The sequence below is a fragment of the Eurosta solidaginis genome, chromosome 4 (assembly GCF_040869045.1).
Source record: "Eurosta solidaginis isolate ZX-2024a chromosome 4, ASM4086904v1, whole genome shotgun sequence".
In the NCBI taxonomy this organism is placed as follows: Eukaryota; Metazoa; Arthropoda; class Insecta; order Diptera; family Tephritidae; genus Eurosta; species Eurosta solidaginis.
This window is the reverse complement of record NC_090322.1, coordinates 151,601,697-151,673,785: the sequence shown is the minus strand read 5'-3', so window position 1 is coordinate 151,673,785 and position 72,089 is coordinate 151,601,697. Positions and strand designations below refer to the sequence as shown.

The 72,089-nt window shown below is 38.6% G+C and overlaps 3 protein-coding genes across 4 annotated transcripts; all 3 read left to right on the top strand.

Annotated features, from left to right (window-relative positions):
* The first annotated feature begins 12,489 nt into the window (after nt 1-12,489).
* On the top strand, nt 12,490-19,125 carry LOC137250503 (vitellogenin-1-like). The gene is made up of 3 exons (XM_067783414.1): nt 12,490-12,785; nt 12,863-13,122; nt 18,375-19,125. Exons 1-3 carry the CDS (start codon nt 12,530-12,532, stop codon nt 19,047-19,049), a joined length of 1,191 nt encoding a protein of 396 aa, XP_067639515.1. The 5' UTR covers nt 12,490-12,529; the 3' UTR covers nt 19,050-19,125.
* A 12-nt stretch (nt 19,126-19,137) lies between these two features.
* Nucleotides 19,138-71,224, top strand: LOC137250505 (vitellogenin-3-like). 2 transcript variants are annotated; one of them, XM_067783418.1, is made up of 3 exons: nt 19,138-19,429; nt 66,622-66,881; nt 70,407-71,224. In XM_067783418.1, exons 1-3 carry the CDS (start codon nt 19,258-19,260, stop codon nt 71,076-71,078), a joined length of 1,104 nt encoding a protein of 367 aa, XP_067639519.1. In that variant the 5' UTR covers nt 19,138-19,257; the 3' UTR covers nt 71,079-71,224. The 2 variants fall into 2 exon arrangements, with proteins under 2 accessions (XP_067639519.1, XP_067639518.1); XM_067783417.1 differs by lacking the exon at nt 19,138-19,429 and adding an exon at nt 66,187-66,541.
* On the top strand, nt 24,470-31,313 carry LOC137250504 (vitellogenin-3-like). Its single transcript, XM_067783416.1, has 3 exons — nt 24,470-24,794; nt 24,885-25,144; nt 30,495-31,313. Exons 1-3 carry the CDS (start codon nt 24,560-24,562, stop codon nt 31,164-31,166), a joined length of 1,167 nt encoding a protein of 388 aa, XP_067639517.1. The 5' UTR covers nt 24,470-24,559; the 3' UTR covers nt 31,167-31,313.
* Nucleotides 71,225-72,089: the final 865 nt, after the last annotated feature.

The following is a 72,089-nucleotide window of genomic DNA, read 5'->3' as shown; positions in this document are numbered from 1 at the left end:
CAGCTGCATGGAGGATGATGAGGTGGAGTCATCGAGTTACTTTATGCTTGACTGCACAGATTTTGCATTTTGATCTCTGGAGGATTTATCAAATACTGAGATCCGTCTCATTCGAAACTATATCGTTGCTATGCAGCGACTCTCTAAGTAGCTATATCTTACGTCACTGTTATTTTATATGGTATCACAACGCACCTTCACGCTGTCCAAGTGAGTTTCGCATACCAGGGCATCTACCACCTAACCTAACCTAACCTAACCTAACCTTACCCAGGTTTCCATATGGTGATTAGTTCAATTGACCATATAGCCATTTTGAAGTGATCAAAACGTCAGTTGATGTTACTCCTCCGATTATGACTGCTTCGTTTCTCGAAGTCCAGGCATGTGACGATATATTTTGGCTGTCATTTACCTGCGGTTTAAATGATTCATAGTTTTTGCAATCTCTCAGCAAACAAATGATTAAAGAAATATAGTGATTTTAAACATAAAAATAAAATGTAAGGCGCGATAACCTCCGAAGAGATCTAAGGCCGAGCTTCTCTTCCAATTTGCGTCGTGCTCCTCTTGATTTTTCCCTACAAATTGGCCGGATGGGACCTACATGTTTTATGCCGACTCCGAACGGCATCTGCAAGGCAGATGAGTTTTCACTGAGAGCTTTTCATGGCAGAAATACAATCGGAGCGCTTGCCAGACACTGCCGAGGGGCGACCACGCTTAGAAAAATTTTCTTCTAATTGAAAAATCTTATTTCTAAAATTTTGATGTTGCTTTGCCCGGGAGTTGAACCCAGGGCATACGGTGTGATAGGCGGAGCACGCTAGCATCACACCACGGTGGCCGCCAGAAATAAATTAATAAATCTCAGAATGTCCAGAAACAAGTAAACAAAAAAGAGCTCAAAGTATTTATTTAAAATAATAAATATATTTTATAATTTTAGCCCAGGCTGTGTATTATATTGAATGTGAAATCTATGCTCGACTTTATTCTCACACTCGCAGCGGCAAATTGTTACAACAACCAATTTAAAAATCTAAGCATGTACGTGCTTAACCCATTTTATCTCGATACTAGAGTCCGTGTAGGAAATCGCATGAGATTTTGTGTGGGTGCTACTATAAAACTACTGAACGCCATTACAAGTTTTCAGGATGATAGGTCTCCTGGATGTGACCGGAAAGACTGTTGCGAAAACGTAACGTTGCACAGTGTTTCGTGTAGAACAAGCTAGCTGGACAAAAACAAAGTTCTTATTCCAAGAAAAGTGTAATGAGAAATGAAAGAAAACAAACAAAATAACGGGATTTTTGCTTTTTTTGATATTTTTGCTCATATATATTGAGTAATTGAAGTAAGAAGGCAGAAGTGGCCGTAAAATGCATTGATTAATTTGCAAAATTCTTGTTGAATATTAAGCTTCATATTTCTTTTAAGTGAACACTTTTATATAATTTTTTTGATGGATTCTAAGCTCGAAGGTAAGTAAAATTTTTTAGTAGTAATTCTTTCGCAATTAGAGTATTTTCAATATATTTAACATTCCGTTATTAAGAAGAAAAGGTATCTTTTCTCTATATTTTTAAATTTAGGGACAAAAAAGTTTCATACATCCGCGGACATCCGGGCTAAATTTTACACATGTTGTAGTCGCAAGTATTCTCTAATAGTCGAAAGAAAAAACCATTGCTAATTCTTTGCACATCTATTTTAAATTTTTTTTTTTTTGGAGATTTAGTTATCTCTACATATAAAATAGGATGTATGTACGTACCAGCTCCGACAAGATATTTGAACCTTTAAAGCTGATCAACAAACGGCAAAGCCAATTCCCAGGTACAGGGAACAAACACGTAGCCATAAAACACACAAAAATAAACGCGCAAGGTCTACAAGGGCACACCAAAAGCAAAAAGGCGAAGAGCAGAAACCTGGTTTTGGTTTATCTACTATCAATCCAAGTTGTGCAGTATTTATATTACATTCAGATATTGGCGTAGATGATACCAAATGGGGTTGTTTTGTGTAGCGTTCCTGTGTGGTTATACCTGCATTAGGATTGCTTTGTATGTACCTGTTTTTATGCCTTGGTGACTGGTTCGGTAGGTTGTGGCAGGTTGAAGTCAGTGAAATACCAATGACGGCAACACTGCTCTTAGGTTTTTCGAGAATTATAAGGCTAGTGCTGAGATTAGGGGATTAGATGTTATGCTCATCAAAAGATTCGACACTCTCCTTCGCGCATTAGCATCTGGGTACAATATAAATATCCAAAGATATGAAAAATTTGCGGTCGAGACTAAAAAACTATACATAGATTTCTATCCATGGTTTAATATGCCTGTTACAGTTCATAAAATCTTAGTGCATAGTACTGGTATTATAAAATCAGCAATTTTACCTATTGGTCAACTTTCTGAGGAAGCACAGGAAGCCCGTAATAAAGATTTGAGACGACTCAGGGATGATAACACACAAAAGCAGTCGTGTGAAGCCACGACTAGAGATCTTATGAATATGTTGCTTATAACATCGGATCCTTTAGTTAACAGTTTTAGGGAGATACCTAAGAAAATATTTAAAAGTCTGACTTCAGAAGTCTTAAATTTACTGTTCCCCGATAACGTTGAGGAGTCAATAAATACCCCAGTTGCTTCAAGCTTTCACAGTAGTGTTGCTGATGCTCATGACTATTCCACAAGTGACTCATCGAACGAAAGTGATGATAGCGAATAATAACATAATTACAAAAGGTAACCTACCCTATAACTTTTTGTTGGATCAGGTTTTATTTAATTTAAATCTATCGTCTTTTCTACTTTGTATGATACTTTACTTTTAGGTTTTTGTAATAAGTAATTTTCACATAATTAGTTTAATTATTTACATTGTTATTATTATTATTGTAATTCACTTTTACATTCCTGACTGGTACTATAAAATAATTTTGTAAAAATTGTAGCGCCAGGATAAATACAAAATATGTATGTACATATGTACAGTCATTCACATAAATAAGTAGACACCCCTTTTTGGACAATTCTTACAATTTTCGCTTTCGAAAATTTATTTTAACTAATTTCCCATAAGAAAATTTGTCACGATCTTTAACAAACACTAAATTATATTTAAAAAATGTTTGAAAAATTCGACGAATTTTCATAAAAATTTTTAATTTTTTTTTCGAATTTTTAGAATTTTCTAGAGTATTGAGATTTGTAGTCCATTCAATTTAAGTACAATAAAGTGATATTCTTAAGTCCTTTACATTTTTTTGGATCTATGTCACTTATTCACATGAGTTACTGTATATGAAATAAGTAAATGTATACATATGAAGTAAAATTTAAAAAAAAAGAACATATGTCTGGAAAAAATGACGTAGTTGTAATAAATGACTGCATATGAAACGGAAAATCTCATAGAAATAATTTTGTCCAGCTAGCTTGTTCTACACGAAACACTGTACGTTGAGAGAAACGCTGTAAAATGTGATGCACTCGAATAATCAAATAAATTCCGAAGTCTAGTCAATAATGCTTTTGGAAATCTTTTTAGTTGAAGTAATTTCTTTTATAAAGTTAAACATATTTTTATTTGGTAATAATTAACCTTATTATAATTAGCATAGCTTATTCTTTCTGTCAAATTTGCTATGATATTCATCAAAACATGTTGGGTGTAATCTAAAATTGCATTCTTTACATTCATTAACAGTTTGCGAATGGTACATAGCAAATCTTTTACGTTTGTTGCCAGGAGATTTCCATACTTAATTGTCACGAAAATTAGTTCGAGGAAGATGAACTGATCTCTCTGCTTCTTCAATGTCTGGCGGGTCACTATTTTCTCGAGAAACTTCTTCTTTGCAATGTAAAAGAAGAGATTATGCTATATTCATTTTAAAAGCAATTTGAGACATAGGGCGAGTTCCTTCTGATTTACTAACCAAGAAATGAATTTTCCATGCATTAAAAATTTTACTGTTCACTGAATTATCATGTAGATCTACTCCTCCTATATGTTGGTAGTCATTTATAAGTCCAGGTTGTTTAACAGTAACCTTCTTTTTCCCAGTTTTAGACCAACGGTGTGATTCTGCTACAGGATCAACAGTTCTTAAGTTAGAGATTACTGTTACTTCAGCTTTGTCTTGCCATCGAGCAACGAAAAGCTTGTTATTTATTTTGGAACAGTAGTCAAATTCATGTTTATTGAAGTTTCTGCCAGTTTTGAGCATTTTTTCAGCACCTCTGAGGCGAAATAGTTTGTTTCGAATGAATACTTTGAATTAATGTCGACCAAAATATGGTATCATTTGTTCATCAGAGGACAAAAAAGTTTTGACAACGTCGAACTGCATATACCTAAGACTCAGTGCGTCAATTAGGGGGCGAATTTTAGCAAATCAGTCTGTATCATCAATTTCGTTATTATCCATTAAATGGAACACACTTTTTATCAATTGGAAGTTACTACGTGATAATGCTTGCTTATCTATGGGTACACCAAGTGATAGATGAAACGATACATCTGATGTTTAGTAATATCTATGACGATATTATTCTGATGAGCATATACGTTTGTATACACGACGAGCATTTCCATAATGTCTTTGTCCAAAAATTGTATAAAGAGTGTTTTTTCCACCTGAATGAAAAATAAATAAATAGAACCAACAATTTACATAAACCCACTCACAGATGCAACGATGGTGTTTTTAGCGGTTCAACTGTTGTTTCATCAGGCGGTGCGAATTTAAAATCAATGCGTATGGTTTTTTTCCATTTAGGTGCACCAAAATCTTTTTCTGCAATATGCTTGGTGTTTTTTCCAGAACAGGATGGTCCATGATCAGGTGTTTCAGATTAACAGGTTAGCGGTGACCAAAAATCCTGCACATCTCATTCAACCTCGACTTGTAGCTCTCCGCCAAAAAAATAAATACCTACAATATTTACCATAAACGATGAAAAAATTCTCCGAAGTGTTTTTCCTTAAATTTTTCTAAGTGTCCAATGCATGTTGTTGTAGCATTGTCGAACGCATCATTTTAACCAGCGTTGCGTTTTCGCAACACATATTTTTAACATCTAATTTTTAATAGAAAACAAATGCTGAATGGACAGAAGTTTAACAAACATTGTTATTTCATATTTTCTTGTAAAAAATCTTGAAATACAACTATATAAATCTTTTTTATTTTTACACAAACAACAACATAAAAAATTCTTATTTTCAAGACCTGTGCTAAATATAAACAAGACCAAGGTAATACAAATTTAGGCCATATTTATAAAGGTAAAAGTGTAGATTTTATTGCAAAGTCGAAAAACTAGCAAACACTTTTTTATTCATAAGAGTTTTAAAGTCTCGAAATTTGCTGTAGGGAAAACGCAACAGCGGTAGAAAATGGGTTAAGTAGTCTAGCAGTAGCACCGCAGCGCGCTTTACGGTTCAAAATCAGATAGAGTGTAATTGTAATAATTAATTAAATGCCAATTAAAAATTCAACAAATGTTGTGATTGCCGCAGTTACATTTCCATATGCGCTTGCAACCAAAACAGAACAAAAAAAAATATTTGCAAAAAACTCTGAGAATATTTGATATTTGTGAGAGTATGCAGTCACGAGCAAATTAATCGCAGTTGAATAAAGGAGTTTTTTTTCACCTTTTTTGTATGAAAAACAGATAATTTCTTCTGGGATGACCTAGAAGGTTCAAAGAGGTTATATTTAATCGATCGCGAGGTGATAGAGCTTGTATCTTAATGCTGCTTGTTACTAGAACGTACCGGATCTATATACGGCAACGGACCATCAATTTCGATAACACTCGCCAAAACTTCCAGAGAGTATTTTTATCGCACTTATAGGCAAGCAGCTGCAGTTGCGCAATAATGCCCGACCTTTGTGTTCATCGGCAGCCACCGTGGTGTGATGGTACCGTGCTCAGCCTACCAAACCGAAGATCCTGGGTTCGTGCCCCGGATAAAGCAACATCAAAATTTTGGAAATACGTTTTTCGCCAGTGTTTGGAAAGCATTCCGAGTGTATTTCTGCCATGAAAAGCTCGCCTTAAATTTTTCATTTGGTGTCCATATTTTTGCACTTTGTGCATTGAGACTAATTCATCTATGAGATATTTTAAATTGATCAAATATGAGCTCTGTTACTGAAGGGCAAGCAGGATATTTAGTGAGGTTATAGTAAAGTATTCCGCTTAAGAGATTACTACATAGGTTAGGTCGAGCTGGCCGGTTGAGACTTCATAGTGTTAGCAGAATTTGTTTGACGATCAAACGTAAGAACCCCAATTAGGTGCGAGAACTTATTGGATAGAATAACTTCGTTCTCTTGGCAAATTCTAGAAGTTTTCTAGGACCTTACCTTATTGCTGTCTCAAGACCAGGCACGTCATCCGCCCCTAATAGCTGGAGCCTTGACCTGGCGAGTGGTAGACGCGACCAGCTTCGGCCTCCATTTGATCCCTGGCAAACGGATTGGGACGTTTGCCGTCGATTCTTCTCCTTTGCAAACTCATCGGCCATTTTTTTACCTTCTATGCTTTTATGACCAGGAACTCCGTACAGATGTATGTTACGGCTCGAGCGAAGTTTTTCCAATGCCTATTTGCATTCCAGGATACTTCTTGATGGAAGACTTTGGGAGATTAATATATATATTGACGCGACTGTAGTTTTAGCGCGCTTTCTGCAAGTTATAGCTTACTATTAAATTTAAAACTATATACAATAATTTTAAAATAAATTGTGCTTATTGAACTATAATTCTAACATGTCAATTATCATTTGTTTTTAATTTGAAACAGGTGAGATTAAAAATTATATTTTAAAACTCTACTCAACTAACCCGTTATAATAAACATTGAAACTTATATCCCAATATCATCTATAAATAAAGTTTCGGGCTATTAGCGAGCTTTGGGCAATTTTGGTCGTAGGGCTTTTGTTTTGCTATATTTATTAAAATAATTTGTTAAAAATAAACGATTGTGAGCACACAAATAAATCTATTTGTACTATGGCACTATTGTGAATATTTGCACTGCATTACCGGCAGTTGGTACCATACGCCAGATGGCAGCGCAAGCTGTAGGTTTTAATTGATTGATATAACAGCTGATTTCTGTTGATATTTGATAGGATACTTTTATATTGGTTGCGCAAGATGCGCAAGGGTCCGGCTCGTCTAATTTGTTTGATAAGGGATATGAACACCAGAGCTTGCATAATGTTTCTACATATGGGACATACAAATTTATCTTTATTTCAGATGTATCACAGTCCCTTTCGCATAACTTCTACTCCCCTGTACTTCAACTCTCACCCTGACGATGCAATTTCTTTGAAATCGGCGAGTAACTTAGTAAAATAGGCTTAAGAATGCGAATGGGCTATACTTAAATGAAGTTATGATAATATAATTCTATGAGTGTACATCTCTTGCAATACTTCCCACATAAGCAATATTCAGCGAATACCAATGATGTAGTATGTAGATTCAATGGTTACATATATTTGCTTATGAAAAATTGATTTTGTATTGACAGCTATGACAAGTTTCAGTAATGTGACTTAATTGGTTCAGAAGATTTGTGATATGGAAAGAAAAATTTATTATTAAGTATTTTCTAATTGTTCCCCTCAGTCATATTTGAGTTTTCATATTTGGTATAAACATACATACATACATATGTTAAAAGTCGTTATTATATCCAGCTGTACTTGTAACTTTGATTGTATAACGGTTGGTTGTACAGGTATAAAGGAATATGAGATAGATATAGACTTCCATATATCAAAATCATCAGCATCAAAAAAAAATTTGATTGAGCCATGTCCGTCCGTCTGCCCGTTAACACGATAACTTGAGTAAATATTGAGATATCTTCACCAAATTTGGTACACGAGGTTATCTGGACCTAGTATAGATTGGTATTAAAAATGAGCGAAATCGGATGATATACACGCCCACTTTTTATATATAACATTTTGGAAAACACAAAAAACCTGTTTATTTAGTAAATAATACACCTAGAATGTTGAAATTTGACGTGTGGACTGATATTGAGACTCTTGATAAAAATTTGAAAACATTTTTTAAACTGGGCGTGGTACCGCCCAGTTGGGATAAAATCAATTTTACAAATATTATTAATGTAAATCAGCACTCGTTAAACCTATCGTAACAAAATTCGGCAGAGAGGTTGCCTTAACTATAAGGAATGCTTTGTAGAACAATTAACGAAATCGGTTAAGGACCACGCCCACTTTTGTAAAAAAGATTTCTAAAAGGGTCGTGGACGAATAAAATAAGCTATATCTTTGCAAAAGAGCTTTATATCAATGGTATTTCATTTCGCAAGTGGATTTGTAACAATAAATAGGAAAAACTTCAAATTTAACAAGTAAGGAAGGCTAAGTTCGGGTGTAACCGAACATTACATACTCAGCTGAGAGCTTTGGAGACAAAAGAAGGGAAAATCACCATGTAGGAAAATGTACCTAGGGTAACCCTGGAATGTGTTTGTATGACATGGGTATCAAAAGGAAGGTGATAATGAGTATTTTAAAAGGAAGTGATTCTTAGTTCTATAGGTGGACGCGTTTTCGAGATATCATCATAAATGTGGTCCAGGGGTGACTATAGAATGTGTTTGTACGATATGGGTATCAAATTTAAGGTATTAATGAGGGTTTTAAAGGGGAGTGGCCCTTAGTTGTATATGTGAAGGCGTTTTCGAGATATCGACCAAAATGTGGACTAGGGTGACCCACAACATCATCTGTCGGGTACCGCTAATTTATTTATATATGTAATACCACGAACAGTATTCCTGCCATGATTCCAAGGGCTTTTAATTTCGCCCTGCAGAACTTTTTCATTTTCTTCTACTTAATATGGTAGGTGTCACACCCATTTTACAAAGTTTTTTCTAAAGTTATATTTTGCGTCAATAAACAAATCCAATTACCATGTTTCATTATTTTTTCATATTTGGTATAGAATTATTAATTAGAAAGATTTTGGACGTGGAGAACAGAATAAGAAAAAGGTTGACGTTAGAAGGGCTGCGCATACAACAAAACATAACGAAAGTTGTAAATTACGGAGAAGATGTAGATAGCATAAATTGCGCGTATGTAAGCGCCATCACATTAAATGTTTAGCTTTTGAGAGAGAATGATGTCACAGTGTTTTTATATTCTGTGGTTGTTATGTACTTATGTAATGATATTATATTTAAATTTAATACAAAATTTGTGCATTAAGTAGCAAAAAGATATAAGTCCAATATGTTCAAAACTGTGTATCGTCTTATGATTAAGTTAATTTCCAACAATTTATATGTTTTTCGTTTTTGTGTAATAAATAGAAATCCCTGAGGAAGACGCAAAACAGCGTCGAAACGCGTAGGATGAAGAAGTAAACATTTGTTTTATTTTAAAGGAAAGCCGACCAGAAAGCTCCAAAAAGTACTATTATAGAATTATAGCATATTTTCATTTTTCGTAATTTTCGATATCGAAAGGGAGTTCATATAAGTACGTGAACTAAGTGATATATCGATTTTTGTTCAAGTTATCGTGTTAACGGCCGAGCGAAAAGACAGGCAGTCGACTGTGTATAAAAACTGGGCGTGGCTTCAACCGATTTCGCCCATTTTCACACAAAACAGTTATCATCATAGAGTCTCAGCCCCTACCAAATTTCACAAGGATTGGTAAATTTTTGTTCGAATTATGGCATTAAAAGTATTCTAGGCAAATTAAATGAAAAAGGGAGGAGCCACGCCCATTTTGAGAGTTTCTTTTATTTTTGTATTTTGTTGCACCATATCATTACTGGAGTTGAATGTTGACATAATTTACTTATATATTGTAAAGATATTCAATTTTTTGTTAAAGCTTGACTTAAAAAATTTTAATTTTTAAAAAGTGGGCGTGTTCGTCATTCCATTTTGCTAATTTTTATTTAACACACATATAGGAATAAGAATAACGTCCCTGCCAAATTTTATCATGATATCTTCAACGACTGCCAAATTGAAGCTTGCAAACCTTTTAAATTACCTTTTTTTTAAAGTCTATATCTATTTCGATTAGTTTATGCCGTTACGGATTACCGTTATGCGAACAAAGTTAATATACTCTGTGACCTCTGCTCAGCTGAGTGTAAAAAAATGGGCGTGGCACGCCCTTTTATGACCAAGCAATTTTCTATGTTTCGGGAGCCATAACTCGAAGAAAAATTAGTTCAGAATAGAACCATATGTATATGCATTATTGCGCAGCCTTGTAACACTACTAAGCACACAAACCAAACAACAACAGCATTTCAAGTCAATAGCTGGGTATGCAATGTTCGGTTTTACCCGAACTTAGACTTCCTTACTTGTTTTTGAATTGACGTCGAAAAGAGCAAACTAAAAAAACATGCAGTTTGCCTGAAATTCCCCAATTTTATCAATAAATTGAAAGAATTTTTATGGTTTTTCATTTAGATAAATATGGTTTTCATAAGAAATGGCAAAATGTTTTGACACCAAGCACATTAGAGTGGTTTACAAAAAACCGAGTTTTATGTATGGTCTTCTTCTGGATTCGTATAAGGTCCTATGGGCCATTAAGTGAGCTGCGTGAACCAATAATCTTTTTTTTGAATGATTTCATTCTCATTTGAAATCTTTTGGGATTGAATTTCCAATTTGTGTCATTCTGTACCAAATTGGAAACTTTTTTGTATGCAGGTAGGTACTATTTCGGGATCAATTCAAATATCTGCGAGGTCATTTCGGATCTACTTCCGAATTGGTTTCGAGATTACTTCGGCACCTTTTCGAAATTTTTCGGCGTCATTTTAGAAGTGCTTTGGGATTTCCTTGGAACCATTTCGGTAATATTTTATAGATCTCTTAAACGAATTTGGCCCTATTTCTCGATAACTTATTCCAACTGGAAGCTCCAAGGGACGTCAAGTCTTCCTTCACGTACCTCTTTCAACTCAGTGGAGGTCTTTCCCTTCCTTTGCGTCTTCGTCCATTCGCATAACATGACCTAACCAGCGAAGCCTTTGGGTTTTTATTCGCTGCACTGTCGTCATATCCGCAAAAAGCTCATCATTAAACCTCTTTTGATACTCGCCGTCGGCTTCGTGGATAGAACCATAAATCTCCCACAGAACTTTTCTCTTGAATCCTCTAAGACCCACCTCATTTTATCTCCACATCGTCCATGATTCCGAGAAATGCATCAGGAGACGTATGATGACCGACTTGTAGAGCGTGATATTTATTCTCCGTTAGACTTATTGGCTGACTTTATTTTTTCTACTTAAAGCTGGCTCTCAAATAGACGAAATCCTTCACAGTCTCGAATTTATATGCACAACAGTGACCTGGTTGCCAAAGCGCTGATTCCTTCTTAGATGACAGCAAGTACATAGTTTTGTCCTCATTTACTGCAACAGCCACTTTTTTTGCTTCTTTATCTAACCTTGAGAAGGCAGAACTCGCAGCGCTTTTGCTCAGGCCAATAATATCAATATGAGTAGGATACGCCAGTGGCTGTACGCTCTTACAATAGTTTGTGCCATGACGGTTTGGTTCTGCTGCAAGAATTATCTTCTGCAGCATTATTTTAAAGAAATCGCTGGAAGGGGAGTCGCCTTGTATGAAGCCTCGTTAGGTTTCAAATGGCTCGGAGAGGTCCCTACCATTCCTTACGGAGCTGGTGGTCTTGCCCAACGTCATTTGGCAGAGCTTTGTAAACTTTTCAGGAAGCATAAGTTTATATGGACCTACCGTTTTAATTTGGGACTTTTTAAGAAGTGCTACATCAGCTTGTTAACGATAGTAACTGATTACGACGCGTCTACTTTAACTCGTCGGTAATAAGTCGATAATACGCTGATTACAACCCGATAGCCCGTCTATAAAACATCGATAACACGATGAATCGTCGAAAGGTAATCGATAACAGTCGATTAAAAACCGATATCTTATCGATAAGGGAGCTTGTCGATAGTAAAACCTTAACAAATCGATAGCACGTCGTCCGCTTTCGGCTACGGTTCCCGTTCCAATTTTTGATTTGGTTTCTAATTTCAATCATTTTCTTCTCAGCTCTTGAGATAAACGCTATTTTGAGCCATAGTGCCTTTTTTAATTTGTTAATGAGGCTCTGTGCTGGGTGGTCATATGTTTGATGGGCATTGGGTTCAAGCAAACTTTTCTTTTAAACCAAAATATGCGATCACTGCTACAACGACAACAACACCACTTTTGTTATCAGAACATAAAAATATTTCGAAGGGACGTTTACAAATTTCTGCACTACTCTAATGTACATATGTACATACATACATAAATCTTATATTAGTACCTGTGATTTGTATACAAAAACCTATTAAAGTACTTCATTTAAATAGAGCATTTTGCATTTCGTATTTAGTTTAGAGCTGGAAAATTAAGAGGAAGTATCCAAAAACAAACACGTAATGTTATTTCAGTTGTACCGTTTCTACACGTTGGTCCTAACAGTCACTTTGCTTTTTGGTGACTGCCATTCTGCAAGTTTCCAAGAAATAGGTCAAGGTATTGCGGATGTTGGTAAAAGTGCTAAGGATGTTTCTATTGGAGTCGCAAAAGATGTCATAAATTCAATACCCTCGCCACAGCAGATATTTGAATCGAGTAAAAATGCATTACTTGCATTTCCAATTGAAGTGATTTTTTCAGCTGTAAATCAATTATGTAAGTGATGCAGATACATAGTGTTGTTGATTAAAATTTATTGCTTATGAATTTGCCATTTATTTGCTCGTAACCAGGCTCCTCGGCACTTTCATCTCAAGCAGTTAAACCTCGCGAAACCCCTGATTTACAACAGCTACACTTTCAATTTCATACAATTTGTAGTACTTATAATTATTCAATACTGGAGTTCAATCGTATTGTGAATAATCCCGAATTTGATCCCAAAAAGCCAGTTGTAATATTGGCCACCGGTTGGAGAACTACCATAAATGATTCAAGTACAATTGTAGAGTTTGCCAAAGCTTTCAACTGCCGTGGTGATAGCAACTTTGTGGTGAGTAAAAGTCTAGAGTTATGAACTTAGAATAACACCAGAGTATATAACCTATTCTTCTCTAGTCTATCTTTCATTTTTCGTATAATTCTTGTCCATCCCTTATAACATTTGTCTGCGTCTGGGAGTTGGAGTAGGTAGCCAACTCCCCAATTCCGCAACCACTCCCAATCCCATTCCTACTCCCACAACCACTCCCAATCCCAATCCTACTCCCATACCCACTCCTACTTCCGCTAAACTTCACATTTCCACTCCCACTCCCACTTCCAGTTCTAATCCCACTCTCACTACAGCTCCCACTCCCATTCGCGTTCCCTTTCCCTCTCTCACCACAAATATGGCATCTCAAATTCAAATATCGAATACTTGCTTCGCATGCTCGACCGATTCCAATATCTTTGTTTCTATAAACCTTATCGACACTATATGAAACTAGCGCAAGTTTTAGTCTTTATATGTGATACCTGTCTCTCATCTGTACATTTTAGGTCGAGCTTCTCTTCCAATTTGCGTCATGCTCCTTTTTTTGTACAAATTGGCGGGTCTGGACCTGTATGTTTTAACGCCGACTCTGAACAGCATCTGCAAGTCAGATAAGTTTTCAACGAGGAGATTTTCCTGGCAGAAGTACAGTCGCAGCGCTTGTAAAATGACTGCCGTGGGGTAATCCCGCTTAGAAAAACTTTTTTCTTAATTTTTGATAATATTTTGTCCGGGAATGAAATTTTTTAAACGATAAGCCGTTTATTTTTCAAGCTGTGGTTTCCGAAATAGTGAGCATTTGTGTAGACAAAGAAGTTGTATTAGTATGTAAACCTCTTATTTTAAGCACATTGGAGAACTTCTTTTATTTCCTTGCCTTGCCTTGGCTTCGTAACCAACAGATAATAATCTACAATATAAAAATGTGTCAATGAATGTGGTGTCGAGAACGGTTGGAATCATTTCTCTTATTCTTCTTTTAGAATATTGCTTAAAGTACAAGGATGGTTTCTTACTTAGAGAAAAATTATAAAGATTTCATGAAAAAGCAGGCGCGCCACGGTCCCAGGCAATAGAAATTTCAAATTGCCAATAATTCGAGTTTTTCTATGCGGAAACTATTGACTTTTGAGTATGTCCACTTTATATATTTATCTTTTACCAATATCGGAAATAGGTGGTGCCAAGCCCTGCTAGATTCGCCTTATCTCCGTAATTATTTAGTATAGTTTCCATATATGTGGAAATAGAGTTGTGAAAGGTAGGAGATGTGGGACTGGGAGTGTTAGAGGGAATGGAATTTGGGGATTGGGGAGTAGGCATATGAGTGGGAGAAGGAGCGGTGTTGAGACTGGGACTGGGACTTGGACTTGGACTTGGACTTGGAATTGGACTTGGACTTGGACTTGGACTTGGACTTGGACTTGAACTTGAACTTTAACTTGAACTCAGACTTGCACTTGGACTTTGCCTGGGATTTGGAATTGGGTCTGGAGTTAAGCTTGGACTTGCACTTGGACTTTGCATTGGACTTGGAATTGGAATTAGGCCTGGAGTTGGACTTGGACTTGAACTTGAACTTTAACTTGAACTTGGCCTTGGACTTGGACGGACTTGGACTTGAACTTGGATTTGGACTTGGACTTGAACTTTAAGTTGAACTCGGACTTGCACTTGGACTTTGCGTTGTACTTGGACTTGGGCCTGGAGTTGAACTTGGACTTGGACTTGAACTTTAGCTTGAAATTGGACTTGACCTTGGACTTGGACTTCGACTTGGTCTTTTATTTGGGCTGGAACTGGGAATAAGGTATAAAGGAGAATAAGGCTGACTAGGGAGAAGAAAAAATAGGGAAAGGTAAAGAGACGTAGGAAGAGATAGAGAGATAGAGATGGATGGAGTAAGTTAGGGCAGAACAACGTCTGCCGGGTCTGCTAGTAAAATTAGTACCAAATTACGCTACGTTATTGTGAATACAATTGCGCGCGCATTCTGTACCGTGAGCAACGATTTACATATTTAATTGAATTACGATACTTTTATCAGTCAATGAACTGCAATTTTATGAGTTTACAATGAAATTGAGACAATTAAATTTTATTCGTGAAAAACGCAAAGAGTTGTGGCACGAAGTATGTTTAAATAAAAAATTGATTGCGAATAGCTTACAAAAACAACGAATCTTCTTCATTTAAAGAAAATTAACGGCCTTTAGAAATTTAGTAATAAAACCACGAAATGTCCAGAAAAATTTTCCATTTTTATGTTTCGGGCTTAGTGGCCACTTTGCTTCTTACTGAATGCCTTTCAGCTGTTAATTTTAATGAGGGTGTTAAAAATATTGGCAAAAGTATAAAAATGTTTTTCTTGGTGTTGGACAAGATATCGCAAAATCTATATTCACATCATAGATGATATTTGAAGCGAGTAAAAATACATTACTTGGATTTCCACTTGAAGTGATTTTTTCAGCTTTTAATGAGCTGTGTAAGTGCTACAGATACCGAGTATATTTAAGTTGTGATGGCGATTATGTTGCGGATAAATTTGCTCATATTTAGGCACCTCGTCAGTTTCATCTCGAGCCCTTACACCTCGCACAACACCAGATTTGCAATATTTTCACTTTCAATTTCGTACAAGTTGTAATGCTTATAATTATTCTATATTGGAGTTCAATCATATTGTGAATAATCCTGAATTTGATCCGAAAAAGCAAGCTGTAATATTGGCCACCAGTTGGAGAACTTCCATTAGCGACTCAAGTGCAAATGATGAGTTCAGCAAGGCTTTCAGCTGCCGTGGTGATGTTAATTTTTTGTTCAGGGGCGATGCGTTGGGATGTGGGGTTACACTGAAATGACAGCCCTTGGTGGGGGAAAAAATCCGCAACATGCGTTATCTATGTCCTGCATGCGATGTGTCTCCACATGTAACCAACCATCTTTTCAATTTTAATATGAAACCTACGCCTCTAATACTTGGTTGCTATCGTCCACTGCCAGTTTCGTTAGACTCCCATTACATCACTTTGATGACAATTTCTGAGTGGTCGTGCTCAGTGATGGGGGCAAAGCACTGTTAACACACCAACAACATGGTTGGTTGGTTTTGTGGTGGGAAAGAAATATTGGCGCCAAGTACTGTCTTTCACGGTTGTAAAAGAGCGTCTCGCCGCAATCCTGTCCAACATATAGGAAGTTTTTCAATGTAATCTTTGAATGAGCTCACGCACTAATAGATGCTGCAAACCACAAGCGTAAGAACTCAACTCTTATGGTCGTATGAGCGCATAAAACCAGATTCGAACTAAAATGTGCTCTTCTCAATTCACAAGAAAGGCGATTTCGGAAACTGCGCTAATTACGAGAGTTAACTATAGCCCAAAGTCATAGGAGTTATTGGACTTTAGCAGTGCGGTTTCAGCCCTGGCAAATCCACCATCGATCAGATCTTCACGATGAGCCTGATCTTGAAGAAGGCTCACGATAATAGAATCGATTCTCACTATTATTTTTTTGACTTCAAAGCAGCCATCGGCAGCGCGGAAAGAAGTAGACTGTATGCTGCTGTGTCTGAATTTATGTTCTCTGTAAAACAAATACTTACTTAATTGGCGCTTAACCATTAAACGGTTATGGCCATCCAACAAGGCGCGCCAGTCGCTTCTTCTCTCTGCCAGTTGGTCACACCAAGGGAGTTTAAGTCATTTTCCTGTAATACCAATGGGGGCTTTGACAAATGACGATAAGGAAGGATGTCTTCAAATCATTTTAAACCAGAAAACGCGGCTCTCTTCTCATGCGACTAATTTAACCCAATGCCGAAGAGCATAGTTCTAGTTGCAGAGCTAAACCGTGATGTGCCATAGAATATAATGATGGTATTGATATCATTGATCCTGACAAACGCGCCTAAAGTTATGACTTAGGCATAAGATGTAGAAGCAGAAGAAGTGGGTCTTGCGGTAAAAGAACACAAAAAATAGTAATTGCTGTCCAAAAAAGCTTCGAAGCATTCGCACCTTGGCATCCACGTCACTCTTGGCGGATATAATTTCGAGATTGTAAAGGATTTCGCGTACCTGGGAACCAGCATTTTCAGTGAAACTAATGTCAGCTTGGATATCAAATGAATAATACCTCCTACTTTGAACTGACTAGGCAATTGAAAAGTAAGTTTCTCTCGAAACGAAAAAGAATCACTCTGTACAACTCGCTCATTTTACTATCCTGATGTGTGGCTCGGAATTTTGGATGATGTCGAGAGAAGATGAGATGGCTCTTGAGCTATATGAGCCATACGCGAGTACGAGGATAATGCAGCTAATAAAAGCCTAAAGGCTGCCCTGGCTAGGTCTTGTAATGCAAATGAAAGCAGAAGAAGGGTGGGTTTTCACTGAGTTGATAGAGGCAGGTTGAAGTAGACTTGACCAATTGGCGGCAGGTTTCGCTAAACATGGCACTTTCCAGTTCCAAAAAAGTGGCCAGATCGAGAAAATGTAGAGGCTTAGAAAAGTGCACAGAACCGCAAAAGTATCCGGCTCTTCAAAATTACCCGGATACGAAAACCAACCCGGTTCTAAAAAGTATCTAGTATCCAGGAATTCGAAAGGTGCATTGTGTGGAGAATCAAGAAAAAAGTTCTATAAACTCCATCAAATTCGCAATTTAATTTCTGCCACGTACCTTTCTTCGGTACGCCTCTCAATTTAAAATAAAATTAGTTCATAAGTACTTAAAACTATTTCATTTATCTTCACCCTGCTGTTTCTTTATTTTTTGGAACCTTTCTTCTTATTCTCGCTCTTAGTGTTCCTCTTAATTTTCCCCTCCTTACTCTTCATTTCCCTTTATTATTTTCTATCTGGTTACTTGCCCCTTTATTTTCACTTTCCTTCTACTCGTTCTATTTCTGTTCCACCTCCAATTTATTCCCCGTTACCCTTTTATTTATCCTCTTCATTCTCTCTTTCTTCTATCCTTTTATTTGTCCCCTTCCACTCCTTTCCCTTCGCTTTTGATGCCTTAACTATATTCCGGCTTCTAGTTTTTTGCTCTCTTCCCTTCATACCCCTCCCCTTTCCCTATCAGCTCTTCTCTGTTCCGTTTCCTCTAATATCCCGATGAACCACTCTAAATACGTTTAAATATTGACTTCTAGCTGAAATATCACCCTATCTAAGGTGCCATTTCGAAAATGACCAAAGTTTAAAATCTATAGCTCCCATAATCCAAACACTTATTAAATGTTTTCTTCTTTAAAGGCCGTCGATGCCGCATACTTCGTTGACACCCTCTACACATGGTCAGCATTAAATACAGATGAAATTGGTGCCAATATTGCTGAAGGTCTTGTGCTGCTAACGGAAATTATACCAATTGAAAATATTCATTTGATGGGCCATAGTTTGGGTTCACACATTATGGGTGCAGCTGGACGACATTTTTACTATAAAACTGGCAAATTGATACCACGTATTACGGCTTTGGATCCAGCTAAACCTTGTTTTAACGAAGGCGAATCACTTTCTGGAATAATGCGAGGTGATGCAGAATTCGTTGATGTTATACACTCCGACCCTGGTATATTGGGTAAACGTGATCCCACAGGCGATGTTGATTTTTATCCAGGAGGACTTGGCCCTTTACCTAAAGGTTGCTACGATATGGGCTGTGCTCATAGCAGATCTTGGCAATATTACGCAGAGACAATTTATCCAGGAAATGAGTTTAGTTTTATGGCAGTACGTTGTAATTCACTAACACAATTACAACAAAATAAATGCCCGGGTGTTCAAGTTCCAATGGGTTATGCAACACCAACAAATTTGAAAGGAAACTACTTTTTAGAAGTGAATGCTGAGTCACCATTTGGTAAACAAAGCAGTGCTGAGCTTTTGGAATTGCAAAAGAATTGCGGACTTTGTCAAAAAGCATAATTTGAGTTTTGTCATTACAAATAATTAATTAGCGTGACAAAAATAAAGATATGTAATTGAAAAGAGTATAAATTAATGGTGAGTTTGGTATAAATTTCACAGTTCCCCTTGTGTTATTAAAGAAAGTACTGAACTTGTGAAAATAAGACAACGCAAACCTCACAACTCAATTCAGGGAAGAGGAATTTAATTAAGCGCTTATCCAAAAATGTCGTATTATTATGGGCAGCTTTGCCAGATAATCTTTATGATTAGCCAGCCCTACCTTTGCTGCCAAAGTTTCGATTTAGATGATGTGCCGGATACTCTGTTTCGACTAGGTATTAATGTAGTTGCTGGATTACCATTTGAAGTGGTCCTCTCAGCAGTAAATGTTGTATGTAAGTATATATACATTGAGTCATACCTTAATTCATACCCATATAATAACTTCTATATATGTACATATGTATACTTGAAGGCTCTGCAGCAATATCATAAAATGAATTTTTAATTGCGTACAGCCTGTAATAAATACGAGTATCCTTTACCGAGCTCCTCTGAGCTTTGGAATAATCCCGAATTTGATCGGAATAAAAGTGTGGTAATATATGCTAGTGGTTTTATGAGTAAAAAAAAAAAAAATAAATGTAAGGCGCGATAACCTCCGAGGAGATCTAAGGCCGAGCTTCTCTTCTAATTTGCGTCGTGCTCCTCTTGATTTTCCCTTCAAATTGGCCGGACAGGACCTACATGTTTTATGCCGACTCGGAACGGCATCTGCGAGGCAGATGAGTTTTCACTGAGAGCTTTTCATGGCAGAAATACACCCGGAGCGCTTGCCAAACACTGCCGAGGGGCGACCCCGCTTAGAAAAATTTTCTTCTAATTGAAAAACCTCATTTCTAAAATTTTGATGTTGCTTTGTCCGGGGTGCGAACCCAGGGCATACGGTGTGATAGGCGGAGCACGCTACCATCACACCACGGTGGCCGCCAGAGATGAATTGAGCAAGGTGTATAATTGTCGTGGTGATGTGAATTTCGTGGTGAGTAAATGTGGAAAATTTTTGATTTGGGAAGGAAATTGTTCCCCGCCCTAACTTCGTTTATACTGTCATGCGTGTTTTTATACTTAGCTGAACATAGCTCACTCAGTACACTAATATTAGTCGCATGAGGGCACCTTGCAATGGAATAAAATAATCCAGATATATAAAGACTTTCATATTAAATGATTAGTGTGAAAAATATATTCATAACATCGTTCCCATCTATGAAAACGATTATTTAAAATATCATTTAAAATTGGTATGTAGATTCCTTTGCACTCATCTTCTATCGCTAATGAAAATGAGTGAAATAGGCAGATAATGACGTCCACTTTATATATATCGCACCCTGGATCAAAACAAAGATAAAAAATTCACAATAGGGGGACTCATGAAAGCATATAAACTTATAAGGTGTAAAATTATATCCATTTACACACGCTGTTATATGAACGCACCTAGTAATACTCTTGATAAACTTGATTGTTTATCAGCTGTATTATTGCCAAACAAATTTTTTTGATTGTTATACAAATTGAAAAATGCCAAGATTAAGTGAAAAATCAAAACTAAAACGCCTTTACTTGCTGATGTAGGAGATTTCTAATGAAAATGCCTGCTGTAATGTCTGCAAGGTTGCATTCCTTTGAGTTTATCGCGTGTAAATGATTTTTCATACAAAATTTGACAGCTCGTTTACGCACTAGATAAATTTATACGTTTACACACTTTATAAGGCATTTATACGGTTACATGAGTCCCCCTAATGCTTTAGTAAGGTAAAAACTGATTGACTTCCTCATATGCGCCAATGCAGTATTTGATTTTTACTAAGCGCCTCCTCCCCATTTTGTGCAGAGTGAATTTAATATTTAACTGTCTATAGAGATCGGAAAGTATTAAATTGAGGCACCCTTCAATGCACATTGCTTAAAATTTCAGATTTTTTACTTAGCTCTCCTCGATGTAGGTTTCCGACAAAATAAATTTGAAAACACGAAAAACTTAATTATTCTGTGAATAGTGCTATAGTAGGTGCTAACTAATTCTATACGCGAGATTATTGGAAAACTATAAATAAAATTCTCTGAACAGAGGCGTGGCACCAATTGGTTTAATCAAGATTAGCTTAGGTTATATTGAACGGGCTTTTGCGTGAGGGCATCATATAGACTGAATGAGTTCATAGTGTTACCAGAAGCTTCGCGTAAAAGTTGATGAATGCGCCTTACCAACTACACGCCGCCGCATTTGAACACCTCCGTAGGCAATATGGCCTTCTAGTTTTTTAATCTGGTTATTGCTATTCTGACTTCGTCAAAATCCAGTGTATTATTGTCTCTACCTGTTAACACATTAGAATAGGTTTGCTTGTTGTTGCTTGCGGTGTTTTCATTATTATTATTTTGCGAATTTATTTTTACACTCTCTTCCCTACGATTGGAAAATATCGGGTTTTTTTTAGTAAGTTGCTGATAAACCATGCAGCCTTTATAGTTTGCGGTGTGGTGTTGTTGGCAATGAACACATGTTGGTAAAGTGTCTTTTGGCTTTGTGTATTATGATGGTGAGTGCATTAATCCACATTTAACGCATTTATAAGGTTTTCTACAATATATTTTTGTATGTCCAAATTCTTGGCATCTGTAGCATTGAACCAAATCACTTGTTTGCCTAGGAGGCTCTTTAATTATTGCATTACTCAAATGTTTTAATTGGTAGATTTCTTTGTTGTTGGTGCTTGGCTCCAAGTCAACAAAAAACATTGACAAAGGTTGTTTTGTTATTCTACTTTTAACGTTAACAACATTTCTTACTTTATGTCCTAATTGAGTAATTTCATTTTTTATGTGTTCAATAGGAGTTGAATAGTGTAATCCCTTTAGTATTACTTTATATGACCGTTCCTGTTTGGGTTGATAGGTATGATAACTGATCTTCCCTGCTTCTAGTTCTTTTACAATTTTACGATATGAGTCTATGTTATTTATTAATAATCTAATTTGCCCATCTTTGAAGGACTTATAACTAAATTCATTCTTAGGAATTAAAGTTGAAATAGAATTTATCATTTCACTTATATTTAGTACTCCAGGTATGATCAGCGGGGGTGGTTTAGGAATACTCGGCATTGTTGCTTCGTTCGTTTCCATATTATTGTTATCAGTAGTTTCTGGTATATCATTGTCGTCGTCACTCAATAAGTCAAACCGGTTTGGCCGTATAACTATTTGTTTTTTATGAGAGTACAAGCCAGGGGACTCATCACTGACACGCTTTCCATTTTGGTTTGTAACACTTTGCCAATTGAAGAGATTACTCTCACCAACTGAATTCATTTCGCGACTTTGAATTGTTGCTATTATTACACAGGTCGATCTCCGTTTATTTAGATTTCTGCTAAACGCGTCTGTTCACTAGCACAGTCCAGAAGAGACTCAATCGAAACAAAGATACTGCCATAAAAAGGCGCATAGAATAAGGTACCTATTTGTTAACTTTTTTAATTTGGGACTTAGTAACCGGAACTAAAGCAGTACAAGAAATCGAGATGAATATCTTAAACTGCAGCTGCGTCAATGTTTACATATTTATATATATATATTTGCGAAGCTTTTGATTCCGGGAAGTGAAACAGGGGCCGACCCACTTTAGTATATATATTTCTTCTGTATGTGTCTATGTGACTGAACTCCTTCTTAACGACTGGACCGATTTTGATGAAATTTAGCGTGGATATTCAAGTGGATTTAAGGTTGCTTAAGATTTAAAAATTGGGTCCTTTTCTGTCTTACCTCTACGGGAAGAGAAACAGGGCGGCCCATTAAAAGAAAATAAAACAAATATTTATGGCACAATTCTCTTGAAATATAGTACAGTCATATTTCGTTGATTAGCCTATTTTGGGAAAATTTTTTTCCGGAAATCGGCCAAAGACAGGCTTCGAAAAACTCTTATTAATGGAGCGATTTGCTCAAACTTTAGTACAGGGGTTCTCTTATCTGAGACTTTTCTTTCTAGCGAGAGAACCAAGCTTCGAGCAATTTGTTTGAAATTTTTTATTTACGCAGCCTTTCGAATCGGTTAATCTTATATATACAACGAATGAAAAATCAGTTGGTAACTTTATAACTCTAGATCGTAGATGGTTTGTGAGTGGATTTCAGTTTCATATGTTAACCTTTTTCTTAGATACAAACCAAAATATGATAATTTTGTTTTCACAGTATGAAAGGAGACCAAGGAAAATAAGAGATAGGAGTGGGAATTACAGAGGAGGAGAGAGAAAGGGAAGAAGAAGATAATAGAGCGGGTTGAGGTTAAGGGTGAAGAAATAAATAGGGAGTAGGAAAGTAGGAAATAGAGATGCAATGAGAGAAGTGATGGAGGTGAAGAAAAATAGAGGGAGATTGAGGAGAGAAAGTTGGAATAGAGGATAGAAAAATCGAGAAAGACAAAGGAGGAAGACACGAAGGAAAGACAAGGATCAAATATGGAGCGAGGAGGGAGAGACAAGAGCATACATTTTTTTTGTAGAAGCTAAAAAAGCATCTGCTTACTGGGAAAGAAGACACGTCGAAGGGAGGACAATTACCGGGCAGGAGAATTCGTCCATTACCTATCTTTATCTTATTTATAATAAAAATTAAAGCAAATGAAAACCTGCGTTAGTTTCCAATAATTTCGTAAAGGTTCATACAAACCAAAATATTGAAATCGGTCGGCCAAGGGAAACAGGTATTCGATATTTGGTATAATGACTCCATATATGAGGAAATTGTGTTGAGAGAGGGGAAGGTGGTGGTAGTAGAGGAAGTTGTAGTGGAAGTGGGATTAAGAACTGAAGTGGGAATAGGAATGTGAAGTTTAGCGGAAATAAGTGTGGGTGTGGGAGTGTGAAATTGGGAGTAAAGGTGGGCTTGGGGAATCGCAAGCAGACAAAAGCAATAAGGGATGGACAAGAATTATAAAAAGAAGAAAGGTTCAAATTTTCAATTGTAGGCAAACAAATATTCGGGCAGAAAAAAGTCTGCGTGCTACTCTTCTTATTTATAAGATATTTATAAATATTTGAAGTTTGTGTATAGAATTTTGTCAGATAGGTAGCTCGTTAAAGAAACTACTACAAGTGTTTACTCTAACAACAATCACACATAATGAATGGCAATGCTATTATACAGTTTTTGAAAAATTATCATTGTCTGTAAGGCAAATATTTGTGCACGCTACTGTACGATAGTAAAATAAGCGAGAGATAAATAACCGAGAGAATAATTTATCAATCAATGGCTTGAATTTTGATTGTTTTTGCTAGAATATAAAAACAGTGTTTTTGCAAGCAAAAACAAAATATTCTCGTTAGATAACTCGTTGTGTATAAATATAAGTCGAGCTTGCCATGCGCGCATAGTTTACGAAAAACCATTAAAATACTTAAACGCGGATAAATTTGTAAGATAAACAAAAAAAAAAAATCGAAATGTTCCCATCGGTTTTCCGCGTTTATACGTTTTGCTTAGCAATCACTTTGCTGGCTATTGGTTGTTACTCCTTCAGTTTAGGTGATGTTGGTAAAAGTTTTAAAGATGTTGTTGTTGGTGTTGGAAAAGATGTGGCCAATACAATACCCACACCAGAGAAGATGTTTGAATCAAGTAAAAATTTAATTATTGGCTATCCATTTGAAGTGGTTTCTTCATCCATCAATACGATATGTAAGTAATATCAACGAAAGTTATAAAATTCATTTGTGGGTCTGATAATTCTTGTGTGATTTGCAAATGCTTCGATTTGCTTGTAAACAGGTTCACGGGCACTTTCATCTGAAACAATACGTCCACGCATAACACCAGATTTACATGAAATGCAATTTCAACTTCGTACACCTTGTAAAAAATATAATTATTCGTTGTTGAATGCGGATGCAATGTGGAAAAGTTCTGAGTTCGATCCGAAAAAGAAAGTTGTTATATTGGCTACTGGTTGGAGAACCACCGTCAATGAATCCGATACAACTGATGTGTTTGCCAAAGCTTACAATTGTCGTGGAGATGTTAATTTTGTGGTGAGTCAAAAAGTAAATTTGTTATAGCGGTGGAAATCGAAATTCGATATCGAAAACTTCGAAACTGGAAAAATGCGATATTTCATTATACAAGATCTATAAAGTGATAAAACTTGACATCTTGGTTGAGTTTGTGATAATAAATTTTGGAAAATGAGGCCATATTTAGAAAGCGAAAATTTGCAAGCCATAAGCCAAAACGTGAAAAATATTGCGTTGAAATTTGGCAGGGAAAATTTCACTCCTGAAATATGTACTAGAGCTTGAACTAGTTAGTTAATTGATTAACTGATTTACTCGACAGGCGTTGGCTACTGTTAGTCGATTAGCAACCCGGCCACTGCAGGGTATTTCAGGCAGAAGTTTCAGCCATCATGGAAACCGCAGTTAGGATAGGGACACACAATGTCGGCAAAGAAATCTTTATATTCAGCGACAGCTAGGCTGCCATTAAATCTCTTGGCTTCTATTCGTTCAATTCTGAACTAACACTAAATCTTTATTTTCAGCGAACTAACACTAAACCGTCGCCGATCTCTTCAAGAGATCTCTTCAAGAGAGAGGACAATTGCATTGCAAATGAACTCGCTAGGCAAGGTACAATCATGTAGTTTCTTGCCGACAAAAAACGCTTACGTATGCCCCTGGCCACATGCAAGCTCATGCGATAGATGGCTACAAACACCGGGTTGTTGGACATCGCAGGAAACCTGGTCAAAATGGGATCCTATCGTCGATGCTGCAGGAGTTGAAAAGAGGATGAGGAGGAGAAAACGTTGGTTCTCGTCATCTGTAACTGCCCGGCGCTAAGTGGCGTACTGCAGCGCTTTCTGGCTGCTAAACTTCTAGATAATCTGAGCAAGGCTGCGGAGCATGACGTCCAGGACCAAGTAGCTTTCATCAGATCCTCAAAATGGTTCGAGTGTCCTAAGTGTGCCCTCGGGCAGTCACTTCAACTTTATCTAATGGATTAGCAATATTCGAGTTGTTGAAAGTTGTCGACTAATCGATCAACCGTTCACTTTCGATTATTGGGTTAATCGTTCATTTTCGGTTAATCGGCACATGGGAGTTTCCACCCGTATTGTGTTTTCCGTGATCGAGTCGGCAAAAAATATGTGAAAACTTTACGAAACTGTTCGAATGAGAGGCAATATTGGTATTGAGATATGTAGGTTCAATATCGTGCCGTATTTTTTGACAAGATGTAATAAACTCGTAAAAAACTGTAAAAGAAACTTGACGCCCACATGTTTTTTTTTGGGTTGAAATAATGTGTGCAAAACTTAAGCAATAATGGAGACAATACACATGGCTCGGAACCTCTTATTTATTCAATTCTTGTTGTCTCACCGTCTGGCATCTGAATTAAGCCCTGCTGGTAGTGAACCTGGGCCAAGTCGAAAGCTTTTGAAAGATAGAGTAACACAAAGGCCGTCTTGTGGTTAGGGATCTAGGCATTAAATTTTGAAATTTAGCCCTGTGCTATGAACTATGCAGGAGCCATGGTGTTGATTGTGTGGTCGCAGTTTCGCGGTTAGGTAAGGGAGAAACATCAAGTAGTAGGTTTGTTAGAAGCAAGGCGGCTGATTTGAATACCCTTGTTAATCTTATTGGCAAGGCTTCTGTAAAATACCATCTCGACTGGTAGCATACTTTGGAATTGCAAAAGGTGGGCAGAGGAAATTCTATTCCGTGGTAGACTTTTTAGTTCAGTGCATAATTTTTTGCGTATTAATGGCATCCATCCCGGTGGTAGGAGTTTTTATTTTAGGAAGCCATGTTGATGTCAAGCAAGCCGCAGAGTTGCATTTAGATGAGAGATTATTTATATAGCTGGTTTAATAGACCTCAGCTTTCTTAGTTTCTGTGAAGGTGATGGAAACTTCGCTTCGTCGTTAATTCGAATTTTTTGCTCCTACTGGATAGCTGGAGGTATAGCCATGTTTGACGAATTATAAATGGTAATACAAAATTTTAAAAATCTGTAGACTTTTTTTTATATGATTGTTTTCGAAAACCTTTTTGCCATTGTGAATTCATACAAGTGGCAAATGTTTGATAAAAACGTTCACAATAGTAAACAGCCCCGATCACCTGTTCAATCGCTGTTCGATTACTTAAATTATTTGTTCAATAGTGTTTTTAAAACATTTTTAGAAACGACCGGTACATTACAATATTTACATATTTTAAAATGCTTGCTTAACTGGCTGCTCACATTAATTAACTAGACATTTAAAAAAAAGCTGATTTGAGACACAAATGGGCAATTCATGGCACTTCAAATTAATAATCACGAACAAAAAACAAACATTTCTTCCATTCTCTGGCCATTCGAGACAACCGTTCTCCCTGTCAGCTGTTATTTGACAGGTAGGTATGGCAATGGAGGAATATGTATGAATCAAGGCGAATTCATACAGGTGGTGTTATCCCATCAGCTGATTGCTTTTTCTTGATAATTTTCCATACAACGCCTGGTACTACAATATGTCAGTGAATCGAAATCAATGAAAATTTTCTTTTGACTTGACATTCTACTGCACGGCGAATTGGTTGAATTCGCTTTGTCACCACCTGGTATCGATTCGCCTTGGTATAAATTCACAATGCTTTTTGCTATCGAATAGATTTTATCAACGCGAATTTACACCAAGTAGTGGCAAAGCGAATTCAACCAATTCGCCGTGCAGTAGAATGTCAAGTCAAAAGAAAATTTTCATTGATTTCGATTAACGGGCATATTGTAGTACAAGGCGTTATATGAAAAAATATTAAGAAGAAGCAATCAGATTTTGGGGATATCAATCTGGTACTGAATTCGTCTCGGATTTTATTGCCATTAACGACTTTTTTCGTACGCTCACTGAAGTCGTAATACCAAATCACGATACTAATTATACGTTCACGTATAACACGATACAAAATAAGCAATTTTACGAAACGAGTATCTCGATCACCGAAGAGACGATAGGGGTCCATACCTCTCTGAGCTAATAAATAAATGCATTTTGTACCATTCAAAAAACATGGGTTCAAGTGAGGCTAGTCCATTTTTTATAATCAGCGTGCTTTGCACACAGAGTGTATTAACTTTGATTGGATAACGTTTGGTTGTACAAGTATAAAGGAATCGAGATATATGGACTTCCATATATCAAAATCATCAGTATCGAAAAAAAATTTGATTGAGCTATGTCCGCCCGTCCATCCGCTAGCACGATAACTTGAGTAAACATTGAGATATATTTACCAAATTTGGTACACTAGCTTATCTGGACCAGGAATAGATTAGTAATGAAAATTAGCGAAATCGGATGATAACCACGCCCACTTTTTATATATAAAAAATTTTGGGAAACACAAAAAAACTGATAATTTAGTAAATAATACACCTAGAAATTTTTTAAAATAAGCGTGGCACCGCCCACTTGTGATAAAATCAATTTTACAAATATTATTAATCATAAATCAAAAATCGTTAAACCTATCGTAACAAAATTCGGCAGAAAGGTTGCCTTTACTATAAGGACTGCTTTGAAGAAAAATTAACGAAATCGGTTAAGGACCACGCCCACTTTTATATAAAAGATTTTTAAAAGCGTCGTGGACGAATAAAATAAGTTATATCTGTGCAGAAAAAGCTTTATATCAATGGTATTTCATTTCTCAAGTGGACTTATAACAATAAATAGGGAAAGCTTCAAATATTACAAAATGGGAGTGGCACCGCGCATTTTATGACTAAGGAATTTTCTATGATTCGGGAGCCATAACTCGAAGAAAAATTAGTTCAGAATAGAACCATATGTAACACTATTAAGCACACAAAACAAACAACAACAGCATTTCAAGTGTACTGCTGGCTATGTAATGTTAGGTTTCACCCGAACTTAGACTTCCTTACTTGTTCTATTTGTAATTTGCTTGAATGTATGTATTTCTTATTTCTTGCAGTATTTTTTTCGTATAAATAATCAAATCAGTTCTTTGAAAGTTTTGCTCAAAAGTGTCGTAACAATGGAAACTCTCATATGTAGTCTGTTTGCGATAGAAATAGTGGCGATCCTATTGCGTGGTTGCGCATTACATTGCCAAAATATAATTATATATGAACATCGTTCCGACTCCAGATTTTTCCTTCCATTTTTTGACCATGGATGCAGGAAGGCAGCTGAAGAAAGCTCCATGGACAACATTCTGGGGAAAATACAAGAGGGATATTAGATCATAGCCTTCACAGGCCTTAACATTATATATATATAATGTGACATTTAACAGCCTCGTTATGAATGAAACGTCATCTGAAAAGAGCGTATAAAGTGATGGTCAATAATGACGCGTTTATCACCACAATCCTTTTTGACATTCGAAGTAGCCATACCCATGCGGGTAGGTAAGAGGGAAATTTGTAATTTTTAGGACTATTTTCCCCGAAATTTTCATAAGGTCAAACGGAGATTTCATTCAAATATGTATCATTGACGTTATGCCCGTTTACCTTGTTCTATTCAATTCTTGTCAATCTTACCAGAGGGGAATACACATATGAATATATCATGCACATATTTAACAGGCGTCAGCACTAACCCTATGAAAAGAAATGACCCTCTTATACTTGAGAACCGCCTCTATATAGGTTGCCATAATCATATTATAAAGATATTATAATTCCTGCATAAATCTGCTCTATACTAAATCCCCCCGTCATCAACCAGATTTTCTAGTAAAAGTTTCGGGCATTCTCCAATCAATCAATTTAAAAATTAATTTACATTACTAACTTTTCGTATTATTTTCTCTTGATATTCTTAATTTATGACCGCACCGGCTGCGAGGTACGAGGTAGAGTGTTGATTTATCAAATTGAATTTCCTAAGTTCTCAAGTGCTTTGCCTACTACACCCAAGGTCCTATATTCCAGTCTCGGGCAAAGCAACATGAAGAACTTAGTAAAAAAATTTTCAATTAGAAAGAAGTTTTATAAGCGGGTTCCACCATCGGCAGAGGTTTTACAAATACTGCGGGTGCATTTCTGCCACGAAAAACTTTTCAGAGAAAACTCATCTGCCTTTCAGCTGTCGTTATTTTTCGGCATAAAACATGTAGGTCCCGTACAGCCAATTCGTAGGAAATTTACAAGGAGCACAACGGAAATTAGAAGGAAAGCTTTGCCTTAATCTCCTTGGAGGTAAGTTGCGCCAAGTCTTTTTTATAACAAAAACAAGGTAGTGAAAAACGAAGTCCGCGTTAAAAGAAGATAACATAATATTTATTATCATAAGCTCTATTAAAAGAAAAATTGGAATTCCACCAATAAAATACTTCACTTTTCTTCCTTTTAAAGGCTGTAGATGCAGCAAACTTCGTTGACACCCTCTATACATGGTCTGCATTAAACACAGATGAAATCGGTAGAAATATTGCTATTGGTCTAGTCGAGCTTACCAAAATTGTACCAGTGGAGAATATACATTTAATTGGCCATAGTTTGGGGGCACACATTATGGGTGCCGCTGGACGTAATTTTTTCTATCAAACTGGAAAGCTGATACCACGTATAACAGCTTTGGACCCCGCCAAACCTTGCTTCAACGAAGGTCAATCACTCGCCGGACTGATGCGTGGCGATGCTGAATTTATTGATGTAATTCACTCCGATCCAGGTGCTTTGGGTAAACGTGAACCGACCGGTGATATTGATTTTTATCCAGGAGGACTTGGTCCTTTACCGAAAGGTTGCTACGATATTGGCTGTGCTCATGCACGTTCTTGGCAATATTATGCAGAAACAGTTTATCCAGGAAATGAGATGAGCTATTTGGGTGTACGTTGCAGTTCACTAACACAAGCGGAAGAAGGTAAATGTCCGGGTCCGAAAGTTCCTATGGGTTATGCTGTGCCGAAAGATTTGAAGGGAAATTACTTTTTGGATGTGAATGGTGAGGAACCGTTTGGTAAACAAAGTGATGCTGCGTTGTTGGAATCGAAAAAGAACTGTGGAATTTGTCAAAATTGAAAAGGACTTTTTTTAGTTATACAACTAACAAACAAATTAAAAAAATAACTAAAAAAATGTTATTAATTTTGTAATAGAAAATGTCTTGATTAGTAAGATATAAGTACATATGTATGTACATAAATAAATACGTTTACTTTTATGAAACCGACTTGTTATTTAGATCCTAGTCCTTTTTCGAAAAAGGTTATTTGCTACACATTTCATAAACATGAAATGATGTCTTAAATTTGGTGTGAACCTGAAAAATCTAAAGTCCTTAACAAAAAGAGATAGACCCACCCCAGCGCGTTATGGGGCTTAAAATATACCCGCGGCAGGTATGCCTGTCTTAAGAGGCGATTAAAATAAAAAATCGATTCAAGGAGCGGTGCAGCGCAACCCTCTCAAAGGATGATCCGCGTATTATATAGCTTCTCCAACCCAATTGTCAACCTCACATATCCGTGGTGATTCCTGTTTCACTAACAAACTCCTGATGGATCTAGGGGGTGGAAGGGCGGGATGGCCTAGAAGGTTTCATGTGGTCATAATAAACCGTTACCGAGATGGTCGGACTAGTGCATTTATGGTGCTTGTTACCGGAACGTACCAGATTTGCATCCGGCAAAGGACCATCAACATCGATAACACTCCGCAAGGCCTTCGGGGAGTGTCCTTACTGCTACAACAACAACAAAAAAAGAACCCACCCATAAGATTACCGAAATTATCGGAAGAATAAGCTAAGTTCATTAAGCCATGTCAATCCCTCTTACTATCCGTCTGTTGTTGGTGTTGTTGTTGTTGGGGTGTTAGAGGCGTTGGATCCACATTACAATTGAAGACATGGTTGGTGTCATGTGGGGACACATTGCAAGCAGGGCATTCATTTTGTTTGTCGGGGTTGATTCTGGATAGGTAAGAGTTTTTTAGAATGGACAATACTAATACGAATCCGCCAAGGATGGGGTGCGGAAGAAGGGCGCTTTTGATGGAAATCCGTCAAATCAATCTTCAGCACTCTAAGGCGGCTTCCGCAAATTTGTTGCTCTGCCTTGAAAAAGGCGGAGTGGATATAGTCCTTGTCCAGGAGCCGTGGCTGAGTAGTAACGGCAGTAAGATTTCTGGATTAAGGACTGGAAAATTCAACACCTTGGTGCATGGGGAGGCAAGTAGGCCTAGATCCTGTGTGCTTGTTAAAAAAGAGATTAAAGCTTTTATTCTCTCTAATTTCAGCAATGCTGACGTAACCACGGTCTGCCTCGAGCGAGGAAGTAATGAAATGTGGGTGGTCTCAGCGTACATGCCCCACGGGGACGTAGTGGGACCACCACCTGCGATACTGGGTGAAATCACCGCTGAAGCAAGGCGGAGAGGTGTTGGCGTGATCATCGGTGCCGATGCAAATGCCCATCATAGCATTTGGGGAAGCTCGGATACCAACACTAGAGGTGAGTCTTTATTTACTTTTATTGTAGATGAGGGACTTTGTATATGTAATAGGGGGAATGACCCGACTTTTATTACTGCGTTAAGGGAGGAGGTCCTGGACCTCACCCTGGTTAGTAGAGAACTGGAAGGTCGGATATCTGGATGGAGGGTTCTCAACGAGCACTCCTTCTCTGATCACCGATATATTCAGTTCTCAGTGAACGAAGAACGTCCCGGTAAAATATCTTTTAGGAACCCTAAAAGTACTAACTGGGACTTGTATTGTAGGAAGCTGGGAGAGCTACTGCCTGCGGTGCCTATCATTAGTTCGGGCCTGTCCGAATCTGAGATAGACGTTCTGGTGGAAAACTTCACCTCGGCAAGCAATAGCGCCTTTCAGCTGTCCTGCCCATTGAAAACTTACAGGGGAAGGGCAAGCCGCCCTGGTGGTCGGATTCTCTTGACGACATAAGAGCGTCCAGTCGGCGGCTCTTCAACAGAGCCAGGAGGAGTAAATTACCCTCGGACTGGGAGCTCTATAAGGTGAGTCTGGGGATTTATAAATATGAAATAAGGATAGCCAAGCGAGATGCATGGCGAAGCTTCTGCGAAAACGTAGAAGGCTGCAATGAATCCGCGAGATTTAGAAAAATACTCTCTAGGAACCCCGCTCCTCTGGGGTATCTGAGAGATGATGGTGGGGACTGGTCGATGAGTAGCGAGGAGTCCCTAAGGCTTTTACTGGACAATCATTTTCCCGATGTCCCAGTTGCGCAGGGATCTTCGCCTGCATGGTCGGCGGTCGTTGGCCATGCAGAAGTGCCTGCCATTCCAATACGGGAAAGTCAGATAACCTGGGCTATAGGGTCGTTCAAGCCCTATAAGTCTCCAGGCCCTAAGGATTTCAGGCCAATCAGTCTCTCGTCGTTTCTTCTTAAGACGTTTGAGCGGTTGATTGACCTGTACCTACGGGAAAGGATACCTCGGGGGTTACTGTCGGCTTCACAACATGCGTACTGCAAGGGCAGATCGACGGAAACGGCTCTCCATTCGATTGTAAAGCAAATAGAGGGGTCCCTAGAACACAAAGAGTATGCTCTGGGTGCCTTTCTAGACATCGAGGGAGCTTTTAACAATGTCTTACCGGGGTCAATCGAAAGAGCTCTGGTGGGTTTAGGAGTCGAGGCGGCTCTGGTTGAATTTATTAGCAAACTTCTATGCGGCAGAATTGTCGCAGCGGAGTGGGGAGGGGCCATAATTAAGAGGAAGGTGTGCAGGGGCACGCCACAGGGGGGTGTCCTATCTCCTCTCCTCTGGGTTGTGGTAGTCAACGAGCTTCTTGTGGAGCTGGAAGCCAATGGTTGTCGGGTGGTTGCCTATGCAGATGACCTCGCTATCCTAGTCAGAGGCAAATTTCTGGGCGCCCTGCGCGATGTTCTTCAGGGCTACCTGGATACTGTGGCTAGGTGGGCTGAATCATGTGGATTGGCGGTCAACCCGGGAAAAACGGAATTGGTCCTTTTCACAAGAAGATATAAGGTGCCCGATTTCAGAACTCCCTCGATTGGAGGGGTACCGTTGGTACTTTCTGATAGGGTTAAATATTTGGGGATTGTTTTGGACAAGAAACTGTCCTGGAGACCCTATGTGGAAGATCGGGCCAGGAAGGCCGCCATTGCCTTGTACTGCTGCAGAGGAGCTATTGGAAAGAGATAGGGACTCTCGCCAAGAATAGTACACTGGCTTTATGAGATGGTGGTCAAACCGATTCTGCTATATGGGGTGCTGGTCTGGTGGAAAGCACTGGACACGGCGAGCACCTCCAAAATGTTAGTGTCAGTGCAACGGACGGCGCTGAGCGGTATCAGTGGCGCTCTCAGAACAACGCCTACCTTGGCACTGAACGTCATGCTGAACATATACCCAGTAGATATTGCGGGAAAGGCGGCCGCGGCAAGGTCGTTGGTCAGGCTTCGTGATATGGGATATAGACTTTCTGACCGCGGACACTCTAGCCTTCTTACCAGTTTCGACTTCATCCCGGACAGAACGGACTACTGTATGCCGATAACAGCTCCCTATACAACCTTCACCCCAGTTATTCCAGAGAGAGAGGATTGGGGAAGAGGAATTATCTGGGGCATGGGACCGGTTAACTTGTTCACGGATGGGTCAAAGCTGGATGGAAAGGTTGGTGGGGGGGTCTTTTGTCAAGAGCTAAATTTAAGCCGCAAGTTTAAGTTGGCTGATCACTGCAGTGTATTCCAAGCGGAAATTGCTGCGATTAAGGATGCGGTGGATGGAATGCTATCCAGTGCTACCACGGTTAGGGAATTTAACATCTACTCTGATAGCCAATCGGCTATCAAGGCCTTGAGCTCAACTACAGTGCGATCGAGGGTGGTCTGGGAGTGCCTGACCTCGCTTGCGATTGCATCGAATTATTTTACAATTAAGATTATCTGGGTCCCGGGCCATAGTGATATCCCGGGTAACTGTCAAGCGGATCTCTTAGCCCGCATCGGTACAACTGAACCAGATGAAGATGGCTGTAGGGACTTCGGGATCCCGCTGGCCACCTGTGGATTGCTCCTCCATAGCTGGGCCTCGAATCAGCTCAGCAAACGTTGGGCGGATACCACGTCTTGCAGGGTAGCAAGATCTTTCTGGCCGAAAGTGGATGGCAGGAGGTCTGCTGAAATAATTGGGTTCACTAAGGCTCACCTATCAATGGTCATTGGGGTTTTGACAGGGCACTGTCCCATGGCTATCCATGCGGTACGTCTCAATATACTGGAAACTCCATCCTGCTGCAGCTGTATGGAGGATGATGAGGTGGAATCACCAAATCACTTTATGCTTGATTGTCCAGCTTTTGCCAGAATTAGGCGAAAGTACTTCTGTCGCGACTCACTTGGATCTCCCGAGGATATATCCAAAGTTGAGATCGGTATCATTCGGAGCTTTATCGTTGCTACCCAACGATTCTCTAAGTAGCTGGATCTAGGTCACCGTTATTTTTGGTGTATGTGGTATCACAACGGACCTTCGTGTTGTCCAAGTGAGCTATCCTTATCAGGGCAGCTACCACCTAACCTATCCTAAGAGTTTAGCATGTTACAGAACCCAGATCGAAGTTGAGCTAGAGTGACGCGCGTCTCCCTAGGGAGAAAGAGTTCCTCTTCTGCGAGTTCTGGGTATTTTTTTGAAGGCTTGGATTCACCGGGCAGTTCCTGGCATAGGTGTTCGACGCCTATTTGTGGATATCACTGAGTACCTGTTTGTTTTTTTATACTCAGTTGAGCAGCGCTCACAGAGTATATTAAGTTTGATTGGATAACGGTTGGTTGTACAGGTATAAAGGAATCGAGGTAGATATAGACTTCCATATATCAAAATCATCAGGATTGAAAAAAAATTTGATTGAGCCATGTCCGTCCGTCCGTTCGTCCGTCCGTTAACACGATAACTTGAATAAATTTTGAGGTATCTTGATGAAATTTGGTACGCATGTTCCTGAGCACTCATCTCAGATCGCTATTCAAAATGAACAATATCGGAATATAACCACGCCCACTTTTTCGATATCGAAAATTTCGAAAAACCGAAAAAGTGCAATAATTCATTACCAAAGACAGATAAAGCGACGAAACTTGGTACGTGAGTTGAACTTATGACGAAGAATAGAAAATTAGTAAAATTTTGGACAATGGGCGTGGAACGGCCCACTTTTAAAAGAAGGTAATTTAAAATTTTGCAAGCTGTAATTTGGCAGTCGTTGAAGATATCATGATGAAATTTGGCAGGAACGTTACTCCTATTACTATATGTACGCTTAATAAAAATTGGCAAAAACGGAGAACGACCACGCCCACTTTAAAAAATTTTTTTTTTTTTAAGTAAAATTTTAACAAAAAATTTAATATCTTTACAGTATATAAGTAAATTATGTCAACATTCAACTCTAGTAATGATATGGTGCAACAAAATACAAAAAATAAAGAAAATTTCAAAATGGGCGTGGCTCCGCCCTTTTTCATTTAGTTTGTCTAGGATACTTTTAATGCCATAAGTCGAACAAAAATTTCCCAAACCTTTTGAAATTTGGTAGGGGCATAGATTTTATGACGTTAACTGTTTTCTGTGAATATGGGCGAAATCGGTTGAAACCACGCCCAGCTTTTATACACAGTCGTCCGTCTGTCCTTCCGCATGGCCGTTAACACGATAACTTGAGCAAAAATCGACATATCTTTAATGAACTTAGTTCACGTACTTATCTGAACTCACTTTATCTTGGTATAAAAATGAACGAAATCCGACTATGACCACGCGTACTTTTTCGATATCGAAAATTACGAAAAATGAAAAAAGTGCCTTATTCTATACCAAATACGAAAAAAGGGATGCAACATGGTAATTGGATTGGTTTATTGACGCGAAATATAACTTTAGAAAAAACTTTGTAAAATGGTTGTGACACCTACTATATTAAGTAGAAGAAAATGAAATAGTTCTGCAGGGTGAAATAAAACACCCTTGAAATCTTGGCAGGTATTACATATATAAATATATTAGCGGTATCCAACAGATGATGTTCTGGGTCACCCTGGTCCACATTTTGGTCGATATCTGGAAAACGACTCCACATATACAAGTACCACCACTCCCTTTTAAAACTCCCATTAATACCTTTAATTTGATACCCATATCGTACAAACACATTCTAGAGTCACCCCCGGTCCACCTTTATGGCGATATTTCGAAACGGCGTCCACCAATAGAACTAAAGCCCACTCCCTTTTATAATACTCATTAACACCTTTCATTTGATACCCATATTGTACAAACGCATTATAGAGTCACTCCTGGTCCACCTTTATGGCGATATCTCGAAAAGGCGACCACCTATACAACTACCACCACTCCCTTTTAAAACCCTCATTAATACCTTTATTTTGATACCCATATCGTACAAACACATTCTAGAGTCACCCCCGGTCCACCTTTATGGCGATATTTCGAAACGGCGTCCACCTATAGAACTAAGGCCCACTCCCTTTTAAAATACTCATTAACACCTTTCGTTTGATAACCATATTGTACAAACGTATTCTAGAGTCAACCCTGGTCCACCTTTATGGCGATATCTCGAAAAGGCGACCACCTATACAATTACCACCACTCCCTTTTAAAACCCTCATTAATACCTTTAATTTGATACCCATATCGTACAAACACATTCTAGAGTCACCCCCGGTCCACCTTTATGGCGATATTTCGAAACGGCGTCCACCAATAGAACTAAGGCCCACTCCCTTTTATAATACTCATTAAAACCTTTCATTTGATACCCATATTGTACAAACGCATTCTAGAGTCACTCCTGGTCCACCTTTATGGCGATATCTCGAAAAGGCGACCACCTATACAACTACCACCACTCCCTTTTAAAACCCTCATTAATACCTTTAATTTGATACCCATATCGTACAAACACATTCTAGAGTCACCCCCGGTCCACCTTTATGGCGATATTTCGAAACGGCGTCCACCTATAGAACTAAGGCCCACTCCCTTTTAAAATACTCATTAACACCTTTCGTTTGATACCCATATTGTACAAACGCATTCTAGAGTCACCCCTGGTCCACCTTTATGGCGATATCTCGAAAAGGCGACCACCTATACAATTACCACCACTCCCTTTTAAAACCCTCATTAATACCTTTAATTTGATACCCATATCGTACAAACACATTCTAGAGTCACCCCCGGTCCACCTTTATGGCGATATTTCGAAACGGCGTCCACCTATAGAACTAAGGCCCACTCCCTTTTAAAATACTCATTAACACCTTTCGTTTGATACCCATATTGTACAAACGCATTCTAGAGTCAACCCTGGTCCACCTTTATGGCGATATCTCGAAAAGGCGACCACCTATACAATTACCACCACTCCCTTTTAAAACCCTCATTAATACCTTTAATTTTATACCCATATCGTACAAACACATTCTAGAGTCACCCCCGGTCCACCTTTATGGCGATATTTCGAAACGGCGTCCACCAATAGAACTAAGGCCCACACCCTTTTATAATACTCATTAACACCTTTCATTTGATACCCATATTGTACAAACGCATTCTAGAGTCACCCCTGGTCCACCTTTATGGCGATATCTCGAAAAGGCGACCACCTATACAACTACCACCACTCCCTTTTAAAACCCTCATTAATACCTTTCATTTGATACCCATACCGTCGAAACAAATTCTAGAGTCAACCCTGATCCACCTTTATGGCGATATCCCTAAATGGCGTCCACCTATAGAACCCACTCCCTCATAAAATACTATTTAATGCCTTTCATTTGATACACATGTCATACAAACATATTCCAGGGTTTCCCTCGGTTCATTTTCCTACATGGTTATTTTCCCTTATGTTGTCACCACAGCTCTCAACTGAGTATGTAATGTTCGGTTACACCCGAACTTAACCTTACTTACTTGTTTCTTCATACAGCTGTATTCTCAGGTGCCCTATTTCCTCATAGTGCCTACGGAGATGACCCCGTAAGCCCCTGGGAGGTGTAGCCTCATCAACCAGATGTTATGGTGTTCTGGGGACATAAGAAGATAGCTCGTAGCGGTTCTGAAGGCAGTATTTTGGCAGGCCTGTATTTTCTTCTAGTGAGTAACCTTTAGGCTTGGCGACCATATCGGGGCAGGTAGAATGCAATCGGTCGGCCAATTGCTTTGTAAGTAGCAACGAGCGTTTCTTTGTCTTTAATCCAAGTGGGTAAGGTCGCCGATTATTTGGTCGGTGGCAATGTCAGGTTTCGCGAGGTGAAGAAACTAGAGATACCAGGGAGATGGTCCTTTATTTTGTTACAAAGCTCATAGATCTGTGGGCCTGGACATGTGCCCATTATTGTGCAGTCATCGGCGTAGGAAACGTTAGTGACTCCTTCTGGTGGTGAAGGTAGTTTTGATATGTAGAAGTTAAACAGAAGTAGGGATACCCCCTGTGGCACCCCTTGTTAAATTCGTCTTGGATTGGATGTTATGTACCTGAATGGTACCGGTGCTTGCCGACCAGACAGAGAATTTGCGGTTAACCTTTTGAGACTTGGGAGAAGGGGAGACCCTTTCAGGTCTTGCAGTAATGTGCCGTGGATGACCGTATCAAAAGCTTTTGACATGTTTAACGCAACGGGTACTGTTCTATGGTGGCGGTTTTTATTTAATCCGCAAATTATCTGTGTGTTAATGGCGTTGAGCGCGCTGGTAGTGCTATGTAATTTTCGGAAGCCATGCTGATGATTGGCAAGATACAAATTTGCATTGAAACGGGGAAGCAGAATAGCTTCAGGTTTCTTGGCTACTGGCGATAGGAGAGATTCGGACGATAAGAATCTAAGCTGGTTTCCCGGGCTTTAGTATGGGGAGGTGGTCAGATGCCAATGTTCCCATCGGTTGCTAGTTGGCACAGTTTACTAGACCTACGCTCACGATGAATAGATCTGGCGAAATGTGACAGATTCCTACCAAACGAGTGGGGGTGTCTCCGTTTATTGTGCAGGACGTCGTTTTCTCTATTTAGTCCAGCAACATCTCACCGCTGCTGTCCGCCTGTAGGTTAGAATGCCATAGGTCGTGGAGGACATTGAAATCGCCTAAGATAATGAGATTATCATCAGTGAATAGTGTGCTGATGTCAGGACACTATCCAATGGGGTAGCAGGTGATAGGAGGGATGTAGATGTGGACGACTTCTAAGTTTTCATCGCCTGACCGGACAGATATGCTTTGACGTTCCAGGACACTACCCTGCGGCCGATATCGGGAACAAATAGAGTATATTGCAGTGAACGTCATACCCAGAGCAGGTCTGCAGAGCAGATCCTGATATGAGTTTGATCTCTTCGATAGCGTCAATGCGGATGTTCTGCCGCTTAATGAAATAACTATTTTTATGATCTTCCCGGTTAACCCATTACAGTTTAACTGCAGAATTCTGAGTTGAGGGAGGCCAAGATGCAATTGCTGTTATGGCCCTGGTACTGGACGTCCCTGGGTAAGCATTGGGGTACCCGGTGTAGTTGGGTTTGTGTCCTGGCAACAACATGTAGGAGAGTGGAACGGTCCAAGGCAGGAGCTGCATTGGGCAGGTGTCTTACACATATATATTCTATGCTGGCAAACGGTACAAAACGTGGTAGGGACTAAGACTCTGTTTCCCTGACCTACTCGAATGCTAGTTTCGGAAAGACGGGGGGCGCGGGCTGATGCCGTCCATTGCTACCGATTCAACTACGGATATTGTAGTTATGAGTTGGATCGGCCGTATGAGATGGTGGCGCCATGAAGTGGAAGAAGTATCGGGTACTTGTTGTGGCTTGTTGATCAACGGGTCTGCTAGGATGTAGTGGTGGGGGGGCTAAGGCGCAGACTACGAGGCGCCCTCGGGCGTGAACAGCAAGGAGCACAAAATTTTTTACAAAAGTTACGGGTTTTATTATTATTATTATTATTATTAATAAGTCATTGGACAAAAATCCCTATAGACTATAGAATCTAAGAAAGTATTACATACAGCATAATTGTAATTAAAATATACAGCTTAAAAAGCGGAGCTCAAAATTATCAAAAAATCGGCTCTTGGAAGCGAAAAATGAAGAGAGACTTTTTTACATAGTACATTGAACTCACAAGTAGCGCGATTAACAGGAGCATAACTAGCATAATTTGTTCTGAAGTTATCTCCATAGAAAGGAAAGAAATTCCGAAGAAGTCGTTGGGGAATATTAAAGCGAATCCTTTCCAACAGATCAGGACAGTCAATAACACCCTTAGTAACATTGTATACAAAAGTTAAACAGAGTATAGATCGCCGACTCTCAAGTGACTTGAGCCCTAGGATCATAAGCCGAGAAGAATAGGATGGCATGGCTTCTGAAAAGTTTAATGGACGAAGACCATACTTTAGTACAATTTTCTGTATCCTCTCGATTCTATTTATGGCTAACTGAGTACAAGGCCTCCAAAAAAATACAGCATATTCAATGTGCGACCTAACAAACGAGGTATATAAAAGTTTGATTGTATAAGGATCAGAAAATTTGGAGGTATTAAGCCTAACAAAACCAAGCATGGAGCAAGATTTGGAAGTTACATAATTAATATGACTATTAAAAGAAAACTTACTATCAAAGAGGACACCAAGGTCTTTAATCTCACTTACGCACTGAAGTTCGCAATCAGAAATATTATCCCAGCCAGCATTTTTTGAAAATTTTGATCAAAAAATATTCAAATATCATACCCCCAGATGATTAAAAACGTTCAAATTTAAAAGCATTTTCTGTTCGAAAATTAACGTATCGTCGGGAGGAAAATGTACCATAAATGTGATTATTCTTGAATAATCATTTATGATTCATATTTCGAAACGCTTTTTGTTCATATCTGATATCATTGTAAAATTGGGCTTTAATTGTTTTAGAGTAATATTTGAATGCTTTTCACGGTCATTTTCTGATCATATTCGTGAACATATTTCAATCATTTTGGTTGAGATTTTTGAATCATTTTTGAATGCGATTATCATGCATTTATTCTTCATATCTCATACAAAATAAGATACTACATGCTAATCTTATTTCATCACGGGAAGAAAGCATGCGGAAGTGAGCATCAGCTGTGATTGTCAATATCTTAAAATACGATATGGTACGGGATGTTGAAGCCATATCCAGGTACATATGTCAAGAGAGTTTCACTTACCTGGGGTTGAAATAGTTCACAACTTTTGTATTGTCCAACTATTTATGTATTTTCTGGGAAACCGAAGGTGGAGAAATGGTTGGGGAAACCTTCGGGCAAGATCAGCATTTGCATTACATTGTCTTGAAGAATGTCTTAATAATAAAAATTTTATATACATATTTTTTCTGGACTTCATGAATCATGATTGAAAAAATGTGTGTATGTGAAAAAATAAGATTTTCAATGAAAAGTAAAATTTTAACAAGTATAAAATTCATTATTCAGTCAACAAAGATTGTCAGAAAAGATTCAGAAAGCTGAATGAAAAGTGGTTAAAATTTTTTATCACCTAAAGTAATCATATTTGATTCAAATATGATTCCAAAATGTGATTGAAAAACTATATTCAGTTTTTGATCATCAAAAGTATTCATATTTGATTATTTCTTTTGTTCAGTTGTATGATAACTCATTATTTAGTCAGAAAGAGTAATCAAATTGTATTGAAATGTAGGGAAATTCAAAATTTAATCACCTAAATGCTGAGTGGGATACCTTTTGCGCAAGACGGAAGTTGACTTAGAGTAGGTCATATGGAAACATTTAGACGGATTAAGAGACAGACGTGAGATACCACTGATATAATTTATTGATATCACTTTGCAAGTTTAGAACATCATCAGGTGTCTTGATTATTGAGATTATCTTTAAGTCATCTGCATACAACAAACACTTAGAAAATGAAAAACAACTACTAATGTCATTAATAAATAAAATGAAAAATAGTGGTCCTAATATACTTCCCTGAGGAACACCAAAGATTGCTACAAAGGAACTAAAGGATACACCATCAAAAGTGGCCACACACTGTCGATTGGATAGATAAGAATTAATCCTTAGGAGAAAAGAGGAATGGAATCCAAAACAACTCAACTTCTTAATTAAGACACTATGAGAAACTCTGCCAAAAGCTTTAGCAATCTCTGTATAGATACAGTCTACCTGAAAACCACCTGAAAATGACGCAATGCAGTATTCACTAAAAACCGCAAGGTTGGAAATTGTAGATCTGTGAGCGACAAAGCCATGCTGGTACGGAGATATCAGGGATTTAACTGCAAAACTTAGTTTTGCCCTGACGGCATGCTCGAAAATTTTAGAAATGGTGAATGGTAGAAAACAGGCGCAACGGAAGTAACCTTCCAATCATCAATGAAAGTACCAGGCGATAGGGACTTGTTGAATATCAATCTCAAAGGAAAAACTAAGGAAGGGCAATTTTTTATCAAGACTGGGGAAAATTCGTCAACATCTGTCTGAGATGATGGTTTAAGCTCCGAAATCGCTATACTAATATCCTCAGATGATAATAAAAGGGACCCGAAGTTTAGAGCAGAGTTTGGGCTGATCGAAAAATTAGGGTACTGATTACAATCATCCGGTGAAAAATTGGATTGAAAGAACTCAGCAAATAAGTTGGCTGAATCGCTTGGAGTTTGCGCTGTGGTACCATCAAGGTAAACGCCAGTGGGAATACTGGAGCAACCTCTTTTCGACTTTATATAATTCCAAAAAGTGTTGGGATTAGACTTAATATTGGACTCAATATTATGGATGTAGTTGGCGTACAGGGATTTGTTCAAGTTATTGAAATATTTTACATATTGCTTATATTTAATGAAGAAAATATGGTTTTTTGTGAGTTACAATTTTTTAGAGCATTTATTTTTTAGATTCCGCAGTTTTAGTAAACCCTTAGAATACAATGGAAATTGTAAGAACTTTGCTTTTTAACTGGAATCCAATCCAAGCAGTGCTTGAGCACGCAAGGTTTGAAACTAAAAAAGCTATCTGAGGTATCAAGACCCCCAAGTAACTGCTCCCAATTTATATCAAGTAGAAAATCATTAAAACTCGGAAAGTCGCAACAAGAATAACTAAAAGTTACTTTACTATCCAAAGGTACCGAGAAGAAATTGCAGAATTTGAATTCAATATGCAGGGGTAAATTATGCCTGTCCTTAGGAGTTATTGGATCCGTGCACTCGCAGACTTCACAACAAATATTGTCACTAACACATAATAGATCAAATAGCCGATTTTGGGAATTAAAATACGTATTAATTTGACTTAAGTTAAGACTAAGATCATTATCAATGAAATACGATTCATGATTTGAAACAAGATGATTCGGTGTGAGACCACAATTCGAAGCACTAGCTGACCATTGAACGTTAAACATGTTAAAGTCACCAAGCACGCAGAGATGGCTATCGTGTAGATTGTTGAGAACCACAGAAATAATATTATCAGCATGTGCTTTGTATAGCTCAAATGAGATGCCAGGTGGTACATACGACACCAGTAGATGTGAAGATCGTTGCGAAGTAGGACCTTTAACACATATGCAAATTTGATCAAGCAGAGAATCACAATTGTTTAGTGGAACTAAAAACGCACACAATTGCCTTTTGACTGCGATTAGTACACCTCCACCACGAAGGCGACCAGTTTTACCAGCATCTCGATCTTTCCGAAAAACATTGTAAATATTTAAGTCAAAGAACTCACTGTCAAAAAAGTTTTCATTAAGCCACGTCTCAATGATAACAAAGACATCGTAATCTATTTGTGAACTGAAGTTATGCACGATATCAGACTTGGTCCTCATACCGGAAACATTGTGGAAATATATTTTTAGTCCACAGTTATTATTATTACACCTTACTACTTCTGTTGTGGTTTTTTCTAAGACTTTAGAAAAAACTGAAAAGGCTTTACAGTGACATTTTTAGGCCAAATATCCGAAATTAATAATTTATCATATTCAGACTCCGGCACCCTCAGTTTAAAGTTAATTTTATGCCGAGTAGAAATTAAGATGTCTTTTTTCAATAATCTAAAACACCGCTTCAGATACTGAGGTCGAAAATGAAGCTAGGTGTAGCCATTTAAGGCGAGCAGCAATGACGAGTTCTGTGGAAGCATTTGTACCGCTTATACAAACTTTGTTAATATTATTATTATTTTTGGAGGTCTACCAGAACATCCCGTCCGATGCAATCATCCCTTGCACGTGACACACTGACAAGAGTGTGACCGTCCTAAAAATATTCTTTTCCGGCAAACGCAGCAAAAGCATTTCTTTGGACTGGGGTCAGGTACAGGTCCGGATTGGGTTCGATATCTTCCCGGAGCAGGAGAATATGGCACAGTCCCGCTGCAAGAATCTGTTGGGAGGATGACAAATTGTCGTCTGTCACTCTGTCTGCTTAAACGAAAAATATTATTTCAATTTTTTAGGTATCGTAGTGAAAGTCGGTGAGCGGGTTTATAAAACTGGTAAGATAAGGAATGCTGCACAGCTTTGGAAAAGAAGGACGCCGCAAACGTGGTATTAGAGAAAGACGTAAAACTTGTTAAACCAAAGAGGATAAATACAATAAGAGCCGTCACTCGTTATTTTGTGGCGAGTATCTCGCTGGAAATTGAAAAAATTGATGCCGAATGTTTTCTGAGAGGGACATTTTTAATTGTCTCGCATTCATCCATGCCGTGTAGGCCCCTTGTGGAACTGTGATTTTTGGAAAGAGAATTAAATAAATTAATTAAATACAGTCGAAAAATAAACACAAATACCCCACGAAAATGTATAGAAGACATTTATAAACATCTCGCCCAAAAAAAAAGTAGCGACTACCTCTCAGTATACATCGAGTAAATGCCAAAAAAATAACGAGTGACGGCTCTTATTGTATTTATCCTCTTTGGTTAAACCAGCAAAAGCAAAATGCCCGACAATGTATACAACCTTAGATGCAGGAACTTCTTATTGTACGCAACTTTGTAACGATAGCGGTTGTAAATGAAGTAAAACACACTAGTTTTGTATAAACTTTTAAATAATTACTTCAGCGGGTGGCACTATGTAAATTACATTCAGTGAAAAAAAGCAGAAGAAGTCTCAAAAAATGGCATTTCATATTCATGTCTTATCTTTCATTACATTCCTTCGCATTGGAATAACAGGGTTGCCAGATGAGCACGAACATACCGGCCGCCTTGAACGACCGATAAGAGTTCGAAATTAAATTCATGTTTACAAATTGAATTCACATTTCAATTACTAAAAATATCTTAGATAGTTAAATATTTACATTTCAAATACGTATGTATTAAGAGATCAACATTACAGTACAGACTCCTCTTGTGTTGGCAGCAACGTTAGTTTCGCTATAGGCCGAACCAATTCACCATCGGCAATCTTCAGTCTTACTACACGTACTAATCCGTCTGCGCCAGGATGACACTGAATGACACGCCCAAGTCGCCATTAATAGGTGGGATAGTTGGATCGTGAATGATAACGACGTCATCTTCCTTTAGATTTGCGGAGGAACGAAACTATTTAGCCCTTTGTTGTAGGTTGACGAGATATTCGTTTCGCCAACAGGACCAAAAATGTTGTTGCATTGCGCTAATAGCTTGCCATCTTTGACGCAACCTTCATGAGAAATTTTCGGTATCAGGTGCAGGCAGCGCCTTGATTGGTTCACCAATCAAGAAATGACCAGGGGTGAGAACTTCCAGGTCATCAGCATTAGCAGAGTACCAATAGAGCGGTCGAGAGTTGACGCAAGCTTCAATTTTCGTCAACAGCGTAGAAAATTCTTCGTATGTAAATAATGAATTACCCAGAGCTCGTTTCAGGTGATATTTAACTCGCTTCACCCCTGTCTCCCAATAGCCACCCATATGTGGCACGCTCGGCGGGTTAAAGTGCCATGTAAATTACATATTTGCCAGATACGAGGTAACTTTTTCATCTCTCAAGCAGCGGTGGTAGGCGGCGTATAACTCTTTCTCAGCAGCTACGAAATTGGTGCCGTTGTCCGAAAAGACATGCTGGCAATAACCCCTTCTATTTATAAATCTCGAAAGAGCGGCAATAAACGCTGGTGAGGAGAGATCTCCGACGAGTTCGAGATGCATTGCCCCAGTACTCATGCATATCAAACTGCATATATATGCCTTGCATGATTTAGCTTTTCTGCCTTGAGAGAACTTGATAAAATAGGGTCCTGCAAAGTCGACAGCGCTGTGCAAAAACACCGATAACTTGCTAGGCGGCTGCTTGGCAGATCCGACATTGCTTGATCTAGCGGTTGACGGTTTATACGTTTACATTTTACGCAGTTTTGGTAGACTGCGCGAACGAGATTCCGAGAACTCATAACCCAAAAACAACGTTGAAGAACGGTTTGCATAATTTGCGGACCGGCGTGAAGCGTGCTGCGATGAATGTCGAGAACTATTAGCTTAGCCAGGACTGAGTTTTTCGGTAGGATTATACGGTGTTTGACGTCTGCAGAGACCGAAGCACGTTTTATCCTCCCGCCAACACGGAGAATGACCTCAGGATCCAAAAACGGTTGAAGCCGGATTAGAGTACTTCGCAATGGTATAGGTTTGTTTGACCTGCAAGAAACAATTTCTTTCGGAAAAGCGTTAGTTTGGATATACTTTGCCAGAGTATTTTCAGCGTGACGAATTTCACCGCAGGCGAGAGCGCCAGTAGTGCGTTGACTGCTGATTGTTTGTAGATTTTTGATGAAGCGTATAGCGTAGGCCATAATCCTCTTTAGTTTAGTGTACAAATTATATCTTGCTAATAGGTCCCACTTTTCTGTTGCTTGAGTGAGATGCGATGCGGACTTGGTATTTCATAATTTGGAACTAGCAGTTGGATCGAGTTTCATCAGTTGTTCCAAATCTTCGTTCGTCTGACGTTGCCACTAATTTTCACCTTCAGATAACCAACTTGCGCTGGCCATCAAAGACAATGCGCGAGTAGATACGAAGGAGTTAATCCCCTAGATGCGCAGTCCGCTGGATTATCCTCTGAATGGCCGTGTCACCAACACTGAGGAGCCAAAACTTCCTGCACAGCGTCTACGCGGTTCGCTACGAAGACTGATCATCGACTTGGATGACTTTTTAACCAAGCTAGCGTTATAGTCGAGTCAGTCCACGCATATAACTTTTTCATATTACCACCGAAGCTTGATCTGCTTGACAAGTTTAGCGCCTAGGTGCGCTGCGCACAATTCTAAGCGTGGAAGGGTCGTACTTTTTAAAGGCGCGAATTTTGCGCGTGCGGCGACTAAAACTACTTTAAATTTTCCATCGAGTATTTGCGTGCGACAGTAAAGTGCGGCAGCGTAGGCGCGTTGCGATGCGTCCGTGAAGACATGGAACTCAGCGTGATCGTAAATTTCCGGTGCCAATCCAACGATTTAGTTTGAGTGCAGTGAGTTCAGGCAACTGCTGACGGTAAGCAAGCCATTCCTTCGCGACATCGACAGGCACTGGTTTGTCCCAATCAACATCCGCTCGCCAAATTCGCTGCAGCCAAATTTTCGATAAAATTGTACAAGGTGGGATTAATCCGAGTGGACCGAAGATTTTACTTGAATCCAACAAAAAAGTTCTTTTCATAAGAACTGCAGGCAGTGGTGTTAAGTTCACTCCTATCGATAAAGAATCGTCGCTCGTGTTCCAAATAGTACCCAATGTACGTACTTCATCGCCGTCAGCCAACAAGTGCGAAATTTGTTTCGATGCGTGCGGTATATTTTCCTTAAGCCCTTTGCAATTTGTAGCCCATTTACGTAACTCGAACCCAGCGTTAGATAGAACTACGGTTATATGACTTTGCAGCTTCATAAGTTCGTCGATAGAAAACGATCCCGTGAGGAGATCGTCCATATAAAAATCGCACATGATGACTCTAGCGGCTTCTTTGTGCTCTTCATCGGCATCTAAAGCTGCTTGGTGCAGAGAACCTACGGCCAGGTGTGAAGCCGAAGCGACGCCGTAAGTTACACGGAGCATTCGATAGTCTCGAATAGGTTCGGTTGGTGCATCACGCCAAACTATGCGTTGGTAGTCAGCATCTTCTTCATATACATGAACTTGCCGATACATTTTTTCGACGTCGGCCATCATAGAGCAGCGATGAGTCCGAAAACATACCATTATAGAGAACAGATCCTCTTGTAGTTGTAGGCCTATCATCAAAGCGTCGTTTAACGAGAAACCGGTCGATGTTTTCATCGAAGCGTTAAAAACCACTCTACGTTTAGTGGTGGAACTAGTGTCTTTTACCACAGCATGGTGTGGCATGTAGTAGCTTTTATGCGGTAGCGCGTTACCCACGAGCTCCATGTGACCCATACTTAAGAGATCCCGCATAAACTCGGCGTATTGTCGACGTAGCTCGTCATCCATAGCGAAACGTTTTTCCATTCGTAGCAAACTTCGTATAGATATGTTTCTCGCCTCACCTAAAGGCACAGACTTCTTAAAAGGCAGGCGAACTATATAGCGCCCATCTTTGGCGCGGCGGCAATGCTGGCGAATGTGCTTTTTGCAAGCCTCTTCTTCAACAGTTAAAAATTGCTTAGGCGGAAACTCCTCGAGTTCCCAGAACTTACTCTCTATTTAATGAGTGGCATATCACAATGAAGTGAGAGAAGACCAGTATTGGGACTGGATGAACGCATGGCCTTTCCGAAAAGTACCCAACCGAAAACTGTGTTTTGTGCCATAGGTGTATTAGGCGGCCCCTTACAGAGCCCAGATAGCAAAAATTTGTCCATTTCGTCCATCCCTATTAAAACATCGATAGGGCCAGGTTTGGCGTAGTGCCGATCAGCGAGATCGAGATTTTGTATGTGCGGCCAAGATGGCATCTGTACACAAACGCTAGGTAGATCCTTTGTGATCTTCAATAATATAAGCGAATTGATTGTAAAATTCGTAGGAAGAAATCGAGGTGTGAGTGAGAGCACCGTCTCTCCTTTAACTTGACCACCATCTGACGAACCAATCCCAGTCACATAAGCTGCCGCAGGTTTTCTAGGTAAACGAAGGCGTCGGATGCAGGCCTCTGTCACGAAGGATGCATGTGAGCCGTTGTCAAACAACACTCGTGCGGGTTCCCATCGACCTGCATGGTCTTGCAGGTAGACTTCCGCAGTTGCCAACAAGATGGCCTTGTCAGCCTCAGCGTGGTGAGATGCTACAAAACCAAGATGCGGTGCCTCAGGGTTGGCATTTATAGACGACGTTGCGGTTGAATCATTCATTGCTGAAGACGTAGAATTTTGTATAAAAAGATTGCTTTGCGGCTTTACGAACGGAGAAGCATGCACATTTAGATCAGCACCGGAGGTGTTACTTTCATTGCCACCATGAAGTAGGGTGTGATGTCGACGTCGGCAGATGTTGCATACTGATGAACTACGACACCTTGCTGTAAAATGACCTTTTCTCAAACAATTGAGGCAAGCGCTGTGTTTCTTAATAACTGCATACCTAGAAGAGGCATATAATTTACGAAAACTTGGGCAAGCGTAGATGTTGTGTTTTGCATTGCAATGCATACAGGGTGCTGCGTTCGCTACTAGATTTGGAAGACGGTGTGTGCTGCTCACCAACCCCACGAAGGACGTTTGTTGTAGTCTTCGCTGCTACTTTGAGCTGACGCGCTCCTTGGGATGTCGCCGACAGTGCAGTAGTAGTCGGCAACATTTCCAGCGAGCGAGCGCGCATTTCTAAAAATTCGACCAACTCTTCGAAGGTAGGCAAAGCATCCTTGACTAACGAAAGCTCCCATTGTTTTCTAGTCTCGTAAGCCAGTTTTGAAACCGTGATGTGAATGAGCCAGTCGTCCCAAAATTCGACAGGCCTACCTAACGCACGAAGTGAACCAACGTGCTGCATAGTGACGTTTAGAATTAGCTTAATAGCCTTACCAGTATCTCGCGGTGCTTTTTCGATCACGAAAATAGCTTTAAAATGAGCCTCGACCACGACACGCAAAACTTTGTACCGTGCGGTGAGTAACTCCCACGCCGCACTGTAGTTGGCAATGCATATTTGTAGACTAATTACAAGTTGAAGTGCCTCCCCTTGAAGACAGTTACGCAAATAATGCAATTTCTGACTATCAGACAAGCTCGCATTTTTATGCACGAGTGACTGAAAGACGTCGTGAAAAGCCAGCCAATTTGTAGGATTACCGCTAAAAGTGGGTAACTGTAGCTTAGGTAGTTGAACTGGAGACGATGAAAAACTTGTTGCCGTAGGTAGACGCGGGGTTTCAGGGGTTCCGATGAGACGTTTGAAATTCGCCTTTGCTGTAATATACCATTCTTCTGCCTGTGCACGCGATTGCTCTTCAACGACTGCGTTTTATTCACCGCACGACAACTCTACTTCTTGTTGAGCGTCAGCGAATTGGAGCCACTGCTCCTCGAGAAGTTGTAGATATGTTTCTACCGATTCCTTATCTAAGGCTAACTCATCCTTTTTGCTTGTTACCACATATCGCTTGATTGCATTCAATATAGAATCGCATACCTTTAGTTTTGACATGGCGTGATTTGCAAATTTGGGGTTATGTTATACACGTGAAAATGTTACTACTAAATGTGTATTTAAACCCACACTTGTACCAGAAAAAACCTTTGATTAGCTTTAGAAAAGTTTTACGTAGTTTTATAACCTTTTTTCAGCATACAAAATTCAATTCCGATGAAATTTAGTTGCAGATTGTGACTCGCAACTATGTATGTATGTACGTGTGCCAGCACTATCCGGCTCAGGGGACCAGCTTGTTGCGTACAACAAGCAAAACAAATGTATGTTGGGTTATTAAATTATGATGTATACGACGACCTTAGATGCAGGAACTTCTTATTGTACGCAACTTTATGCATTTATTTTGTATAAACTTTTAATTAATTACTTTAGCGGGTTGCACTATGTAAATTACATTCATTAAAAAAAAAAGCAAGAAGTCTCAAAAAATGACATTTCATATTCATGTCTTTTCTTTCATTACATTCCTTCGCATTGGAAAAACAGGGTTGCCAGATGGGCACGAACAACCCTTGGCAAAGTGAAATTAAAATACCTTGCGCTTGTCTTCTAAGTTTCGCTGTCCACTTTTGTCATTCCAAAAAATTTGAAAATGACAAGACTGGTACTGCTATCAAAGTCTGAAAAACCAGCTAACGAAGGAGGCTAATATGGTGCGATATCTCTGATATCTCCAGTCGCTAACACATTTGAAGCCATTTTTTCTTAACCGCAAGTAGCCCCACCCAACCCTATTATAGAACAGTAGTTGTAACACTAGACTTATCAAAAGCTTTTCACACAATCACATCACGTTACTGCAAAACTTGGAAAGGTGTTCCCTTCTACCTAGGCTGAAAAGATGGATATCAAATTATCTGTATGTGCAGGCATTGCTACGTACACCGTACCATTGGTACAACGTATCACCAAAACTAAGGAGAATTATAAAAGAGGTGCCACAGGGTGGTTTATTGTCTCCGCTTTTGTTTAATATTTACATATCGAAGCTTGTTTCTCTAACTGAAAAAGTTACCATTGTTAATTACGCCGATTGCTACGCGATAATAGCGATAGGTTCTGGTCCTTTATTGGTGATTCATGGTGTACCTAGTATTCGAGTCTTTTCGTCTAGCGAAGAATATCAAAATCACCGAACAAGTCTTCGGCAACCATATTCACTACGTGGACGACGCAATTACGCTACCGACTATCCGGCCACAAGAAGAACTGGAAGCGACGTTCGATAATGACCTACATTTTGGCGAACATGCAGCCACAATTGCACTTAAAGTTCAGAGCCGCACTCGCAAAACTGGGGTCATAAGGAACAAAGAAACGCTTATAACTGCATAAAGAAATTGGCCTGCCGCGTATCTCCGATATAGCTACCGAGCAGGAAAGGAACACAATTGGGGTAACCGTAGTTTTGTTACAACCCCGCGCTAACTACTGCGTTTCCCAAACATCTTCTACACAGTCAGGCGGGAATACTTCCCATAAAGTAGAAAGAAATGCTAAACAATAAGTTTTTGTTGAATACACAGAAATCTGGCCGACCTAACAAACATTTGATTGAAGAGGCTCCGCCTCCCAGTAACACGAAGAGTCATCTCCGCAATCGCGGTTTCGCGAAAAGAGCATAAATAGGGCCGCAGAGTCACGGCAAAGCGTCGGAAAAGTCCCATGCCTATAAATGTGCGGCGAATCCTGTTTTCAATGTCAACTACCCTGAGCTCGCATTTGCGGAGAGCAGTCTTGCCATTGAGAGCGATCTCAGCTTGGCATATCTTCGATCTGGATACCGTAAGAAATCCACCTCTCTTATCCGGAATCAGCGTGACAAAGGAAATATATGCGCAGCATTCAATGTGTGCCCACATGACACCACCCCTATTTTCAATTGCAATGTGGAACCAACGCTTCTACCACCCATGTCCCTTTAGTCCAACCCTGTTGAAATTTTAACATTCATTGGACCTCTATTAGGGGGTATTGATGACAATTGTTAGTGATCGCATTCATTGGATGGGGTGGAACACTGCTACACCAACAACAACAATCATTAAGGGATTTCTATTTGAAGTCCTATCGTTCACGATGTTTGGTAACAAACCGGTAAACCGTCGATAACATTTCGATAACGTTTGTTATTGATAATGATTTATAATAATTCGACAAGAGATCGATAGCTCGGCTATATTCCGCGGATAACAAAACAAAACGAACCGAACTGGCGGCCACCGTGGTGCGATGGTAGCGTGCTCCGCCTATCACACCGTATGCCTTGGGTTCAACTCTCGGGCAAAGCAACATCAAAATTTTAGAAATAAGATTTTTCAATTAGAAGAAAGTTTTTCTAAGCGGGGTCGCCCCTCGGAAGTGTCTGGCAAGCGCTCCGATTGTATTTCTGCCATGAAAAGCTCTCAGTGAAAACTCATCTGCCTTGCAGATGCCGTTCGGAGTCGGCATAAAACATGTAGGTCCCGTCCGGCCAATTTGTAGGGAAAAGTCAATAGGAGCACGACGCAAATTGGAAGAGAAGCTCGGCCTTAGATCTCTTCGGAGGTTATCGCGCCTTACATTTATTTATAAACAAACCGATAACTGTTATTATCGATAAAAAAATACGCCATAAGGTTTCTGTTCCGGTTTTGATTGCTCCTCTTTCCTCCCCCTGTGGGTTAGGGGTTATAATATGCCCACGGTAGGTATACCGGTCGTAAAAGGCGACCATAATACCATGGGTACCCAATCCATGAGTAAGGTGATTTTAATCGAAAGGTAGCAGGGTGGACGCGGGTATAACCCTGTGGGACCCTAGGCAAGGTCTTTATAAATACTGGTACGGCGGGAGCAGGAGAAGCCAGTGTGACCTAATGCACTGCATCGAACGATGCTTTGTACTCAGGTCTCACCTCCTGTCCTGGGATGGCCCCTTGTGGGAGCATCGCGGTGGCTGTGGTTTAAAATAAGAGTTCACTTTATGACACGCTCTGAGTATACTTGTTTTCCCTTGGAGGCGCAAGACCAAAATGCATCCAAAAATGTGGCAAGATTTGATGCTGTCAAATCACTGCAGTGTGGCCGACTGCTATGCGAAGATGTTGCTGGGGCAGGTACTCGGTACTTACAGGTCTGTGAGCGGAAAAGGTTGGACACATCCCTTTAGTTGTGGTAGGAGTGTAATTGGAGTGCAAAATTGAGCATAATTGTTGCGTAATTGAGTGAAAATTGGAGTGAAATAAAAGTAGCAAAAATGGAAGCCAAAATGTAGCACAATATGGCGCGCAATGTTTGTCAACGTAGTGTGGTCTTAAGCGATGTCGAGAGACATTGCTGAGGCGGGCACTCGGAGCTCACAGGTCTGTGTGTGGAAAAGGTTGGTCACATCCCTTGATTTTAATTGTGATGAAGTTTAAGACGGAGCATAATTCGTGCCAAGCTCACTCTGTTTGTCAACGTAGTGCGGCCTTTAAGCAATATCTAAGTAAAACCAGCTCCGTCGTCAACAATGTTTTACATTTTTGTAACACTGCAGGACAGGAAAGGTTGGTCACATTCCTAAATTGCGACAAAACACAATATCTCAATCTGATTAACTTGTTAATCAGATATCGAGATATCAAATCAATGAAAGAGGGATACTAAGACAAGCGGGATACAAGACTCGCGGTGGAGTAGCCGTGCAACCGGGTGCCATTACCCGGAAATGGAAGGGGAGGGTGGATAGTCCTCCCCGGCAAAACCAAGGCTGGTGGACCTGAACACCCAGCTCACCGATTGGTACCAACTTGTTGGGCCGAAGATCAACGGACATTGATCTGTGTTTAACATCGTGAGGTAGGTCTACGGAGAAAGGTACTCACGTAAAGCACTTATCGACTGCTCCCATTTCCTTTCCTTTCCTTCCAACATACCCACATATTACGTTTACTCTTATTCTACACTTACATGCTGAATTCCCCCGTACCCTGTGCCAAAATGTTTAAACATCAAAAACGCTGTAGTAAACTGAAGATTAGGACATGCAAGTTTAAAAGGTTGCGTAAAACGGCGAAAAGTTTAAAATTTAGATTAAAATTGTTTAACCGTGTAAATAACCTTCACTTTGTTGTTGCTTTTTTGCTGTTGTTGTAGCGATAAAGATACTCTTCGAATGTGTAGAGGAGTCTTATCGATATTGATGGTCTTTCGCCGGATAAAGTTGGGGTACGTTCCGGTTACAAGCACCATTAAGGTGCTAGCACGACCATCTTGGATTGAGTATGACCACATGAAACCTTCTAGGCCACCCCGCTCCACCCCCTATTTCTAAGAGGAAATTGGTGTCACCTGAGCCTCGGCTGCTAAAGGAATAGAATTCACAACGGGTAACTGAGGTTGATAATTAGGTTTGAGAAGTTATAAATTTCTAGGGCTACCCCTTGAAAGGGTTGCGCTACAAAACCCTTTGAATGAATTTAGTATTGTAGTCGTCTCTTACGGTAGGCATACCTTCCGCGGGTATATTCTAAGTCCCTTAACCCGCTGGGGGTTTCACTGTGATAGCTTTCTCGTTTGTCTTTCACAACCTACGTATTTCTACGTACCAATGTTGTCAATGCGTCGTTAAGTAAACAAAATTCGTGCGCCTTTTGTGATTTCATAACCTTATGCAAATAATGTGTTTGTTTTTTCTCACATGTGCTGTTTTTTTTTATAAATTCATACGTATCAGCTATGCCTTATGGACAAATATTTACTTGTTGTTTGTGGAACACATTCTTTTATCTGTTTTGCTATTCTCTTTTGCCCACATTTAAAACACGTGCTGTTAAAGCTTGCGCAAAGCTCTTTACTTTCTCACTTACGAATGTAGTCTTAAAATAGAGAAAACAAATAAGCAAATATTTGCGGCGAATTAAAAGGCTCCATCCAAATGGATGTCGAACTGTGCGGTGCATTGAGTTTTGCAAATATTAAGTTCAGTGCTATTGTAGGCCAAAGAATGAAAAGAATGTTTGTTAGGAATGCTTCCAGATTTATTTTTATTTTTTGCAAATAAGGAACGTATTATTCCAAGCAAATGTAAAGCAAGGATGTATTGCAGAATTGTTGTAGGCACCCAAAACCATCAAACCTAAAATGTTCATAAATGCTTTAAACAATGGCTGCCGTTTAAGGCGATTGAAATTCTATGGCAGCAGTTCAGGGATATTTTTAATAAGAAAAGTCGTGTAATGCCAGGGTTGCTGGGATGAATGTGGGGATCTGTAACAGATCTACTGACTGAATTTCGCAGGTACCCGCTCAGGTTAAGATATATGCGTGCCAATTATCATGGCTGTCGCTACGCCCTGACAGTCAAATAATCTTCAAATTGATTCAAAAGTAGCTGGATGCCACCGCGAGTGATTTTAGGCACTCGCCAAATACGCTCGACGGCACAAGGGTCAGACAGCCTAAACTTTGGGCTGGCTTCAATTTCCTGACAGAATACGCCCCCTCTTTGTAGAAGAGGTTTGGTTTGGCTATCGCTCCACGGAAGCAGTAAAAGACAACTGATGCTCTTCTTGCTCTGGTTTCTATGTTTACATTTCACGACAGCTTTCTTCTCATTCATCAGTCTTACCTACGTAGAAGTCCATGCAGTCAAAACCAGATGAATCAGCTGCATGTTCAATTGCAGGAAGTTGACTTCACAAAGGAGACTTTACGAGGCCATGAAACCAGTGGAGAGGAACATGCCGCAGGGAGGGATGTTATCACCTCTGCTGCGGACGCTGCTCAGGCGGTTCGATGAGGGACCTATCAAACTTACGATTTACGCAGATGACGTTGCAATTGTAACAAGTGGAATGTGCCTTCTGACAACTAGCTCTTTGATGAATCGGGCGCTTCGGGATATACATACCTCAGCATCTTATGTCGGGTTGACAAAGCCAATGCAGAGAAGGTGGATATAGTCTTGTTTACCAAAAGGTACAAAGTCCCCAATTGGACCAGGCCTTAGCTCGGAGGGGTAACCCAGCAGGAGAAACCTTGCATAAAATATCTAAAAGTCGTTCTAGATAGTAAGTTGTCGTGGAAGCTCAACGTGGAGAGAAGAGTGAAGAAGGCCCCAGCGGCACTTTATGGATGTAAAAGATTGCTGGAGCGTACGGGGGGTTTATTGCCCTCCCTACTTCATTGGGTATTTAAAGCGCTTGTAAAGCATATCCTATATCCGAGTCCTAAAAACAACAACGACGGACTTACTATAAACGTGGTAGCAAAAAACATAGCGTTAGTAACTGCAACGAGGCTCATTGCCTCCGGGCAACTTGAGCGCAGACCATACGAAAATAGTAGTATCTGCTATTCAAAGGGGACCTTGGAGGTACAAAAAAGGTGGACGGCTGGCACAGGGGTGCTCAAATGGCGGACGAGGCGATATACGTGTACACAGATGGTTCCAAAGAAGTGAAAGGAGTAGGATCTGCGATGTACTGTGCTGATACGGGAAATACACAGATTTTACAAGCTGGCAGATTACTGAGCGTTTTTCAAGCCAAAGGATAAGCCATAACCATAGCAGTAGGAACACTGGAAGAAAGAAGTTTTAACTGCAACTTTTATATTGACAGCCAAGCAGCAATTAAGGCAATAGTCTCGCATAGCATAGTATTTTAAAGTATGTTAGAGTGTAATTGATCCATGGGAAGAATGGGGACATGGAGAGAGATCTATATGGGAATGAAAAAGCGGTTGAACTAGCTAAAAAGGGCGCTTCCCTTGAAGATCTGCAGGCATCCCAATTAGATTGGGCAAGATTAAGACAAGGCGATAAGTGCACATGATCGACCAAGCGGGAAAGGTGTGGACCCGAGTGCGGGTCTATAAAGTGTCAAAGATCATGTGTAGTTTTTACAACCTTAGACTGACAAAGTTACTTCTATCATTAAAAAGATAAAACTGTAGAATCGTGCAAGGTAAAAAAAGTAAGAAAGAGAAAGAAGGAAAGAAATGGAAAGGAAAGGAAAGGAAAGGAAGGGAAAGGAAGGGAAAAAAGGAAAAGAGAAAAGGAGAAGAAAGGAAAGGATATGAATTATATTTATTTTCTAATTGAACCATAAATTTAAAATGCAACAAAAAATTACCATTTTTAAACATTGCAACCTGTGTGAATCAAGGTGCGGGTTGCTAGTTATTAAATATAAAGAAAACGTTACCCACAACTGAATAAATAATTTGTTTTGTTTTTATTAGTTAAGAGTCAATATATGTTTTGTTGAATGAATAAAATTGAATCAATATTAAATTAGATTGTGATAACCAAAGTAGCAAACATCATTAATAACTCAGTGAACCCAACAAAAAACAAGTAGGACGACACTGTCTCCGGCCGTGCCGAAGAGCTCATACCTTTCACGAATGGAGCTGAGAAATAATCCTATCTCATTCGTAATAGCCAAATAATCGGTTATATATAGGGAACAGTTGTACATGAGCGACATTTTCGATAAATATAAATTAAACAAGTAAGGGTGTCTAAGTTAAGGTGTAAACGAACATTATATACTAAGCGTGAGTTTCAATTGTACAGTTCATTTCAGATAAATTACTTTTCCACATAACACGCGACAAGGCCATTTAAAAAAAAAAAACAGTATCTCCTCTAACAATAAAACTTGTTAAGTGAAATATCATTGATACAAAATTATTTTTCGCTAAGATATATTTATATTATTCTAGTACGACCTTTTTAAACTTCTTTTATATAAGAGTAGGACGCGATACCGTCCATTTTTACTAGAAATATTTCCTGATATAAGGAAAGTATGTGTACCCAATTTTATAACTATATGTTAATTTTTCTTCGAGTCATGTCTCCCGAAGCAAAAAAAGTTGCTTAGTCAAAAAAGGGGCTATGACACGCCCATTTTAAACAATTTTAATATTTTCTAAGTTCTAACTATAATCTCATTTAGAAAGTAAAATTCCATTAATATTAAGCTCTTTTCCGCAAAGGTATAGCTTGTTATATTCGTCCACGACGATCCGGTAATTTTTCTTCGAGTTATGGCTCCTGAAACATAGAAAGTGGCGGTGCCATGCCCATTTTCAAAAATTTTACCTTTTTATACTCGGCTAAGAAGAGCTCACAGATTATATTAATTTTGTTCGCATAACACTACGCCGTGACGGCATAAACTAATCGAGATAGATATAGAATTCTAAATATCAAAATGATCTGGGCGAAAAGAGAAATTCATTTAACCATGACCGTCCGTCTGCCCGTCCGCCCGTTTGTCCGTAAACACGATAACTTGAGTAAATTTTGAGGTATCTTAATAAAATTTGGTAAGTATGTTCCTGGGCACTCAACTCAGATCGCTATTTAAAATGAACGAAATCGGACTAGAACCACGCCCACTTTTTCGATATCGAAAATTTCGAAAAACCGAAACAGTGTGATAATAAGTTACCAAAGAAGGATAATGCGATAAAATTTGGTAGGTGGGTTGACCTTATGACGCAGAATAGAAAATTAGTAAAATTGTGGACAATGGGCGTGGCATCGCCCACTTTTAAAAGAAGGTAATTTAAAAGTTTTGCAAGCTGTAATTTGGCAGCTGAGTATGTAATGTTCGGTTACACCCAAACTTAGCCTTCCCTACTTGCTCTTGTTATAATTCCACTTGGGAAAAGAAATATAATTGATATAAAGCTCTTTTTTGCAAATCTTTTATATAAAAGTGGGCGTGGTCCTTAACCGATTTCGTTAATTTTTCTTCAAAGCATTTTCTATAGTAAAGGTAACCTCTGTGCCGAATTTTGTTACTATAGGCTCAACGATTTTTGATTTATGATTAATAATATTTGTAAAATTTATTTTATCACAAATAGGCGGTGTCATGCTCATTTTCAAAAACGTTTTCGAATTTTTATCAAGAGTCACATTATTAGTCGACACATAAAATTTCAACATGCTATGTGTGTGTGTACATGGCTTAATACATTTTTTTTCGATACTGATAATTTTAATATAACAAATTTAGTAAATTCTGTGTTCAAAGCACGCTGAGTATTAAAATAGATCAGTTATCTTCATACTTATGGTGTTTTCTTTTCTGGAAAAAATGTTGCCCTTATGTTGCAGTCTTTAATTCTAACTTCTTAATTGCGTCACCTGGCGGTATGCATAATAGCTCGATTTGTAGGTAATGATAACCCTTCTCTTATTAAGTGGAAAATATTTTTTAAAAGGAATAGAGACCTGGGAAGAACCAACAAGGCGACATTATTTTCAGAAAAGAAGACGCCATAAGTTTCATGTATTTTGAGGTATCTTAATAAAATTTGGTAAGTATGTTCCTGGGCACTCAACTCAGATCGCTATTTAAAATGAACGAAATCGGACTAGAACCACGCCCACTTTTTCGATATCGAAAATTTCGAAAAACCGAAACAGTGTGATAATAAGTTACCAAAGAAGGATAATGCGATAAAATTTGGTAGGTGGGTTGACCTTATGACGCAGAATAGAAAATTAGTAAAATTGTGGACAATGGGCGTGGCATCGCCCACTTTTAAAAGAAGGTAATTTAAAAGTTTTGCAAGCTGTAATTTGGCAGCTGAGTATGTAATGTTCGGTTACACCCAAACTTAGCCTTCCCTACTTGCTCTTGTTATAATTCCACTTGGGAAAAGAAATATAATTGATATAAAGCTCTTTTTTGCAAATCTTTTATATAAAAGTGGGCGTGGTCCTTAACCGATTTCGTTAATTTTTCTTCAAAGCATTTTCTATAGTAAAGGTAACCTCTGTGCCGAATTTTGTTACTATAGGCTCAACGATTTTTGATTTATGATTAATAATATTTGTAAAATTTATTTTATCACAAATAGGCGGTGTCATGCTCATTTTCAAAAACGTTTTCGAATTTTTATCAAGAGTCACATTATTAGTCGACACATAAAATTTCAACATGCTATGTGTGTGTGTACATGGCTTAATACATTTTTTTTCGATACTGATAATTTTAATATAACAAATTTAGTAAATTCTGTGTTCAAAGCTCGCTGAGTATTAAAATAGATCAGTTATCTTCATACTTATGGTGTTTTCTTTTCTGGAAAAAATGTTGCCCTTATGTTGCAGTCTTTAATTCTAACTTCTTAATTGCGTCACCTGGCGGTATGCATAATAGCTCGATTTGTAGGTAATGATAACCCTTCTCTTATTAAGTGGAAAATATTTTTTAAAAGGAATAGAGACCTGGGAAGAACCAACAAGGCGACATTATTTTCAGAAAAGAAGACGCCATAAGTTTCATGTATCTTGTTGTCCGCTTGAAATAGATATGACCATGAATTTCTTATCTGGACAATAGGTTGTGTGGGATAAATGCTATATAATATATACAACCGATTTCTTCAGACAACTAAAAATGCCATATACGTAAAAATCTTGTGAAATTTGAAGCTTTTATCGGTTTATATCGGCTGATATATGGTATAGTGTATCGAACCGCAGACAAAAAGATTTAGCTGCTGGCCGAATTTCATCAAGATAATTTAGGGACAAGTTTTCGTTAAAGCAGAGAGATGAACAGAAAGATAGATCAACAGACAGACGTTGCTAAATTAACTCAGATCGTCATCCTGATCCATATGGTATACTTATTGGTGGGTCTATATATTCTCCTTTGAGGACTTACAACTTTGAGATTCGTGACAAGCTTAATATACCGTTTCTTTTCCATAAAAGTTATAAAAAGCGATGAAAAAATTAAATGACCGTAAAATATCTTCTTAACTGGGTAATTTACACGAACCATTTTCTGGAAGTGAGGAGAGGGCTACGAAATCATCCCCCTATGTAAATAGATCACTTCGTTTTCCAATTTCTGGCAATCTATAAATATCATTTCACAACTGGCTGTACCTCATGTTTTAAGAAGAAACTTATATCCAATTTCTACCTTCAGGTGACTTGTATATTTAACAAATAAAAATAAGAACCCTACCTTATATTTTAACGGCTGGGACAAGTTGCATTGGAAGCACATAATCTTTATACATAAAAATCGCGTGTCACTATGTTTGTCCGCGATGTACTCCTAAACTACTGTACCGATTTTGAATTTGTTTTGCACCCCGTATGTAGTTTGATCTAACTTGAAAAATATATGATAGGTTAAATCTCAGTTTATATTCGCAATATTATTTTATTGTAATTTTTTTAAATGTTTATACGTAATAATAAAATGTTACGTATACGCAGCGGCACTCATATTTTCAGGTGGTGCTGATATATGTACTGGCGTGTAATTGCTTGGTGTTTAATTAAACAACCTGCTCATCAATAAAAAATATTATAGCGGATAATATCAAGTATAGCACATCACCAGGCCCGTCGAGAGAGAGGGGGGGGGGATTACCCCCGGAACGGGGTTTCTGAAGGGGCCCGCGATTTAGAAGTACTACGAAATTTTTTTGTTAATTAAGATATTCTTTAGTTGTTCCATGTGCAATTTTTAAGTCGAATTTCAAAAGCAATTAATATCTGCATTTCGTTTTAATATTATAGCGAAGTGTGAAAAATAAAAATCTATATATATAAAAGGAAACGCTAAAATGTGTGTTAGTTGGTCGCCGGTGTTTGAAGAGATGCGTCAGTGGATTTTGTTCAAACGTGGACCAGGGTACCCCTAGAATGTGTTTATAGAAACAAATGAGAGCTGTTGCTGAGAGCTCTAAAGTAGTTTTCATTGTGATATTAGATTTAGTCGCATCAACCTGGCAAAACTGATAAATATGCATGCGAAGCCGAAATAGAGACATGAATTAATAATACCCACATACCTATTTACATACGTTCTATTCGATTTGCCTGAAATTTGGTATATAAATTTGCCTATATTAGTGTTTATGATCCTTTTTTCCGACCAGAGACGGACTGGGACTGGGATTAGGACTAGGACTGGGACTGAGACTCGGAGTGGGACTGGGACTGGAACACAAGAGATAGACTGAGAGAGAGATAGAATAAGATGAAGATGGAGATAGATGAAGCGAAAAAGACGGAGGGAGGAGTGAATAAAAGGATTAGGAAGAAGTCAAGAGGGGGAGGGCAGAGTTAGACGGAAAAAGCTTTTTAAAATATATGCAAGTAGGCCAAATCTAGGGCAGAACAACGTCTGCCGGGTCCGCTAGGCTATATATATAAAGAAGGATATGTGTTTGTATGCAGCTTTTCAACTCCAAAATCACTTCGCGGATTTTAGTCTAATTTACAGGATAGCTTAACAGCAACCCGGAAGTTTCTTTCCGGAAAGTGGACCAGGGACCTATCTATTCATTCAAATTTTATTCAATATTCGATTTGCCTGAAATTTGGAATATATAGGCAGCCCTTTGCACAGATTAGTAATTATGGCACTTTTTCTTTCGGGAAAAGGATCAGAAACCAACTGCAACTAGGAGTGGGACTTGGGCTGGGACTGTTACTGAAACTGGAACTGGGAATGGGATGGAAAGAAGGGATAGAAGAAGGGATGGAAAAGAATATGAACAACTAGAGGAAAGAGCGAAGGAGAAAGAGACTTAAAAAGAGATAGAGGACGACGAAGATAGAGAGATAGAAATAGATGGAATGGAAGTGAGAGAAAATATGGGGAGGATGAAAAAGATGCAGAGAAAGAGATAGGCAGAGGGAGGAGTGAATAATAGGATCAGGAAAAGGGGGAGAGTAAGAGGTAAAAACATTTTAAAAGTTACGCAGACAGACCAAGGTAGGGCAGTACAACGACTGCTAGTTAGTGAATAAATTTAATGAAATAGGGTTCCTGGAGGATAAGTATACCTCCTTCAACTTTTTCATGCATTAAAAGGCAATAATTTAGTTCCAATATTTTCCCCGTGGTGTATTTTTAAGCGGATTGACTCACCTACTAATTTGTAAAGCTTGTAGCACTGTCAAGGTACTTGGAGGTTTAACTTTTCGACATGATCCGGAGGTATGAATTCTTCCAATTGTGATACGGATATCAACAGATAAACAGCTGAACAGTAACAGTAGCGAATATATTTGTGATTTAGAGTATTATCAGCTAATATCATATGTTAAGAAGTTCTGAAAGGGGTGCCACAGCTCAAGTTTTCAACTGAGTAAATACTCTAATAATGCATCTGGCACGAGCAGGCACTATTTAATAATTTTATTTGTTGTTTTTATATTCAGCGTGCCTTGCACACAGAGTATATTAACTTTGATTGGATAACGGTAGGTTGTACAGGTATAAAGGAATCGAGATAGATATAGACTTCCATATATCAAAATCATCAGTATCGAAAAAAATTTGATTGATTCCGTCCGTCCGTCTGTCCGATAATACGATAATTTTAGTAAATATTGGGATATCTTCACCACATTACACGAGCTTATCTGGATCCAGAATAGATTGGTATTGAAAATGAGCGAAATTGGATGATAACAACGCCCACTTTTTATATACATATATAAGATTTTGGAAAACACAAAAAACCTGATTATTTAATAAGTAATAAACCTAGAATGTTGAAATTTGACGTGTCGACTAATATTGAGACTGTTGATACAAATTTGAAAAAAAAAAATTTTTAAATGGGCGTGGCACCGCCGACTTGTGATAAAATAAATTTTACAAATATTATTAATCATAAATCAAAAATCGTTGAGCCTATAGTAACAAAATTCGGCACAGAGGTTACCTTTACTATAGAAAATGCTTTGAAGAAAAATTAACGAAATCGGTTAAGGACCACGCCCACTTTTATATAAAAGATTTGCAAAAAAGAGCTTTATATCAATGTTATTTCATTTTCCAAGTGGATTTGTAACAATAAATAGGAAAAACCTCAAATTTGAAAAAATGGGCGTGGCACCGCCCCTTTTATGACTAAGCAATTGTCTAAGTTTTGGGAGCCATAACTCGAAGAAAAATTAACATGTCGTAATGAAATTGTGTACACATAGTTTCCTAATAGCAAACAAATTTCTAGTAAAAATGGGCGGGATCGGTTAAAGACCACGGCAACTTAGATATAAAACAAGTTTAAAAGGGTCGTAGACTAGAATAAAAAGCTATAATTTAGCAAAAAATTGTTTTGAATCAATGATATTTCACTTACCAAGTTTTATTGTAAGAAGAAATGGGAAGACATTTTTTTTGAAAGGGCGGTGCCAGGTGTTATGTAGAAAAGTAATATATCTGAAATGAAATGTACAATTGAAACTCACACTGAGTATATAATGTTCGGTTATACCCGAACTTAGACACCTCTACTTGTTTTTTGTTTATCTGTAACACGTTCATCAAATAATCCAATTCATTTGTTACGCATGGGTATAAAGATAATTGAAAAGATTATAAATGAATGCTGAGTTTGTTAATCATTTCACAGTTCCTCTTGTGTTATTAAACAAAGTACTGAATTTGTGATAATAAGACAACGGAAACCTAAACACATCAACTCATTTCACGGAAGAGGAATTCAGTTAATCGCTTATCAAAAAATGTCTTATTATTATGGGCAGATTTGCCAGATAATCTTTATGATTAGCCTGCCCTACATTTGCTGCCTAAGTTTCGATTTCGATGATGTGTTTGTAAGTCTTAAAGATGTTGTAATTGGCAATGGGAAAAATGTTATTAGTTCAATACCGACACCGGATACGCTGTTTCGACTAGGTATTAATGTAGTTGCTGGATTACCATTTGAAGTGGTCCTCTCAGCAGTAAATGTTGTATGTAAGTATATATACATTGAGTTATCCCTTAATTCATACCCATATAATAACTTCTATATATGTACATATGTATACTTGTAGGCTCTGCAGCAATATCATCTGGCACAATAAGATCGCGTATAACGCCAGATTTGAATAAAATGAATTTTCAATTGCGTACAGCCTGTAATAAATACGAGTATCCTTTACTGAGCTCCTCTGAGCTATGGAATAATCCTGAATTTGATCGGAATAAAAGTGTGGTAATATATGCTAGTGGTTTTATGAGTACAATCACTAATTCTAGCTCTATAGATGAATTGAGCAAGGTGTATAATTGTCGTGATGATGTGAATTTCGTGGTGAGTAAATGTGGAACATTTTTGATTTGGGAAGTAAATAGCTCCCCCGCGCTAACTTTACTTTATACTGTCACTAGCAGACCCGTCAGACGTTTTAATAAGCTTTCTCCGTCTAACTCTGCCCCCCCCCTCCCCCCTCCCCACTTTTTCTTAATCCTTTTATTCACTCCCTCCGTATTTTCGCTTCATCTATCTCTTTCCCAGTCTCCTTCTCTTTTTTCTCTTCTCTAAAGTTTTTCCCATTCTTCTTCATCCTTCATTGCCAGGCAAATCGAATAGGACGTATGTAAATAGTTATGTGGGTATTATTAATTCATATCTTTATTTCGGCTTCGCATGCACATTTATCAGTTTTGCCAGGTTAATGCAACTAAATCGAATATCACAATGAAAATTACTTTAAAGCTCTCAGCAACAACTTTCGTTTGATATCCATATTACACACACATTCTAGGGGTATCCGGGTCCAGGTTTTGCCCATATCTTGCGACCTTAGTCACCCAGCGGTGTAAAAATTACTCTGTACTAAAGCACTCATCAACAGTTTCAATTTTATACCCATAATGTAAAAAAACATCCTAGTGTTACCCTGATGCACGTTTTGGCCTATATCTCGAGATCCTTCACAAATAGGTATGAAAACTACCCTGTACTAAAGCAGTCATCAACAGCTCTCATTCGTTATCCATATTCTAAAAACACATTCTAGGGGTATCCGCGTCCACGTTTTCGTTTATATCTCGAGACCCTAATTACGCGCGGGTACGAAAAATACCCCGTATCAAAATACTCATAAACAGCTTACATTCGATACCCATATTGTACAAACATATCTCAGGATTACCCAGGTCCACGTTTTGATCTTAAGACCCTATCCAGAACGGGATAAAAATTAGCCTATGTCTGTTTCCTGGTTCTAAACTACCCCCACCAATTTTCAGGCAAATATGTTCATCCGTTGCTTCCTCTTTAATCACACCGTTGCGTATTTCTAAAGGTTTAAACATTCAAAGGGACATAGGGACAGAAAAAGCGACTTTGTTTTATACTATGTAGTGATGTACATCCATACATACTTATAAACTTACGCCCGAAGTTAAATAACGCAGCGAATGCTATATATGTACGTATGTATGTGTGGCATCAAGCCTCACTCAAAAGCAATTAGCGCGGACAGTTCACAGCGAACAAACACACATACGCATTTTTTGATAAAAATGTTACTTTTGTTTAAACAATTTGGCTGATATAAGAAACGAAACAAGTATTTTTTTTATGCAGATCGAAGGTAAATATTTCAAAGTTTTACTGAAAGAAAGAATTTTTTAAATTCATCCATCCGTTTATGAGTTATAGCTGTGTAAACAAAAATTTTATGATTTTTTACAACATTTTGGCAATTTGCCACGCCCCTATAATATATACCTTAAAATTATATTAACTGTACCATCTCACGTAGCTAAGCTTTCAAATGCAAAAAACCGTTTTAAATCGGAGCATTCTGTGTGAAGTGCATAATGTGCATACATGGCATTTAGCGACTGTATTTTATAAGATTTATAGATGGATTATAGATACGTGTTTTTATACTAAGCTGAAAATAGCTCACAGACTGCAATAATATTAGTCGCATGACGGTACCTTGTAATGGTATAAAATAATCCAGATATATATAGACTTCCATATATTAAAATGATTACGGTGAAAATTATATTCATGACGTCATTCGCGTCTGTGAAAACGATTACTTAAAATATCATTTAAATTTGGTATGTGGATTCCTTTGCACACGTCTTCTATCGCTAATGAAAATGCATGCAATAGGTAGATAATGACGTCCACTTTATATATATCGCACTCTGGATTGGCGGCCGCCATGGTGTCGTGGTATCGTGCTCCGCCTACCACACCGAAGAGCCTGGGTTCAGGCCCCAGCAAAAGCAACATCAAAATTTTAGTAAGAAGATTTTTCATTAAAAAGAACATTTCTCTAAGCGGTATCGACCCTCGGCAGTGTTTGGCGAGCTATCCAAGTGTTTTTCTTCCTTGACAAGATGTCACTGAAAACTCATGTGCCTTGCAGATGCCGTTCGGAGTCGATATAAAACAAGTAGGTCCCACCCCGCCAATTTGCAGAGAAAATTAAAAGGAGCACGATGCAAATTGGAAGAGAAGTTCGGCCTAAAATCTCTGCGGAGGTTAACGCGCCTTACATTTTTTTTATTTTTACTCTGGATCAAAACAAAGATAAAAAATTCACAATGCTGATTGACTTCCTCAAATGCGCCAATGCAGTATTTGACTTTTACCGAACTGCTGCTGGATAAAATCGAGCACGTTTGTGAATACTCAGATCTGACGGACAGCTGATAAAATCAGTATCCTTAAAACTTTGTTCAGGAAAGCTTTATTTCACAAATTTAACCCTTCTGTTACTTTAAGAAAAACTTGCACATTTTTTTATCCTCAGAACACGACCACGTACGCTTTTTTTTATCAGTTATTGGATTAGGCTAAATCTTGCTTTTTAGGCTTTTTAGAAGGTATTTTGCTAAATAAACACACATTAAGGGAGTTCAGAATTTTGTGTATTTGGCGTTGAAAGTGTTGATATAGCAAATGAAAGCTATGGAGCGTGATCAACTTTTTTTTCGTTTTATTTTTTTTTTGCATTTTTTGTTTTGTTTAGACAGTTGTTAATTTGCTTTTCAAAATTGAAATAATTAACAATGGTTTTCGATGTTGCGTGTTTTCCATGACGTAGCAAATGCATAGCTGTATAATTTTTTGGCGTTTTGTGCAAAAATAATACACCAGTTTGCAAATACAATGATACAATGATGTTAGACCATTTCCACAAAATCCTGTACTCTCCTATTGATTTCTTTTTATGCTCGGAACACAACCACGCAAGCTTTTTTTATCAGTTATTGGATTAGGTTAAATCTAGCTCTTTAAGCTGTTTAGAAGGAATTTTACTAAATACACAAAGACATGAAAGGAAATTCCAAAATGTTTCCCTTATCAAGAGATATCAGAAAACGAAAGCAAAAAAGATCACGTACGTAACAGGAAGGTTAAAATTACAAAAAATTTTAAAACTTTTCTAAAGTTGCTAAGGTTTTTTCTTCTTGACTTTATAGTCCAGTTTTTTATGAGAGAACTGTCAAATTCAACCACACTTTGTTAAATATACTTTTTAGAAATAAATTTTCCAAGCGAGTTCGATCATTGGCAGGGGTTTTACAAAAAATCCGGGTGTATTTAGTCATGAAAAACTTTTCAGTCCCGTACAGCCAATTTGTAGGAAATTTAATGGGAGCACAACGGAAATTAGAAGGAAAGCTTTGCCTTAATCTCCTTGGAGGTAAATTGCGCCAAGTCTTTTTTTATAACAAAAACAAGGTAGTGACAAACGAAGTCCGCGTTAAAATAAGATAACATAATATTTATTATCATAAGCTCTATTAAAAGAAAAATTTTTAATTCCACTAATAAAATACTTCACTTTTCTTCCTTTTAAAGGCTGTCGATGCAGCAAACTTCGTTGACACCCTCTATACATGGTCTGCATTAAACACAGATGAAATCGGTAAAAATATTGCTGTTGGTCTAGTTGAGCTTACTAAAATTGTACCAGTTGAAAATATACATTTAATTGGCCACAGTTTGGGGGCACACATTATGGGTGCTGCTGGACGTAATTTTTACTATCAAACTGGAAAGCTGATACCACGTATAACAGCTTTGGACCCCGCCAAACCTTGCTTCAACGAAGGTCAATCTCTTTCCGGACTGATGCGTGGTGATGCTGAATTTATTGATGTAATTCACTCCGATCCAGGTGCTTTGGGTAAACGTGAACCGACCGGTGATATTGATTTTTATCCAGGAGGACTTGGTCCTTTACCAAAAGGTTGCTACGATATTGGCTGTGCTCATGCACGTTCTTGGCAATATTATGCAGAAACAGTTTATCAAGGAAATGAGATGAGCTATTTGGGTGTACGTTGCACTTCACTAATACAAGCAGAAGAAGGTAAATGTCCAGGTCCGAAAGTTCCTATGGGTTATGCTGTGCCGAAATATTTGAAGGGAAATTACTTTTTGGATGTCAATGGTGAGGAACCGTTTGGTAAACAAAGTGATGCTGGGTTCTTGGAATCAAAAAAGAACTGCGGAACTTGCCAAAATTAAAAAGGACATATTTTTAGTTATACAACTAACAAACAAATTAAAAAAATAACTAAAAAATTGTTATTGATTTTGCAATAGAAAATGTCTTGATTAGTAAGGCAAATATGTACATATGTACATAAATAAATATGTTTACTTTAATGAAACCGATCTGTTATTTAGAACCTAGTACTATTTCATGAACATGAAGTGATGTAGTAAGTTTGGTATGAACCTCGAAAATTGTAAGTCCTTAAAAAGAAGAGATAGAGCCACACATAAGAATACCGAATTTATCAGGAGAATAAGCCGAGTTGATTAAGCCATGTCGGTCCCTCTGTCTGTCTGTCTGTTCGTCTACCACTCTGCCTGTTTAAACGCAAAATATACTCCCAGTTTTTGAGATATCGTAATGAAAGTTGGTGAACGGGTTTATAAAACTGGAAGGATAAGAAATTTTGCACAGCTTTGGAAAATAAGGACGCCGCAAGCCGTAAAACTTGCTAAACCATCAAAAGGCCCGTCGGAATCGCTATGACGATGCTTGAAACCCTTGGCAAAGTGCGATTTAAATACCTTGCACTTGTCTTTAAAGTGTCGCTGTCTACTTTTGTCATCCCCGAAAATTTGGAAAATGACAACGCTGGCACTGCTATCAAAGCCTGGAAAACCAGCTAACGTAGGTGACTCATATTGTGCGATATCTCTCATTTTGCCAGTCGCTAACACATTTGAAGCCGTCCAACTATCTTACATATATAATCGCAAGTAGAACCATCACCGCACTAAACGCCATCAACTCAAAAATATGTTACAGATCGAGCCAAGAACACTACTACAGAATATTAGTCGTAACGCTACACTTATCAAAAGCAAGATTTGGGAAGGTGTTCCCTTCTACCTTGGCTTCAAAGATGGATCGTAAATTATCTTTGTGGTTGGCAGGCATCGGTCAAGTTCAGGAACCTCATCGCAATTAGGCAGAATTATAAAAGAGGTGACGTAGCGTGTATTTTTCGCCACCTTGTTTTA

Bases quoted from the DNA above. Each gene is read 5' to 3' on its own strand.
- LOC137250503 (XM_067783414.1), top strand. From the start codon at position 12,530: ATGTTATTTCAGTTGTACCGTTTCTACACGTTGGTCCTAACAGTCACT. The intron at 12,786-12,862 runs GTAAGTGATGCA...GCTCGTAACCAG, and splicing joins TTCAGCTGTAAATCAATTAT to GCTCCTCGGCACTTTCATCT. The intron at 13,123-18,374 runs GTGAGTAAAAGT...TCTTCTTTAAAG, and splicing joins GTGGTGATAGCAACTTTGTG to GCCGTCGATGCCGCATACTT.
- LOC137250504 (XM_067783416.1), top strand. From the start codon at position 24,560: ATGTTCCCATCGGTTTTCCGCGTTTATACGTTTTGCTTAGCAATCACT. The intron at 24,795-24,884 runs GTAAGTAATATC...GCTTGTAAACAG, and splicing joins TTCATCCATCAATACGATAT to GTTCACGGGCACTTTCATCT. The intron at 25,145-30,494 runs GTGAGTCAAAAA...TTCCTTTTAAAG, and splicing joins GTGGAGATGTTAATTTTGTG to GCTGTAGATGCAGCAAACTT.
- LOC137250505 (XM_067783417.1), top strand. From the start codon at position 66,307: ATGTCTTATTATTATGGGCAGATTTGCCAGATAATCTTTATGATTAGC. The intron at 66,542-66,621 runs GTAAGTATATAT...GTATACTTGTAG, and splicing joins CTCAGCAGTAAATGTTGTAT to GCTCTGCAGCAATATCATCT. The intron at 66,882-70,406 runs GTGAGTAAATGT...TTCCTTTTAAAG, and splicing joins GTGATGATGTGAATTTCGTG to GCTGTCGATGCAGCAAACTT.